General features: G+C 43.2%; 4 protein-coding genes across 4 annotated transcripts in view; all 4 read left to right on the top strand.

Moving 5' to 3' along the window:
- Positions 1 to 1,517, top strand: part of LOC124662788 (laccase-8-like) — a 2,436-nt gene extending 919 nt beyond the window's left edge. Inside the window, exons 4-6 of the mRNA XM_047200582.1 lie at positions 171 to 293; positions 379 to 1,296; positions 1,387 to 1,517. Of these exons, the coding sequence (XP_047056538.1) occupies positions 171 to 293; positions 379 to 1,296; positions 1,387 to 1,517 (1,172 nt within the window). The remainder of the gene's footprint in view (positions 1 to 170; positions 294 to 378; positions 1,297 to 1,386) is intronic.
- A 37,625-nt stretch (positions 1,518 to 39,142) lies between these two features.
- Positions 39,143 to 41,691, top strand: LOC124666608 (laccase-8-like). Its single transcript, XM_047203948.1, has 6 exons — positions 39,143 to 39,235; positions 39,326 to 39,477; positions 39,548 to 39,795; positions 40,210 to 40,332; positions 40,416 to 41,333; positions 41,418 to 41,691. The coding sequence occupies exons 1-6, from the start codon at positions 39,143 to 39,145 to the stop codon at positions 41,546 to 41,548; spliced, it is 1,665 nt and encodes a 554-aa protein (XP_047059904.1). The 3' UTR covers positions 41,549 to 41,691.
- A 3,326-nt stretch (positions 41,692 to 45,017) lies between these two features.
- LOC124666609 (heme-binding-like protein At3g10130, chloroplastic) lies at positions 45,018 to 45,990 on the top strand. The gene has a single exon (XM_047203949.1). It carries the CDS (start codon positions 45,107 to 45,109, stop codon positions 45,806 to 45,808), a length of 702 nt encoding a protein of 233 aa, XP_047059905.1. The 5' UTR covers positions 45,018 to 45,106; the 3' UTR covers positions 45,809 to 45,990.
- Positions 45,991 to 54,296: 8,306 nt separating this feature from the next.
- Positions 54,297 to 55,136, top strand: LOC124667507. Its single transcript, XM_047204773.1, has one exon. The coding sequence runs from the start codon at positions 54,332 to 54,334 to the stop codon at positions 55,019 to 55,021; it is 690 nt and encodes a 229-aa protein (XP_047060729.1). The 5' UTR covers positions 54,297 to 54,331; the 3' UTR covers positions 55,022 to 55,136.
- Positions 55,137 to 72,089: the final 16,953 nt, after the last annotated feature.

Here is a 72,089-nt window from a genome sequence, read left to right as displayed (position 1 = left end):
CTCAATAAAACGTTGTATGCGTCGGTCGATGCAGTGATCGGAAAATGCCCCCCTTTCAGAAAAAAAAAACTACAAATAGAAACTTCTGTTTAAGTGCAAGCACATTGTTCCTACTCCAGTGTATTTATTTGCCAATTACCATGAAATGTTTGTATACAATTCTTTCATAGGCGAATGGTGGAACAAAAATGTGAACGATGTTGAGATCGATGCGCACTTGACCGGCCTAGGACCGGCTATTTCGGACGCGCTCACCATCAACGGCAAGCCAGGGGACCAGACTCCCTGCAAAGGTAGAACTCCACGGACCTAGCTTAAAATTTATAATTGAAATTGAACACAGCTCAATCCTAACTGCCTGAAACCGGGATATATTAGGTGCCGGTGTCTACGAAATGGAGGTGGCGTCCAACAAGACATACCTCCTCCGGATCATCAACGCCGCTGTCAATGTTGAGCTCTTCTTCAAGTTGGCTGGCCACAACTTCACCGTGGTCGCCGTCGATGCAAGCTACACCGACCCATACGCCACCGATATCATCGTGATCTCGCCAGGGCAAACGGTGGATGCCCTCATGACCACGTCGGCGCCGCCAGGACTGTACTACATGGTGGCCAAAGTGTTTGACAGCAAGACCGTCTCGATACCCTTCAACACCGGCACCGCCACGGGCATCATCAGGTACACCAAGGCACTGAACAACACCGTTGCCTCCATGCCAGCCATGCCGGCCCACAATGACATCGTCACCGCCGGTACCTTCTACTGGTCTCTCACCGGCCTTGCCCGGCCGGGCGACCAGGCCGTGCCAACAACGGTGAACCATAGCCTGGTGGTGGAGTTCGGGTTGGACCAGGAGCCGTGCGCGCCGGACCAGACGAAATGCCAGAATTTCGCGCTCGTGGCATCCATGAACGGGTACTCGTTCCAGTTCTCCAAGAACGTGTCTCTCCTTGAGGCGCTATACGACGGTCTTCCAGCCGTTTACTCCGAGGACTTCCCGATGTCTCCACCGGCGGTGCCAGTGACCAGGAAGGCGACGTCCGTGATGAAGGTAATGTACAACGAAGTGGTGGAGGTAGTGTTGCAGAGCAGGGCGTACAGAAACAACCTTGGTACAGAGAGCCACCCGATCCACCTGCACGGGTTCAATTTCTTCGTGCTGGCGCAGGGGCTCGGGAGGTTCGACCCAAGAGAAAGGGGTGCGTTCAACCTCGTGAACCCACAGGTGCGCAACACGGTCGCCGTGTCCGGCGGCGGGTGGGCCGTGATACGGTTCACGGCGAACAATCCAGGTGAGGGTGCCAAACTGATTGATTATTCCTTGGAATTGGCGCGAGACTTCGGTTAGTGAAGGAACATATTGTGATAAATGTTTTGTGCAGGTATGTGGTTCATGCACTGTCACTTGGATGCTCACCTGCCGTTGGGGCTGGGGATGGTATTTGAGGTGCTCAACGGTCCAGCCCCCAATCTGCTTCCTCCGCCTCCTCTTGGTTACCCGAAATGCTACTGATCGAGCGCAACTCTACCCTATACCCCCATTTGTCTGGCTAGTTGTGTGAGCGTGTCTGATTTGATACATTTGTTGAAAAGCTTCTTAACGATATTAAAAAAATCTCTTTGACATTTTTTGAAATCTTAGAGCATCTCCAACAGACATGACATGCAATCGCGCCGCGCGCTAAAATTAGTTTATAGCGCTAGATTTCATGTTTTAGTGCGCGGAGGACTAAATAGGTTTACCAGGCGCTCCAGAAATAGCGTGCGCAAAACATGTCTTTTCCAGGCGCTGTAAAATATAGTGCGCTGGAGCATCCACAAACAGAAATCAACAAAAAATATTGCACTAGGAAGATCAAACACAACCAAATAAATGAAACATAAATAGTTTTGATATTATTACAACACAATCAAATGATTTATTGTCAATGGAACAAATTGCGGATCAATAAAATAAAACAACTACAAATAAGATAAAATTAGTGTTGCCGATTCCATGTCCACCATGTAGATGAAGATGAGCATCCTCGTTCCGAATAGCTTTGTAGGAGGCAATAAACTTGGCCACTCTCTCTTCTCTCCTACCCACTCGAACTGAGCAGCCCATCAACTTATAGTGCAAGTAGTAATTGTCTTGACCACGCTTATCCTCGATGATCATGTTATGCATGATTACACATGCATTCATGATATACCGAAGGATGTCTTGATCCCAAAATCTAGCCGCTCCTCTCACAATAGAAAATTGGACTTACAAAATCTCAAATACTCTCTCAACATCTTTCCTTGCCGCCGCTTATGCATTATTATGAAATTGAACTTGTTTCTTACCAGATGGTTTGTGAACTGGCTTCGCAAATATTTGCCACTTTGAATAGATATCGTCGGCTAGGAAGTACCCATAGTCGTATGTGCTCCCATTGGCTTCAAAGTGAATCGGTGGATTTTCACCCAATGCAATACTTTTCATGAAGGGTGACCATTGGATAACGTTGTGTAGTTCAACGTACCAGGCCATCCAAAAAAACCAGGCCCAATCCAAATTTCAAGTCAGCTACAACTTCAAGGATTATAGTGAAATCCTTTTTTGTGGCCTTTAAACTGTCCATGTCATGTGGTTGGAAAATTCTTCCAACTCTAGTGCATGCAATTAATGAAACCAAACATACCTGAAAATGCACAATTCTTGTTGAACTCAAGAAGCCTTGCCGTATCTTCTTCAGTGGGCGCTCTCAAATAAACCTCGCCGAACACCTTCACAATTCCAACGACAAAGCGCTTCATACACTTCATAGCTTGGCTCTCACCCATCATCAAATGGTCATCAACTAGATCAGCTAGTGTCCCGTATGCCAACATACGCAAAGCAGAGGTGACTTTTTGCTCCGTACTATACCCAAGTTGTACGGCGGCAATCCTCCGTTACTGAAAGAACTTGTCGTACTTCTTGAGCTCCTCTGCGATTCGCTTGAACAAGTTGATGCTCATCCAAAAACGATGATGAAAATAGCTTTCTAAAAATGTGGTATCCTTCGCAAAATAGTTGCGCATCAACTTCTTGTGTCCTTTGATCCTCTCCCGCAACAAATTTTGTCAACCAAGAACAAAACCACCATGCTTCAGCCTCTTGTTTGCGAGCATAGCCCATAGAATTTCCATGTCTTCTCCTTCTTCTTCTCCTTCTCCTTCTCCTTCTTGATTTTCGCATTCCTCATCGGATGAATCATATAAAGAACTCATCTATGCGGGAAGTGCACCAACATTCAATAAACGAACTAAAAAATCTAATCCAAGACGGACAAGTCGCACCGCATACCTCCGAGCACCTTGCGGGCACTCCGGGTGCGGGGAAGTGCACGTGGCGATTTGGTGTCACCTGATAGGAGATTCGGCCGCCTGGATGCGCGGTGGCTGCAGGGGGAGTGGTGTGTCGTCGATTTTTCATATCGGAGTCGGCTAGTAGGCGCGAGGAAGTCGCCGGAGGAGAAGGGGATGGAGGATTGAGTAGTGGCAGAGTTGGCTTTCGTGCGCTCTCCTTTTCTTTTACCGCGCGCAGTCCCACGTGCACCAAATACCCAACATGATGGGCCGCAAATTGCGCGCAATGGAATTTTTTTACCGGCGCGCTCTATTTTCGCGGTCCATTTGAGCACTATTTTCCGACGCCCGACGCGGGCGCACCAAATTGGCGGTTTTACCCTGTGGACGCAATTTAGGGCGTCTATACTGGTTATCATCCGTGCTATTCAACTTTTACAAAGAAGGCTTTTTAGGGTGCAATTTACTAGTCCTAAACGGTAACACTATATGATCATCTCAACCCTCCATTAGGTAGGCATTGTATGAAATTCACACACACACACACACACACACACACACACACACACATATATATATATATATAGGACATAATCATGCTACACCCGGGTGTAGTTACTCCCACGTGTGTTTCACACAATCTAGGTAGTATCTATCATACCGAAGAGTATATACATGTAGTATGAAGTATATATAAGAATATTTTGGTAGTATATATACTACTTGTAGGTAGTATGTACACTTTTTTACGTACACTATTTCTTTACGTATAAATATGCATGTATTTTATATATATAGTGCAAACTATGGGTGTATTTAAATTTTTTTTACCAAAGTTGGCATGGAGTATCTTAGATATAGTGTACGAACATACTCAAACCAATAAAGTATGTTATATACTTCCGTATGGTAGTATATGAGACGTGGGTGTAGTTACACCCAGGGGTAGGAAGTATTTATCCTATATATATATATATATATATATATATAGGGTCGCACTATTCTGAAACCGGTGCTCAAAATAATATTTTGAGCACCATCTCACCTATATAGGCGCGGACCGAGTGTGATCGGATAAAAACCAACCCCCACCAACCTGACCTGCTCACGCACTAACCCCCACCTAGGCACCCACCACGCACGAGCTCCCGTGCTCCCCGCCTCCGGCCACCCCCACCGCCAGCCTAGATGGCCGCTGCGCCCCCGCCTAGAGGTCTCGCGCGCCGCCGCCAAGATGCCACCGCGCCGCCGCATCAAATCCCCCCCGCCGCCGCCTCTAGTACTAGCGCGCCTCCTCATGAAGGGCCCCCGCGCCGCCGCCTGAAGGGTCCCCTTGCCGCCGCCTGGAGATGGTCGCGTGCTGTCGCCTGGTGGTCCACGTGTCATCACCAGGAGATCCGAAAACCGCGCTCGAGGCCGTTCTTCCCCGCGGCCAGTGTGGGGTTTTCTTCCCCGTGGGCTGCGGTATCCCATCATCCCTGCGGCGGCGGGCCTCTGCTTCGCTCCCTAGCCGGCGTGCACCATCAGGCAGTGCCGCTGTCAGCGCGAGCCCCCACTCCACCGATCGATTTCTCCTGCTACCCCTATTCCGGACCTCCGCATTGACTCGCTCGATCTCCGGCGTTGGGCCCGGCCGCCGTTTTTCCTGGGATTCGGTAGCCACCCTTACACCCACCTCTTCCGCCACAACTCTGGACAGAGCTTCTGATGGCATTTGCCACGGCCAACGATGGCCGACACCATGCCCAGGCACTACAGTTTCTTTTTTAGATGGGCGGAAGTATAATTCTTTTTTGTTGATAGAAGTACAAAATCGATCCTAGGGCAGTTAACCACACACTTTATTTCCTGCTTTTTCCATTTGGGGGTGATACATTGTATTTTGCTAACAGTATGGTGGAAGTAAAATTGCTTGGCAATGGACATCCATGGAGGCAACCATGTTTGTTCATTTGTGGTTCGTATGTTCAATTTTTTGTCAAAACTGAAAGCATCCAAAAAAAAAGAAAGTATAAATGTCTCCATCGTTGGTAGAACGGCTGCATCCTTCATGTGGTACATGTAACTTTCGAGAACCAATTGTAATTAAATTCATTTTTGGGAAGTACATATTCTGCAACCAGCTTTCCCTACCTGCGACCGCACCCATGCTTCCATGACCTCCGGCCGTCATCGTAGGCCGAATAGAAATCCCGCGAACGACTCGGGCCTCGCGTCCCCGCCCCAACCTCCCGATTGTGCCTAGGATCTCCGCCGTCCCGGGAATACCTCTCGTTGGCCGCCTTCGCGATGCTACATCGACGACCTCCGCATCGCCTTGGTACACGGTTCCACTGGTGGGATTCCATGACTCCAGGTCTCGTGGCGGGTGTGCCTTAGGTGTTTTTTCGCGGGCGGCACATGTGGGACCATTGGACACCGCTGCCACTTACAACCTGAACTACACCCGCTTAATAAAACAAGGACAAAAAACCAACTAAAAACCAAAAGTAGAAAATAAAATAATCTCGTTGTTCGTGGGGAAGTTTAAATACTTGAAGTTGAGAAGTACAACCATTCGAAACTAGCAGTAAACCCACATAATATAAGAAGTACAAGAAAAAATGCCTAATAACCAAATGTAGAAAAAAAAATCCCGTCATTCGCGGGAAGTTCAAATACTTGATACTGAAAAGTACAACCATTCGACACGAGCAGTACACCCACTTAATATAAAAAGTACAACAAAATAACAAAATCCTTGAAGCTGAGAAGTAAAACTATTCGACACGAGCAGTACATCCACTTAATATAAGAAGTACAAGAAAAACGACTAAAAACAAATAAAGAAAAATAAAATAATACCGTCATTCGTGGAGAAATTAGAATGCTTGGCGATGAGAAGTACAACCATTTGACACGAGCAGTACATCCACTTATTATAGGAACTAAAAGAAAACTGAAAAATCCAAATATAGAAAAAAGAAAATAATCCCGTCATTCGCAAGGAAGTAAAAATATTGACGATGAGAACTAAAATCGTTTGACACGGTAAGTACAACCACTTAGTATACGAAGTACAAGAAGACCGATGATGGCGTGTAACTCACACGTTCGTTGGGAACCCCAAGAGGAAGGTATGATGCGCACAGCAGCAAGTTTTCCCTCAGAAAGAAACCAAGGTTTATCGAACCAGGAGGAGCCAAGAAGCACGTTGAAGGTTGATGGCGGCGGGATGTAGTGCGGCGCAACACCAGGGATTCCGGCGCCAACGTGGAACCTGCACAACACAACCAAAGTACTTTGCCCCAACGAAACAGTGAGGTTGTCAATCTCACCGGCTTGTCTGTAACAAAGGATTAACCGTATTGTGTGGAAGATGATTGTTTGCGGAAAACAGTTGAACAAGTATTGCGAGTAGATTGTATTTCAAGAAAGAGAATTGGACCAGGGTCCACAGCTCACTAGAGGTGTCTCTCCCATAAGACAAACAAGCATGTTGGGTGAACAAATTACAGTTGGGCAATTGACAAATAAAGAGGGCATGACCATGCACATACATATCATGATGAGTATAGTGAGATTTAATTGGGCATTACGACAAAGTACATAGACCGCCATCCAACTGCATCTATGCCTAAAAAGTCCACCTTCAGGTTATCATCCGAACCCCCTCCAGTATTAAGTTGCAAAGCAACAGACAATTGCATTAAGTATGGTGTGTAATGTAATCAACAACTACATCCTTAGACATAGCATCAATGTTTTATCCCTAGTGGCAACAGTGACACAGACAACCTTAGAACTTTCTGTCACTCGTCCTGGTGTCAATGCAGGCATGAACCCACTATCGAGCATAAGTACTCCCTCTTGGAGTTACAAGCATCTACTTGGCCGGAGCATCTACTAGTAACGGAAAGCATGCAAGATCATAAACAACACATAGATATAACTTTGATAATCAACATAACAAGTATTCTCTATTCATCGGATCCCAACAAACGCAACATATAGAATTACAGATAGATGATCTTGATCATGTTAGGCAGCTCACAAGATCCGGCAATGATAGCACAATGGGGAGAAGACAACCATCTAGCTACTGCTATGGACCCATAGTCCAGGGGTAGACTACTCACACATCACACCGGAGGCGACCATGGCGGCGTAGAGTCCTCCGGAAGATGATTCCCCTCTCCGGCAGGGTGCCGGAGGCGATCTCCTGGATCCCCCGAGATGGGATCGGCGTTGGCGGCGTCTCTGGAAGGTTTTCCGTATCGTGGCTCTCGGTACTGGGGGTTTCGTCACGGAGGCTATAAGTAGGCGGAAGGGCAAGTCAAGAGGCGGCACAGGGGCCCCAGATGACAGGGCCGCGCGGCCCAACCCTAGGCCGCGCCGCCCTGTAGTCCGGGCGCCTCGTGGCCCCACTTCGTTTCGTCTTCGGACTTCTGGAAGCTTCGTGGAAAAATAGGCCCCTGGGCGTTGATTTCGTCCAATTCCGAGAATATTTCCTTACTAGGATTTCTGAAACCAAAAACAGCAGAAAACAGCAACTAGCACTTCGGCATCTTGTTAATAGGTTAGTTCCAGAAAATGCACGAATATGACATAAAGTGTGCATAAAACATGTAGATAACATCAATAATGTGGCATGGAACATAAGAAATTATCGATACGTCGGAGACGTATCAGCATCCCCAAGCTTAGTTACTGCTCGTCCCGAGCGAGTAAAACGATAACACGGATAATTTCCGGAGTGACATGCCATCATAATCTTGATCATACTATTTGTAAAGCATATGTAGTGAATGCAGCGATCAAAACAATGTATATGACATGAGTAAACAAGTGAATCATAAAGCAAAGACTTTTCATGAATAGCACTTCAAGACAAGCATCAATTAAGTCTTGCATAAGAGTTAACTCATAAAGCAATAATTCAAAGTAAAAGCATTGAAGCAACACAAAAGAAGATTAAGTTTCAGCGGTTGCTTTCAACTTGTAACATATATATCTCATGGATATTGTCGACATAGAGTAATATAATAAGTGCAATAAGCAAGTATGTAGGAATCAATGCATAGTTCACACAAGTGTTTGCTTCTTGAGGTGGAGAGAAATAGGTGAACTGACTCAACATTGAAAGTAAAAGAATGGTCCTCCATAGAGGAAAAGCATCGATTGCTATATTTGTGCTAGAGCTTTGATTTTGAAAACATGAAACAATTTTGTCAACGGTAGTAATAAAGCATATGCATCATGTAAATTATATCTTATAAGTTGCAAGCCTCATGCATAGTGTACTAATAGTGCCCGCACCTTGTCCTAATTAGCTTGGACTACCGGATCATCACAATGCACTCGTTTTAACCAAGTGTCACAAAGGGGTACCTCTATGCCGCCTCGTACAAAGGTCTAAGGAGAAAGCTCGCATTGGATTTCTCGCTATTGATTATTCTTCAACTTAGACATCCATACCGGGACAACATAGACAACAGATAATGGACTCCTCTTTTATGCATAAGCATGTAACAACAATTAATAATTTTCTCATTTGAGATTGAGGATATATGTCCAAAACTAAAACTTCCACCATGGATCATGGCTTTAGTTAGCGGCCCAATGTTCTTCTCTAACAATATGCATGCTTAACCATAGGGTGGTAGATCTCTCTTACTTCGTACAAGACGGACATGCATAGCAACTCACATGAAATTCAACAATGAATAGTTGATGGCGTCCCCAAGTGAACATGGTTATCGCACAACAAGCAACTTAATAAGAGATAAAGTGCATAATTACATATTCAATACCACAATAGTTTTTAAGCTATTTGTCCCATGAGCTATATATTGCAAAGGTGAATGATGGAATTTTAAAGGTAGCACTCAAGCAATTTACTTTGGAATGGCGGAAAATACCATGTAGTAGGTAGGTATGGTGGACACAAATGGCATAGTGGTTGGCTCAAGTATTTTGGATGCATGAGAAGTATTCCCTCTCGATACAAGGTTTAGGCTAGCAAGGCTTATTTGAAACAAACACAAGGATGAACCGGTGCAGCAAAACTCACATAAAAGACATATTGAAAACATTATAAGACTCTACACCATCTTCCTTGTTGTTCAAACTCAATACTAGAAATTATCTAGACCTTAGAGAAACCAAATATGCAAACCAAATTTTAGCATGCTCTATGTATTTCTTCATTAATGGGTGCAAAGCATATGATGCAAGAGCTTAATCATGAGCACAACAATTGCCAAGTATCACATTACCCAAGACATTTATAGCAATTACTACATGTATCATTTTCCAATTCCAACCATATAACAATTTAACAAAGGAGAAACTTCGCCATGAATACTATGAGAAGAAACCAAGGACATACTTGTCCATATGCTGCAGCGGAGCGTGTCTCTCTCCCATAAAGTGAATTCTAGGATCCATTTTATTCAAACAAAACAAAAACAAAAACAAACCGACGCTCCAAGCAAAGCACATAAGATGTGATGGAATAAAAATATAGTTTCAGGGGAGGAACCTGATAATGTTGTCGATGAAGAAGGGGATGCCTTGGGCATCCCCAAGCTTAGACGCTTGAGTCTTCTTGATATATGCAGGGGTGAACCACCGGGGCATCCCCAAGCTTAGAGCTTTCACTCTCCTTGATCATGTTGCATCATACTCCTCTCTTGATCCTTGAAAACTTTCTCCACACCAAACTCGAAACAACTCATTAGAGGGTTAGTGCACAATATAAATTGACATATTCAGAGGTGACACAATCATTCTTAACACTTCTGGACATTGCATAATGCTACTGGACATTAGTGGATCAAAGAAATTCATCCAACATAGCAAAAGAGGCAATGCGAAATAAAAGGCAGAATCTGTCAAAACAGAACAGTTCGTATTGACGAATTTTAAAATGGCACTAGACTTGCTCAAATGAAAATGCTCAAATTGAATGAAAGTTGCGTACATATCTGAGGATCATGCACGTAAATTGGCTTAATTTTCTGAGTTACCTACAGGGAGGTAGACCCAGATTCGTGACAGCAAAGAAATCTGGAACTGCGCAGTAATCCAATTCTAGTACTTACTTTTCTATCAACGGCTTAACTTGGCACAACAAAACACAAAACTAAGATAAGAAGAGGTTGCTACAGTAGTAAACAACTTCCAAGACACAAAATAAAAAACAAAGTACTGTAGGTAAAAACATGGGTTGTCTCCCATAAGCGCTTTTCTTAACGCCTTTCAGCCTAGGCGCGAAAGTGTGCATCAAGTATTATCGAGAGATGGTGTGTCAACCTTACCTTGGGCTTTACCCTTACCTTTCTTATTGTTTTTCTTTCCCTTGGGTTTAGGAAATATATGATTTCCCCCCGGTATAGAGGTGAATTTCAGAGTGCCTTCTCCAACATCAATGATCTGCTCCCAATAGTTTCAGCAGGGATCTTCCGAGTGTGAGTTTTCCTGTTTCAATAACAAGATAATCAATGGATATTATCCTTCCAAGAATGGTTGTATGCACACCTGCGGCTATTCCTTTAGGAATTATAGTAGAGTTATCAATGAGAGTTATTTCTTCTCCTCCTTCATCAACTCCCCAAAGTTTCAAAGATTTATAAATACTTTCGAGCATAAGGCAAAATTCATACATAATATCACGAAGAGGCATGGAGAGTTCGATCACCGATAACAATTTTAACAGCAGGATCCCACAATGAGAGTTTAGAGTTCACTAAAACTTGTTCAAGACGATTACGAACGTGGCAATAATTATCATTCAAGCGAGATGTACTTATCTCGAGACTATTTAATCTACTATATATGCTAGTAAGGGCTGAATCAAAGTTATTAGCTGAATTATGTGATGCAACCAACTTCTTTATGGCATTAAAAGCTTGATCCCCATTGCAATGAAGGAAATCTCCTCCCACTAAAGTATCCAAAGCATATCTATAGCGAACCATAAGACCAAAATAAAAATTACTAAGGAGCAAACTTAGAGTCATTTGAGGTTCAGCTTTACGATAAGAAGTAAAAATTCTAGACCAAGCATCCTTAAAACTCTCCTCATCCCCTTGTTTAAAAGTGAAGACTAATTCTTCGAGCGAAGAAGTAACAGGTTCGGAGCTAGACATAGTAATGAAGTAACTAATTTTTTTGTGTTTTTGATATAGAGTGCAAGACAATAAATAAAGCAAACTAGATAAAGTAAATGCAAGTAAACTAAATTTTTTTGTGTTTTTGATATAGCAAACAAGATAGCAAGTAAAGTAAAACTAGCAACTAATTTTTTTGTATTTTGATTTAGTGCAGCAAACAAAGTAGTAAATAAAACTAAGCAAGACAAAAACAAAGTAAAGAGATTGAGAAGTGGAGACTCCCTTGCAGCGTGTCTTGATCTCCCCGACAACGGCGCCGGAAAATATGCTTGATGGCGTGTAACTCACACGTTCGTTGGGAACCCCAAGAGGAAGGTATGATGCGCACAGCAAGAAGTTTTCCCTCGAAAGAAACCAAGGTTTATCGAACCAGGAGGAGCCAAGAAGCACGTTGAAGGTTGATGGCGGCGGGATGTAGTGCGGCGCAACACCGGGATTCCGGCGCCAACGTGGAACCTGCACAACACAACCAAAGTACTTTGCCCCAACGAAACAGTGAGGTTGTCAATCTCACCGGCTTGCTGTAACAAAGGATTAACCGTATTGTGTGGAAGATGATTGTTTGCAGAAAACAGGAGAACAAGTATTGCAGTAGATTGTATTTCAGTAAAGAGAATTGGACCGGGGTCCACAGTTCACTAGAGGTGTCTCTCCCATAAGACAAACAAAGCATGTTGGGTGAACAAATTACAGATTGGGCAATTGACAAATAAAGAGGGCATGACCATGCACATACATATCATGATGAGTATAGTGAGATTTAATTGGGCATTACGACAAAGTACATAGACCGCCATCCAACCGCATCTATGCCTAAAAAGTCCACCTTCGGGTTATCATCCGAACCCCTCCAGTATTAAGTTGCAAAGCAACGAGACAATTGCATTAAGTATGGTGCGTAATGTAATCAACAACTACATCCTTAGACATAGCATCAATGTTTTATCCCTAGTGGCAACAGCACAACACAACCTTAGAACTTTCTGTCACTCGTCCCGGTGTCAATGCGAGGCATGAACCCACTATCGAGCATAAGTACTCCCTCTTGGAGTTACAAGCATCTACTTGGCCAGAGCATCTACTAGTAACGGAAAGCATGCAAGATCATAAACAACACATAGATATAACTTTGATAATCAACATAACAAGTATTCTCTATTCATCGGATCCCAACAAACGCAACATATAGAATTACGGATAGATGATCTTGATCATGTTAGGCAGCTCACAAGATCCGACAATGATAGCACAATGGGGAGAAGACAACCATCTAGCTACTGCTATGGACCTATAGTCCAGGGGTAGACTACTCACACATCACACCGGAGGCGACCATGGCGGCGTAGAGTCCTCCGGGAGATGATTCCCCTCTCCGGCAGGTGCCGGAGGCGATCTCCTGGATCCCCCGAGATGGGATCGGCGTTGGCGGCGTCTCCGGAAGGTTTTCCGTATCGTGGCTCTCGGTACCGGGGGTTTCGTCACGCGAGGCTATAAGTAGGCGGAAGGTCAAGTCAAGAGGCGGCACGGGGCCCTGGATGACAGGCCGCGCGGCCCAACCCTAGGCCGCGCCGCCTCGTAGTCCGGCGCCTCGTGGCCCCACTTCGTTTCGTCTTCGGACTTCCGGAAGCTTCGTGGAAAAATAGGCCCCCGGGCGTTGATTTCGTCCAATTCCGAGAATATTTCCTTACTAGGATTTCGAAACCAAAAACAACAGTAAAATAGCAACCGGCACTTCGGCATCTTGTTAATAGGTTAGTTCCAGAAAATGCACGAATATGACATAAAGTGTGCATAAAACATGTAGATAACATCAATAATGTAGCATGGAACATAAGAAATTATCGATACGTCGGAGACGTATCAACCGACAAAATCCAAATGTTAAAAAAACAAAATAATCACTTCATCCACGAGAAAGTTCAAATACTTGATGCTTAGAAGTACAACCATTCGACACGAGCAGTACAAGAACTTATTATAAGAAGTCCAAGAAAACCGAGAAAATCAAAATGTAGAAAAAAATATAAAAGAATCGTGTCACCAATGAGGAAGTTAAAATACTTGACGATGAGAAGTACAACCATTTGACACGAGCAGTACACCCAATTAATATAGGAAGTACGAGAAGATTGACAAAATCCAAATGTAGAAAAAACTAAATAATCCCGTCATCTGCGAGGAAGTACGCGCAGTGATTCCGAGAAGTGCAGGCGGAGACAACATGAAGTACAAGCAGTAATTACATGAATTAAAATTGTTCAAAGAAAATACCCTCACATAAGTTCACATAGAAAAAAGCAATAATAATCCCATCACACGTAAAGAAGTTCATATACTTGAGAATGAGAAGTACAACCATTCGACACGAGCAATACACCCACTTAATATAGGAACTACAAGAAACCCGACAAAGTCCAAATGTAGGAAAAAACAAAATAATCTCGTCATCTGCAAAGAAGTACGAGCAGTGCTTCCGAGAAGTACAGACGAAGACAACAGGAAGTACAAGCGGTAATTATATCATGAAAATACCCCCACATAAGTACACATAGCAACATTGTGAAGTTCAAATATTAGGATCCAGGAAGTACAGAATCTCTTAAATAGAATATAGGGACAATCTAACATTATCATTTTGAAGCACACATGCTAGTTTTTATAAAACACACTAGTATCAAAACATTTCCAGGAAGTACAACCATGAAGGCTAGGAAGTACAAGGACATGTCGCGGGAAGTCCAGATGTGCGTGGTTGTGCTGAGCATTTTGTGTGGTCATGGACCTCAAATGGACATCGTATGAGAAACTTGTAGTCATTTTACTGAACACTTTCGTGAAACAACGTCGAGAAGTACAACCGCATTTCCCTAAAAGTGCAAGTTTGTGTCGAGGGAAGTTCAATGCTCTGTTTTTACGGGGCGGAAATCTATTGTTCAAATCTCATCGATTTGATCACCAACCACTTAAATCATTATCACCAAAAGCTTTATATGGTAGAGTATATGTCTAATTTCATTACCTACAACATATTACAACAAATAAATGGAACTAATCTATCAAATTCAAATCGTTATCCCACAAAATATACCGAAAATATGATTTCAAAACTTCTAAAATTACTTTCAAATCGTTCGGAGTTGGCAAAAATGGTAGATACGAAAAAGATGCACCATTTTGAGACCTTTCCAACCGTATATCATTTGCATTGTTTAAATATATCGCATGGAATCGCATGGAAAATCATTCGGTGCCCGTCACATAAAAAAAGCGGACAGTAATTCGAGTTATTCTATTAAACTGTAAGGAATTAGAGAAAACAACTGGAATGAGAAAGTTGCGCCTAGTCCATAGATTTCCAACGCCATATCATTTGCATCATTCCGATATACGGTTGAAACAAAGCATTCAAATTACTGTCCGCCCGTTTTTAAGTACGTCCAAATTTCGGTATTTTCAAAATGATTCAAAAACTGTGAGGATTTTGAAAAAACACAAAACATGAAAAAGTTGCGCAATTTCATTATATTTCCAACGGTATATCATTTGCACAGTTTCGATAATCGATTCAAAAACCGAACTGAAAGTTCGTTTTCTGGCCATATAGAAGCGTTTTCGTATTTTCAAAATTAAATTTAAACCGTGTGAACTCTCTGAAAAGTGTGAACATGAAAAAGTTGCGGTTTTTCATTATCTATCCAACGGTATATCATTTGCATAGTTCCGACAAATGGTTGGGAAACACGAAGTAGAATCAGTAGCTTTGAAGAAAATGGGAAGTTCAGGTATGTTTGACAGAAAGTTAAACCACGTTCTCCGGGAAGTTCAACCTTGTGTCCAGGGAAGTTCAAGTCGGTGCTCAGAATATTATTCTGCAACCGGTTGCAGAATAGTGCTGGTATATATATATATATATATTTATTAAGAGTGATTTTTACCTGTAGTTATGCATTTGTGACACTAAGTATCCCATTGAGTAAAATATCCTCTATATTATGAATTCTAGAATATTTGGACCCTCGTTTTGTGGTGCATATCCATTGGGCAAGGTACGAGGGGATGACCGGCACTAAAAAGTATCGGTCGAGGACAAGAAATGGAACAATTGGATAAAAAAATATAGACATAACCGTCGATGACGTCCTCTGATCTTTACCCATTTTGCACCGCCACATCGATGAAGCACGCCGGTTCTATCTATCGAAAACAAACAAAACGCTAAACTCAGCTAAGAACAAGCAAAACGCAAAACGCAAAATAGCATAAATATGCTAAAAAGTCAGGAAAAACCAAAAATATACCGTCGGCGCACCAGAACCTATAATGTCGGCGCACGAGTGTGCTTCACTGGTTCCACACCTTATCACCGACGCACATTCATGACACGCCGGTGGTATGGCCTTATCTCCGGTACACAAGCCTGGTGCGCAGCCGCGCCGGTGGTAACTAGGCTACCGTTGGCGCATCGGGCTGTTGCACCGATACTAAGGCAATACCAACAGCATGTTCCCACCGGCATGCACTAGTGCGTAGGGGATGAGGGAATATGGTGCGCCGGTGGCAGGGTATTTCCTAGTAGAGTCGTGTAATATATTGGATAGGCAATGTAACCATGGTTAGGAATGAAACCATATGGTGGAGGTTCACTGTACTAACAGCCCAATTAGGATTCAGTAACAAACGTAGTCAATCATTCTAACACCATATAGACATCGCAGACCATACGCTACTAGAAAAAGTCCTATAGCCGCACAGTTACCGTCGGCGCTCTAAATTGGACATGCAGCGGTGCTAAATACCGCCGGTGCTAAATACCGCCGGCGCACCTATTTTTAGGGTCGCTGGTGATAGTAGACTACCGCCAGCGCACATGTTTTTAGGGTCGCCGGTGATAGCCGACTACTGCCGGCGCACGTCCGAGCTGTCGCACCGGGGATAAGGGTGAACCAAGACCAGGCCAGGGGAAAATTAGAGCCGCACTTACCGCCGGCGCACCAACGTGTTGGTGCGCCGGGGTAAGTGCGGCTCTAATTTTCCCTCCACATCCCCTAGATCGTTTTTTTAGTTTTCATAAAAATAATAGAAATGATAGAAGTTTCAAAAAATAAAATCCTTCGAGATACCCATGAATTATGTCACCTAGTTTTAGTAAAATTTTAAAATCATGAATTTCGATATATTATGAAAAATGGCGTCATGTTTCGGTAAAACGAGAATTCTGGTTCCATACGACCTCCGATGAAAAACTATTTTTATATCAAAATGTATCAACGCCCTGAAATTTCCTATCTGATTTCAACTACCTACCGTCCTTTAGACAATTTTTGAATTCGTCAAATTCAAAATAGAAACAGAAGTTTTTTCAGCTTTAAGATTTTGATAAAAAAAATTAAAATTTACCCCCGGCGCACCACCATATTAGGTGCGTCGGCTGTAACCTAGGCTATATATGCAAAACCGCCCATCTCCCTCTTCTCCTTCCTCACTTATCCCCTTCTCCTCTTCCCCTCCTCCTCCACTTCTCCTTCCTTCTCATTTTCTCCTCACCGACGGCCTCCTCCTACTGCTGCATGGACAACCTTATACTCCTCCTCCGGTGACTTCCTCCTCCTCCACACCTCTGGCCTCCTCCTCCTCCACCTCCACTTCCGGTCTCCTCCTCCTCCTCCACCTCTAGCAGTAAATGCGTTGTGAGCTTAAATCTTTATTTCATTCATATGTTGCCTTTGTGGTGATTTTTTTTTTTCAAAATGATGCATAGTAGAACTGTTCGATGGCAAATTGAACAGTTTGGTGATGTACATCCAGGGTAAGCTTCAATCCTTGAACTTGTTAGTGGTGGAATGTATTGCACATAACCAAGCTAATGTGGGTTCCTTGTACCACCTTTTTTTCACTCACTATCCATTGGACCATAGATGGAATGTAAGTGCAAGGTAGCTATCATAATTACCATGCACGTCTCCAGGTCAAACTTCTATTTCTTATGGATATTGGTAAGTTTGGTCCTAGTAATGTGATGCATTCTAGGTCATACACAACCAGCCACTTGTCAAGATCTATCACTTGCGTTCCATTTTTCTGTGATGCACTGATTGTTAAGGAAATCGACAATGGAGCGTAGGAAACCATTTGGCTGTTGCCTTAGTGCTCATTAATTAGTGCTAGTTGAGAAAGTTAAAGTAGTCACATAATCTGTTTGGTAGACATAATTTTTGTGTTGAATAAACATGACCCTAAGTTATTTTTCCACTATGGTTGATGTTGCAGACCCCTTTGCTGTCCGTTGTTGAATGATCCAAGTATCAGGAGAATCTTTTATCGGTAAACTTTACCACTTTTGCAAATACGATTGTACATTCCTTCTAAATCAGTTTGTTTATTTTCATTTTATTTGTTAAACCAGTATCAGACCTGAGCCTACTACCACCTTTTCCATCAATAATTTTCTAAGTTCTATATGGATTTTTGTAGTGCTGAACTACATCTTATTATGCTAATGCAGTACTGGTGCTTAACCTACTCACAAATTTTGCACACTGCATGGAAGATGGAAATAGGTTTGAAAGCTACAATCTTATAGGGAACATCTATACTTATTTTCGTACAAAACCTGCACCTAGTTGCAGTTTGTGTACATGAGCATCCAGGATGAAGAAACCCGAACAAAACCTGCACCCAGCAAAGTGTTGTAGGTTATTAGAGCTAGTTATTTTGACATTTAGTTGTATTTTTGTAGTTGGATTCCTGATGTGTACTGTGCATGACGTGACGTGATGTACCTTATTTGGCTGTTACATATGAAATATAATTTATTGGCACTGTTTGAATTGTTTTTGCTATTGAAAAAATAGAGAACTAAAGTGGGATCTAAACATAAAATCTCCCATCTGAAGTGGGACCTACTATATAACTGAAAAGAACTAAAAAAGCAACCTGACAAGTAGGACCTAATTTGATGATCTGACAGGTGGATTAGATCAATAATGGACCTAAAAAGGGTAAGGCCCAAGCGGGAAATGGATCGTAAAAGAAAGGAAAGAAGGCTAGAGTTGTTGGGTTTGGCCCGTGTAGATGCTAGAACTGGGCTGGGCTTATTCAATCACGACCATTTTGTTTGGTCATTGATTTGCCACGTAGGATTTCCACGTCGGATCTGACGTGGACTGGTCATAGAGCCCATGACAAAAAATTGGTCATATAATCTACGACCATCTGTATTGGTCATAGCCCTCTATGATCATTTAAAAGAAAAGGTCGTTGTGAGCCGTCAGTGATGCTCAACTGGGACCAACACTTTTTTGGTCACAACGTGGTCATAAATAACACATAATGATCTTCCAGTGACTAATATTGAGGGTCGCAAGTTACCATATTTCTTGTAGTGCCTCCGGCCTTCTCCTCCTCCTACTAAACCGGCACGACAACGACAACAAGGCGGCCCACAACCATGGTTTTCAAGGACGGACCCGAGCTAGAAGAACCTGAGCTAGATCTAGATCGGCCTTTATTGAATTTTGAAATAACAACTGCGGGCGCACCAGGCCTGGTGCTTCGGGGATAACTCGTGTTACCGCCGGTGCACCAGCTGGTGCACCGGTGGTAAGCCATTACCACCGGCCTAATCCCACCGGTAGGCTCTGGTGCGCTAGCAGTAGCCTTTTTTGGTGTGACGGCAATAAAGCTTTCCCTAGAAGTGATAGTCTCAGAGTGGCACAGGTAAGTCAGCTGGATCTTCTTCCATTCGCATTCCTCAGACATTTGGTTTGGCTGCATTCTATTAGGGATTCAACAGGGTGCGATACCGCAACGCCCCCTTCGATGTCGTGGAGTGACAACCATGGTATCATAGAAGGAAGGGTAATTGAGCGTAGGTTTAGTAACCGAAAATTGGTACATTGGATGGAATCCTGGGTCGGAAGGGCATTGATTGGGTAGTCTTTATGTCACGCCCTGAAACCGGGACTAGTCGTGACAATGCCACATATTGATAACCTTGCGATTATAAATATGTAAGGCTCAAAAGATAACATATTTATAAAGCTAGAACAACACTTTATTCATTATCTTTTCTATTACACAAATCATGATACAATATTTATTTTCCCTTCCCGTACACTAAGCCTACGCTTTGCCATAATCTGTCAAACATGCTAACTTCTGCTAAAGAGAAGAAGATGGCAAGGGTGAGTATAAAAACATACTCAGCAGGTAGTACAACAAGTAAAACAAGAGACGATCAACGAATTAGCAAAAATCAAAGGAGATCAATAGATTAATAAATGGAACCGTATTCACAAAAATGAATATAGTAGCAAAGGAAATGAATTTAGCGGAAATGAACACAGCAGGAATGATTGGCATCACACATGACAGCAAGCTTCCCAACCTGGAAGTCACATGGGTGAATATCCACACGTTTACACTCTGCGGAGGGGTACTCCGACATCGACAGTCTTGACTAGCTCCACCGACGCTAGCCAAGCAGTGCTCTTTTACCCGCTAAGACCCGGACAATCTGACCTACTGATGTCGGTAGCTCCTACGGATCCATCACCAACACGTTTCCGAACAGGGGTTGTTCCCAGCGAACACATACATTCCCATACCTGAACTGTGATCGGTACAATACGATTTGCCGTCGTGATACCAATACCGAAAGATCAACATATTTGAAGGGTAAATGATACAATCACTATCATGAGGTTAAAATAATACCCTCAAGGCTCCACATAAGCTCCCACGGATTGATTATGTGATTCGAACAAGATGAGAAGACAACATGTCTCTCTCCAATGGCACGATGATCAAACATAACCAAGAATCATGGTGCAACAATATTCAATCAAGAATTCAACGATAACAATATGGTAATAAGGAGTCAACTAATTCACAAAGGAGATACAAGTTAATTGGAAGTAGAGAGTTAGCAGCAACTACTTGCATGCTTAAGCTGATCAAAGGAGAGTAAATGGTTGCAAGATAGGGATCAAGAGAAGATCTACTTGCCTCAGTAGAGAAATACTATGAACCATGACAACACCATCCATGTCGATCAAACACGCCTATGCATATGCTCTATGTATTGATGCTGTTGTAACATCCCGTCCACCCCGGCCGGGCATTTTACTCCTGGCAGCTTTATAGAACCTTTAAACTAGCCCCACAGATCAATACATGTTTTTTCTACGCACTTTGTCCTCACTCGTGCACACTTGTGAAGGACTTTCCGATCGGTCACCTATCCTCAAATTGCTCTAGGCTAAGCACGCTTAACCTCGAAGTTCTTTGGAGATAAGTTTCCGAAAAAAAGTTACAACTTGTTATATGAGTATTCTATCAATCATATTAAACCCAGGATGTCACATGTGTATATTTTTAACTCATCTCCACTACCTATCTAAGACCCACTCTCTCTCATGTTCTCGCTGGCTTCTCTCCCGCACGTTGCTGCTGCCAACAAAGGTCTAACACCAAACCACGTTTGCATTTTTTGGCCAAATAGCTCACGGTATTGGAACTTCTAGTCACTACAACAGGTACCCAGACTGCCGGCACCTAAAAGTGCCGCTAATTCTATCAAAAGTGCCGGCAATAGCTTTTGGAGGCAAAAAAAGGTGTTGTATTTGATCCAGTTGAGGTAGGTCTTTGCCGGCACTTTTCAGAAAATGCCATTAGTTGTCTTTTTAGGCACTTACAAAAATGCCACTAGTTACTATTTTCGGCATTTGTTGAAGATGCCGAGAAATTTTTTTGCGGCACTTTTAAAAGATGTCGTTGAATCTTTTTACTAGCACATTTGAAAATACCATCGAATCTTTTTACCGGCACTTTTCAAGATGCCTTCGAATATATTTGCCGGCACTTTTGAAGATGCCTCTGAATATTTTTGCCGACACTTTTGAAATATGCCTTCTATTACATTTGGAGGCTGTTTTCAATAATGATGTTAATTATGTTTGTAGGCACTATTGAGGACTGCCAATAATTATTTGAAGGCATTTTTTGAAACTGCCAAATTCAAAACAAGACAATAATCATAGTACCTTCATATTGCTTGGCATTTTGATTCAACACAGCGACATGATCATGCATTAAAATTACAACCAGGCATCTAAATTACATGATGCGACCAATATTTGCAAGCAACATTGTGTCAACATGGTCTGAAACCAACATTTGCAAGCAACATGGTGTCAACATGGTCTAGAACGAACATTTCCATGTAGCATCTAAATTACAGAATCTAATTACAGGATCTTTAACCCCGTGCATGGAGTCCAAGCATCTAACTTGACCTGAACTGTACTGCTCCGAAAAAAGACAATGATCCTCACCAAAAAGATAATGCTCCTCACAAAGAAGATGCAGGTATACTTCCAGTCCCAGCACTTCTAGTAGTTTATCCTGACAAAAAACAGAATAAAGCTTCCAATAATGCAAGTATGCATACACCAATTATGGACACAGAGGCAAACAATATTCAGAGATTTGTTGCTCTACATGAACAAAGCAGAACCAATAAATGCCACCAGAAAAGATTAAATAGATATGTTGTTATTTAATTTTGGTTACAAGATAATATATATTTAAGATTAAGCAGGCTTAACATCCATTCACCTCAACTGTAAATAAAGCATAACATATCCTTCATGGATAGGTGTTATAATACTACTAACATCTTTGGAATAAGAAATAATTGTTTCAGTGTGGTATCACACACAATCTCAACTTAAAACCATTGACTGGAACCTAATATTTGAAACATAAAATTTGCTTCATTTGTTTATGGGCCACAGCTTAGGGAAAAAACATTACAGAGTTTGCAAGTTGTGACAAAAAAAAGACGTGAACACTAACCATATTTTAGAAGCAGGGTGTTTTTAAAGCCATATACCTCCTTCGAATCTCCACAAATCTCTATCACTGCTCTCCTATGTCCCTCTGCACCGTACGCGATACGCAAAACATAAAGCACTGAGGTAATAAAAGTACACAAGTACCCTTTGTACACAAGATATATGACTGCCATATAATTCAAGATGCGATATTCGAATTCAAGTGAACAACCTATACACAAATTGCTCTAGCCTATTTGAAAAAGAAACCGAGAATAAGGCTGTTGGCAAATGCCTCAGCTCTTTCTTTGTCTATTGTCTTCCTAGCTAGCTCTCAGGTTGTTTGTTGACTGTATATCATGCTGCTCCTGACTATATGAATTCAAGTGAATATCCTTATATTGGCACATGCACATACGGCAGGTGCATATGTCAACTGCAAATTAATGAACTTGGAACTGTCTATGATGCACTTTTACTGATCAAAAGCTGAAGGGCCCCTTGGGCACTAAAAAATGCAGGGATGAGAGGTCTCACCGTGGGCGGCATCGGAGGGCAGACAACTTGGTAGTCCAGTAGAGAATTGAATCTGGATAGACATAGATAAATAGCAATGGTAAATATATTATAAGGGCCTAGGTGCAGGAAGAACACTATCATCTCCAATATTATTCCATGCATCTCTTTTTGTCTCTCCTCTTCGTTTCCCAATATTGTAAATGAAGGCATACTATAATAAATAACCTATGAGAGGATTTTGAAATGTGAAGGCATTGACCTAATTATCTTACATTGACCTAAATATCTCATGTGCTCGAGATATTTTGAACAGAAACCTGCAAATCGAGAACACAGATTAATCTCAGTGGCACCTTGTAATTTTTTGCTTCTCAGTATTTCACATCAAACATATGTATAATGGGTAGAGCTCATCAAGCATCAAATAGATGTATAATGGGTACAGACCATACCGCAAGATATTAGAACGCTGCATCCAGTAAACCTGAACCAGCAGTAGAGCTTGCATCCAATGTTCCAGACCTTCTTTAGACCCTAATGTGCATGACACCACAAAGTGCTTTACAAGTTCCTAATGAAATGAGACTTAATCAAAGTTATACAAATTAACTTTATACTCACATGTCTAATTTAAATTTAGATTAAAGCACCACATAAGTGCAAATCCTTTATGGCCGTTTGGTTATCGCACTGAAATGAAAATGCAATGGCTCAATAACCTACTCGTTGCTCTGGGCAATTATCCAGTGGCATTGACATGACTGTCAATATAAAAGAGGCCAAAGTAAAACTTGAACACAGACCAAGGTTAGAGAGAAACTCATACATAGCTAAAATTCAAGATAGTGAACGAACCATTTTTCAGCCCCTTAAGCATCAAGTACAATAAAAAACCATGGGAAATTGCTTAGCTACTAAAGAGGCATAGTGACCACATGCACAGTAATTAACCAAAACATATGGGTGCTAAAAACCTAAGTATCTCAAACATTCAAATACTGAAATAACCACCTAGAACTACAAAAGGAATTGGTTGCCTATCCTCAGCTGAGATGAGTGAATTCACAAATGTCATTCTAAGCTGATCATCAATCGTTAAACTGCTCTTCCTTCAAGCTGATGATGAAGGCCCTTAGTGAACGAACCATTTAAGCAAAAGTCCAGTTGTCCCATCATAGGAACAATATATGCATAACTGAGCCACGATTATAGCATTCTACCAAGTACTCGTAAACGTGACACCAAGGATAACTATAGCAATCAACCCTAACACGAAATGTTAAAATCTTATGGATGTCATTAACCTGCAAGCTACCGAAAATAAATCAAACATCACAACCTGACAAGAAGACGGACAGTGAAAGTGATCACATGATCACTAACTAATGGTTTTATCAGCAACAAATAACTACTAAGAAATGCAAATTCAAATCATATTTAGGATCACTGATTTTGAATGGTTTTATCAATTCCAAAGAAACACTTTTATGCATCAAGGAAAAACATTGGTAAAATAAAAGGTACTAATTGATTATGAAAGCTACCAAAGGTTCACTTTCAGACATGAAAGGTTACAACATTCAGTAATGATACAAGTGCCACTGCCAAATTAATTTTAAATTTTAAACATAATGATCAAACATATAAATTTGTTAACAGAGAAGAAAGTACAAAAAAAATAAAATAAAAGGTAACGAATTTAGTTTGACCATGTCGTGCAGTAGTATATAGCTCAAGGTAATTATGAAAAATCATTTTAATATAGCAAGGTTCTTATGCTTAGTGGTTATACCTTTTTACAATATATGATCCTTTTTTTTTCTCAGAGCGAATAGGAAACGAATTTTCACTTTGCTTCTGATGCGTAATCTATGAAAGAAAATAAGCAAACACTTACCTCATGCTGCAAGCCTGCAACTTCATGTGTTCTTTTTAGTTCCTACTAAATACAACTGGATTAGAATCTGATAAAACTTCTGGCTCAAATTGTCTATGTACAATAGTGCCAGTGATACAATGAGCAACTACAAAGCTTATCTAAAGGAAACCAACAACACGTGATGATCCTGAATAAGCTTCATAAGATTACTTCACACTGAAGACCACTATTAAAATCATCTGGATACAGAAACAAGTTCCCGTCTATTTAGACAAGGCACGTGATACCCATAAAAACAAGTCTAAGAAAACCATGAGAACTACATACTTCAAAACCCATGATCTCTACATTATGAACTGCAGCTTGTATACCTTTCTTACCTGTTGAAATCCTCTCTACATTATGAAGTGCACATGTTAGAACAGGTTATCAAAATACACCAGGTCAAGTTCTTAAATTCGTATCATAAATTGCTTAAGTTATTCCACGAACCCTAATTGGAAAGCTAGACCATCTCAATTACTTGTTCCATTTAGTAGTGCTAGCATCGGACAGAAAAAATAGACCTAACACTTCTCATGTCCTGCAGTTTGGTTCCAAGCACCATACACGTTTGATAGCTTACTAATTACAGAATTAAAACTGGAGCATGTGGACTAACTTAACGAAACTTTAGATCGCAACTAAGTTAACCAAGCTACCAAATAACAACGAGCCGCACGAAATAGAAGAGGATACCAGGACTAACCAAACTAATCGGAAACACCATGATCTACAGCAGCAGCAATCCGGCCTAGCAGCGGCAAAGTCATGTGAGGACCTTGAGGACAGGGATTGAAGATGTGGTCGATGCGGGGAACGTGGAGGTGGTCGTAGGGGTCGGGCTGGAGCAGCCATGGTACTGGAGGTTGGAGCGGGGTCGTAGACAACGTGAGGAGCCGTAGTTGTTGGAGGGAAGCAGCCGGAGGCGCGAGGACGCGGCCACGCCGGCGAAGACGAGCCGCACGGCTAGGGTTTGCCGTGGCGGCGCGGCGGCGATAAATTGAGGGAGAAGACCCAGGCGGAGCTGGGCCGGCGATCCGCAGCGGAGGAGGTAGCCGGCGATGGTCGGAGCCGTGGGTGGCGGCGGCATCGCAAGGGCGTGAGAGGGGACTCGAGCGAGGTCACCTGCGTGCGGGTGAGATGAGAGAGAAGGAATGGGAGATGGGGTCGGGCTGAGGACTACACAGGCATAATCTAATATTCAGAGGGCTTCTGTGCAAACGCTCATCAAAAAATATTGCCGGCACTTTTTGCTAATCAGCCGCTAATTAGCGCTACGTTAGCGGCAATTTTCCAGCGCTGCCGTTAATTACCGAAACATTTGCGGCACCAATATAGAACTGCCGCTAAATCAAACATTAGAGGCAGAATTGCAAAGTGCCGGGCACCAAAGTGCCGGCAATCCTAACACGTGAGGTAGTGAGTACTAGTTTTAATCATCGTCATGCGTGCATGGCTCTATGCACGTACAAAGTGGCTTCATGGTGTAATAGAATTACTAGTGACTGCCATGCGTGCACAAACATGTCAAGTATATTGCCACTTAGATACTTCATTTTTTAAAACAGATTAGCATCTAATTTATTTACTACAAAAATAGCAAAATATGAACAATTAGAAGCTGAAAATTTATCTTAGTCAAATTAGTTAATAACCTGAAATTTCGGGTTATCGCCCTTTAGATCGGGTCTTAGACCTAGGACGTCTAAACGAGGTTAGCAACCCGGATGTGCAACATGGCTAAAGACGTTAGTGGAAAAAGTAGCGCACCTCTCGAATGTGTACAGAACGTCCCTATTTTTTGGCAGACGGACATTTTTTTTATAAAGAAAATATATTAATATCAAAAGATACCAATTACACCGAGCCTCTACAACAACGCCCCACCCTAGTGGCAAAATGGATGCACACAATAAAAAAATTAAAAAAAACTAAGAAATAAAAGTCCCGCTATAGCTTTCCAAACCTAGCAACAGCAATACAACCACCACCGGTGACAACACCTGAAATACAGACTCTTCAAAAGCGGTGCATCCAAGAAGGAAACAGTGCACGAGCGCCGTCGTCGACCGACCAAAGGTCTTAGGTTTTCACCCTGAAGATAGCCCCCACTCTCAAAACAATGCCTCCAACAAGGTCATTGCCAGGCACAACCAGTTAAGGTCGGACCTTGAGTTTTCACCCTGAAAGGTAAGACTCCGAACTTCACATGTGCTGCCGCCCCCACTTCCATACCACTGATGCGAAGTCTAGAACACCAAGCAAGCCCCTCAAAAGTGCAAAGAATTGAACCTCCATTAGCTAATCCTCCAATCCGGCCTTCATGATATTCTCTTCTTCTGACTTCACCATGGATCTGCTGTCACTTGGTGTCAACACAGAAAAGAGCTTCGCGCCGCTCCCTCCAGAACCAAACGGTCGGAATAAAAGCATGGGTGCGCACGACCGAATACCATCGATCCAGCAAACTCCAGGCAATAGAATCACTGTTACATTCGCCAGCGGCGCCTTCCGGAACTGAACACTCCAGCCAGATCGTGCAGGGTAAGCCTCCGACAAGTCTTCATATTTTCCCAAGAGAGACCCTAGGACCGCCGCCTTTATTCAGATCTGCCCCCACGCCGCCGACCATCCCAGGCTGGCCAAGGTCGCCGCCGGAGCCACCAAGTGCAACGCGTAGTCCGAAGACACCGCTCACACTGGCCCCCACGCCGACCGACAACCGCGGCTGCCGCATCCACGCAGCACGCCGGAGCCGAAGCTCCACGCGCCGCCAACGTGCCCCGAAGTCGCGACCCGCACAGGCCCGCATAGGCCCAGATCGGGCCCTGCTGCCATGGGTGGCTACAACCACCGGGAACACGACGGCGCTACAGCTGTGTCCACTGATACGTCTCCGACGTATCGATAATTTCTTATGTTCCATGCCACATTATTGATGTTATCTACATGTTTTATGCACACTTTATGTCATATTCGTGCATTTTCTGGAACTAACCTATTAACAAGATGCCGAAGTGCCAGTTGCTGTTTTCTGCTGTTTTTGGTTTCAGAAATCCTAGTAAGGAAATATTCTCGGAATTGGACGAAATCAACGCCCAGGGGCCTATTTTTCCACGAAGCTTCCAGAAGACCGAAGACGAAATGAAGTGGGGCCACGAGGCGCCCGGACTACAGGGCGGCGCGGCCTAGGGTTGGGTCGCGCGGCCCTGTCATCTGGGGCCCTTGTGCCCCCTCTTGACTTGCCCTTCCGCCTACTTAAAGCCTCCGTGACGAAACCCCCAGTACCGAGAGCCACGATACGGAAAACCTTCCAGAGACGCCGCCAACGCCGATCCCATCTCGGGGGATCCAGGAGATCGCCTCCGGCACCCTGCCGGAGAGGGGAATCATCTCCCGGAGGACTCTACGCCGCCATGGTCGCCTCCGGTGTGATGTGTGAGTAGTCTACCCCTGGACTATGGGTCCATAGCAGTAGCTAGATGGTTGTCTTCTCCCCATTGTGCTATCATTGTCGGATCTTGTGAGCTGCCTAACATGATCAAGATCATCTATCTCGTAATTCTATATGTTGCGTTTGTTGGGATCCGATGAATAGAGAATACTTGTTATGTTGATTATCAAAGTTATATCTACGTGTTGTTTATGATCTTGCATGCTTTCCGTTACTAGTAGATGCTCTGGCCAAGTAGATGCTTGTAACTCCAAGAGGGAGTACTTATGCTCGATAGTGGGTTCATGCTTGCATTGACACCTGGGACAAGTGATGGAAAGTTCTAAGATTGTGTTGTGCTCGTTGCCACTAGGGATAAAACATTGATGCTATGTCTAAGGATGTAGTTGTTGATTACATTACGCACCATACTTAATGCAATTGTCTCGTTGCTTTGCAACTTAATACCGGAGGGGGTTCGGATGATAACCTCGAAGGTGGACTTTTTAGGCATAGATGCAGTTGGATGGCGGTCTATGTACTTTGTCGTAATGCCCAATTAAATCTCACTATACTCATCATGATATGTATGTGCATGGTCATGCCCTCTTTATTTGTCAATTGCCCAACTGTAATTTGTTCACCCAACATGCTGTTTGTCTTATGGGAGAGACACCTCTAGTGAACTATGGACCCCGGTCCAATTCTCTTTACTGAAATACAATCTACTGCCAATACTTGTTCTACTCGTTTTCTCGCAAACAATCATCTTCCACACAATACGGTTAATCCTTTGTTACAGCAAGCCGGTGAGATTGACAACCTCACTGTTTCGTTGGGGCAAAGTACTTTGGTTGTGTTGTGCAGGTTCCACGTTGGCGCCGGAATCCCTGGTGTTGCGCCGCACTACATCCCGCCGCCATCAACCTTCAACGTGCTTCTTGGCTCCTCCTGGTTCGATAAACCTTGGTTTTTCTTTCTGAGGGAAAACTTGCTGCTGTGCGCATCATACCTTCCTCTTGGGGTTCCCAACGAACGTGTGAGTTACACGCCATCAAGCATATTTTCTGGCGCCGTTGCCGGGGAGATCAAGACACGCCGCAAGGGGAGTCTCCACTTCTCAATCTCTTTACTTTGTTTTTGTCTTGCTTAGTTTTATTTACTATTTTGTTTGCTGCACTAAATCAAAATACAAAAAAATTAGTTGCTAGTTTTACTTTACTTGCTATCTTGTTTGCTATATCAAAAACACAAAAAAAAATTAGTTACTTGCATTTACTTTATCTAGTTTGCTTTATTGTCTTGCACTCTATATTAAAAATACAAAAAAATTAGTTACTTTTGTTACCATGTCTAGCTCTGAACCTGTTACTTCTTCGCCTGAAGAATTAGTCTTCACTTTTAAACAAGGGGATGAGGAGAGTTTTAAGGATGCTTGGTCTAGAATTTTTACTTTTTATCGTAAAACTGAACCTCAAATGACTCTAAGTTTGCTCCTTAGTAATTTTTATTTTGGTCTTATGGTTCGTTATAGATATGCTTTGGATACTTTAGTGGGAGGAGATTTCCTTCATTGCAATGGGGATCAAGCTTTTAATGCCATAAAGAAGTTGGTTGCATCACATGATTCAGCTAATAACTTTGATTCAGCCCTCACTAGCATATATAGTAGATTAAACAATCTCGAGATAAGTACATCTCGCTTGGATGATAACTATTGCCACGTTCGTAATCGTCTTGAACAAGTTTTAGTGAATTCTAAACTCTCATTGTGGGATCCTGCTGTTAAAATTGTTATCGGTGATCGAACTCTCCATGCCTACTCGTGATATTATGTATGAATTTTGCCTTATGCCTGAAAGTATTTATAAATCTTTGAAACTTTGGGGAGTTGATGAAGGAGGAGAAGAAATAACTCTCATTGATAACTCTACTATAATTCCTAAAGGAATAGCCGCAGGTGTGCATACAACCATTCTTGGAAGGACAATATCCATTGATTATCTTGTTATTGAAACAGGAAAACTCACACTCGGAAGATCCCTGCTGAAACTATTGGGAGCAGTCATTGATGTTGGAGAAGGCACTCTGAAATTCACCTCTATACCGGGGGGAAATCATATATTTCCTAAACCCAAGGGAAAGAAAAACAATAAGAAAGGTAAGGGTAAAGCCCAAGGTAAGGTTGACACACCATCTCTCGATAATACTTGATACACACTTTCTGCGCCTAGCTGAAAGGCGTTAAAGAAAAGCGCTTATGGGAGACAACCCATGTTTTTACCTACAGTACTTTGTTTTTATTTTGAGTCTTGGAAGTTGTTTACTACTGTAGCAACCTCTCCTTATCTTAGTTTTGTGTTTTGTTGTGCCAAGTTAAGCCGTTGATAGAAAAGTAAGTACTAGATTTGGATTACTGCGCAGTTCCAGATTTCTTTGCTGTCACGAATCTGGGTCCACCTCCCTGTAGGTAGCTCAGAAAATTAAGCCAATTTACGTGCATGATCCTCAGATATGTACGCAACTTTCATTCAATTTGAGCACTTTCATTTGAGCAAGTCTGGTGCCATTTTAAAATTCGTCAATACGAACTGTTCTGTTTTGACAGATTCTGCCTTTTATTTCGCATTGCCTCTTTTGCTATGTTGGATGAATTTCTTTGATCCACTAATGTCCAGTAGCATTATGCAATGTCCAGAAGTGTTAAGAATGATTGTGTCACCTCTGAATATATTAATTTTTATTGTGCACTAACCCTCTAATGAGTTGTTTCGAGTTTGGTGTGGAGGAAGTTTTCAAGGATCAAGAGAGGAGTATGATGCAACATGATCAAGGAGAGTGAAAGCTCTAAGCTTGGGGATGCCCCGGTGGTTCACCCCTGCATATATTAAGAAGACTCAAGCGTCTAAGCTTGGGGATGCCCAAGGCATCCCCTTCTTCATCGACAACATTATCAGGTTCCTCCCCTGAAACTATATTTTTATTCCATCACATCTTATGTGCTTTTTCTTGGAGCGTCGGTTTGTTTTTGTTTTGTTTTGTTTTGTTTGAATAAAATGGATCCTAGCATTCACTTTATGGGAGAGAGACACGCTCCGCTGTAGCATATGGACAAGTATGTCCTTGGTTTCTACTCATAGTATTCATGGCGAAGTTTCTCCTTCGTTAAATTATTATATGGTTGGAATTGGAAAATGATACATGTAGTAATTGCTATAAATGTCTTGGGTAATGTGATACTTGGCAATTGTTGTGCTCATGATTAAGCTCTTGCATCATATGCTTTGCACCCATTAATGAAGAAATACATAGAGCATGCTAAAATTTGGTTTGCATATTTGGTTTCTCTAAGGTCTAGATAATTTCTAGTATTTAGTTTGAACAACAAGGAAGACGGTGTAGAGTCTTATAATGTTTTCAATATGTCTTTTATGTGAGTTTTGCTGCACCGGTTCATCCTTGTGTTTGTTTCAAATAAGCCTTGCTAGCCTAAACCTTGTATCGAGAGGGAATACTTCTCATGCATCCAAAATACTTGAGCCAACCATTATGCCATTTGTGTCCACCATACCTACCTACTACATGGTATTTTCCGCCATTCCAAAGTAAATTGCTTGAGTGCTACCTTTAAAATTCCATCATTCACCTTTGCAATATATAGCTCATGGGACAAATAGCTTAAAAACTATTGTGGTATTGAATATGTAATTATGCACTTTATCTCTTATTAAGTTGCTTGTTGTGCGATAACCATGTTTACTGGGGACGCCATCAACTATTCATTGTTGAATTTCATGTGAGTTGCTATGCATGTCCGTCTTGTCTGAAGTAAGAGAGATCTACCACCTTATGGTTAAGCATGCATATGTTAGAGAAGAACATTGGGCCGCTAACTAAAGCCATGATCCATGGTGGAAGTTTCAGTTTTGGACATATATCCTCAATCTCAAATGAGAAAATTATTAATTGTTGTTACATGCTTATGCATAAAAGAGGAGTCCATTATCTGTTGTCTATGTTGTCCCGGTATGGATGTCTAAGTTGAAGAATAATCAATAGCGAGAAATCCAATGCGAGCTTTCTCCTTAGACCTTTGTACAGGCGGCATAGAGGTACCCCTTTGTGACACTTGGTTAAAACAGTGCATTGTGATGATCCGGTAGTCCAAGCTAATTAGGACAAGGTGCGGGCACTATTAGTACACTATGCATGAGGCTTGCAACTTATAAGATATAATTTACATGATGCATATGCTTTATTACTACCGTTGACAAAATTGTTTCATGTTTTCAAAATCAAAGCTCTAGCACAAATATAGCAATCGATGCTTTTCCTCTATGGAGGACCATTCTTTTACTTTCAATGTTGAGTCGGTTCACCTATTTCTCTCCATCTCAAGAAGCAAACACTTGTGTGAACTATGCATTGATTCCTACATACTTGCTTATTGCACTTATTATATTACTCTATGTTGACAATATCCATGAGATATACATGTTACAAGTTGAAAGCAACCGCTGAAACTTAATCTTCTTTTGTGTTGCTTCAATGCCTTTACTTTGAATTATTGCTTTATGAGTTAACTCTTATGCAAGACTTAATTAATGCTTGTCTTGAAGTGCTATTCATGAAAAGTCTTTGCTTTATGATTCACTTGTTTACTCATGTCATACACATTGTTTTGATCGCTGCATTCACTACATATGCTTTACAAATAGTATGATCAAGATTATGATGGCATGTCACTTCGGAAATTATCTGTGTTATCGTTTTACCTGCTCGGGACGAGCAGAACTAAGCTTGGGGATGCTGATACGTCTCCGACGTATCGATAATTTCTTATGTTTCATGCCACATTATTGATGTTATCTACATGTTTTATGCACACTTTATGTCATATTCGTGCATTTTCTGGAACTAACCTATTAACAAGATGCCGAAGTGCCAGTTGTTGTTTTCTGCTGTTTTTGGTTTCAGAAATCCTAGTAAGGAAATATTCTCGGAATTGGACGAAATCAACGCCCAGGGGCCTATTTTTCCACGAAGCTTCCAGAAGACCGAAGACGAAACGAAGTGGGGCCACGAGGCGCCCGGACTACAGGGCGGCGCGGCCTAGGGTTGGGCCGCGCGGCCCTGTCATCTGGGGCCCCTGTGCCCCCTCTTGACTTGCCCTTCCGCCTACTTAAAGCCTCCGTGACGAAACCCCCAGTACCGAGAGCCACGATACGGAAAACCTTCCAGAGACGCCGCCAACGCCGATCCCATCTCGGGGATCCAGAGATCGCCTCCCGCACCCTGCCGGAGAGGGGAATCATCTCCCGGAGGACTCTACGCTGCCATGGTCGCCTCCGGTGTGATGTGTGAGTAGTCTACCCCCGGACTATGGGTCCATAGCAGTAGCTAGATGGTTGTCTTCTCCCCATTGTGCTATCATTGTCGGATCTTGTGAGCTGCCTAACATGATCAAGATCATCTATCTGTAATTCTATATGTTGTGTTTGTTGGGATCCGATGAATAGAGAATACTTGTTATGTTGATTATCAAAGTTATATCTACGTGTTGTTTATGATCTTGCATGCTTTCCGTTACTAGTAGATGCTCTGGCCAAGTAGATGCTTGTAACTCCAAGAGGGAGTACTTATGCTCGATAGTGGGTTCATGCCCGCATTGACACCTGGGACAGAGTGACGTAAAGTTCTAAGGTTGTGTTGTGCTGTTGCCACTAGGGATAAAACATTGATGCTATGTCTAAAGATGTAGTTGTTGATTACATTACGCACCATACTTAATGCAATTGTCTGTTGCTTTGCAACTTAATACCGGAGGGGTTCGGATGATAACTCGAAGGTGGACTTTTTAGGCATAGATGCAGTTGGATGGCGGTCTATGTACTTTGTCGTAATGCCCAATTAAATTTCACTAGACTCATCATGATATGTATGTGCATGGTCATGCCCTCTTTATTTGTCAATTGCCCAACTGTAATTTGTTCACCCAACATGCTGTTTGTCTTATGGGAGAGACACCTCTAGTGAACTGTGGACCCCGGTCCAATTCTCTTTACTCGAAATACAATCTACCGCAATACTTGTTATACTCGTTTTCTCGCAAACAATCATCTTCCATACAATACGGTTAATCCTTTGTTACAGCAAGCCGGTGAGATTGACAACCTCGGTGTTTCGTTGGGGCAAAGTACTTTGGTTGTGTTGTGCAGGTTCCACGTTGGCGCCGGAATCCCCGGTGTTGCGCCGCACTACATCCCGCCGCCATCAACCTTCAACGTGCTTCTTGGCTCCTCCTGGTTCGATAAACCTTGGTTTCTTTCTGAGGGAAAACATGCTGCTGTGCGCATCATACCTTCCTCTTGGGATTCCCAACGAACGTGTGAGTTACACGCCATCATCCACCTGCCGTCCGCCCGCACCAGCAAACTCCGTGGCGCCATTGGAAACCGCCGCTGCCGCCTAGGCCGCTGTCCCGCACGACCGCCGCCAGGCCGATGGCACAGGAGAAGCCCCGCCCCCATCGTCGGCGGCGCGAGCTTTGCTCGACCACGTCCTGCGACGGAGGCAGAGGGGAGAGAGAGGGCGGGGCCAACCCCTGCGGTGGCTAGGGTTGCGCCCCCGGTGCCGCCCGAGTGGAGGCGACACGGGAGGAGGAGTTACGGGACGATGTTACTAAAAGCTGACGGATATAGTTTTCATAAATATAATATTTACCTTTTCTAGAAACCTGTTTTCGAGAACCTGCATATGCCTAGGGTCCCCTGATCTACGGGTGTAGATAGTGCATCAAACACCTTCATAAGTGAGCTTGAGTACACTTGTACTCAATCTACATTTTTACCCCATTCTAGATCGATGCTAGCTGAAACATGACATCTGACTGGACCCAATAGGACGACGAGAGGAACCAGTGCACAGAGCGGACGTCCGACAACCGGAGTACAGTAGTAGCCAACTAAGTTTAGATATAACGAAAAAACTGAGATAAATATATGAGGGGGCACTTCCCAAAAACCTAGAACTTATTCATTGCAGCCTTACTGTAGCATCAAGCATAAGCCAGTAGAACTCAACATATATAGGTCCCATCATGGAGTAGTCGACGAATTGCTTCTTCTGGATCCTGGCTTGAAAAGGAACTTACCTGCCAAGTTCACTCTGACATGGAGGTTCTAGAGATCTCTTGTAGAGGATCTTTTGTGATGAGGTAATATGGTTGGACACCTTTAGATCCAAGATGTTTTTGTTGTCACTCTGTTGGGTGTAGTGTCCATGGAACCGTTTCCTGTGAGTGTTATACCAATAACTTGTATACTACAACATGCAGCAGTGTGCGCAGTTACTATAGTTGGTTCCTATTTTACCTAATTAATTAACTTGTGAATGAGACTTTAGGTTGTCAAATATTGTGACCCCGCTTCGAGTATCCAAATGCTTGACATGACTTTGTTTTTCTGCAGGGATCCCATGCCTCCTATCCTCGCCGAGCTTCCCTGCCCCCACCATGTCTCTCTTCATCGTGTGTGGTGGCCAGAAGGCCCACTTTACTGGAGGTACCTTTGCTCATTATTAACTTCGCTTGCAAATTTAGGGACTGAAACAGGATCACATTTGCACCGTTTCTCAATTTTCCAAGAGTTTGAATGTGAATCATTAAGCTTGGTGATTCAACATGCATTTCTATGCAGTATGATATTATCTAAACGATTGTTCTTTGATTTACCACATTATTGGTGCGAATAATCCTGATAACTTATCATCTAATTTGCAGTGGACAATATATTGGTGGCTAGCTTTTTCTACAGCGCATTTTAACCCTGGTACTTCTGTGAGTTGCGTCACTTTGGCAAGGACAGATGGATCGTTCCACTTGGGCAAAGATGTCACAATGTATCTGTGTAAAGATATAGATCTTTGGTACGAACTGCGCATTTTTCAGTATTTTGTATTTGTATGTATTTTGATATGCCACATTGTAAGGCCTACATTGGATTGTTCAGTTGAAAATTCATGTATTTTCCGCTTTCAACTACCATGCTCAAGCCTTAGGCTGGTGCCAACGCGGGCTGGAGCGGAGGCGGTACCGCCCGCGACGGGGCGAGAGGCAGGCGAGAGGCGGGCGAGACGGCAGCGCGGGGCGGTGGAACCACCGCCCGGCTGCCGCCCGCGCTGGGGGCGAGAGGGGGGCGAGAGGGGGGCGAGAGGGAGGCGAGAGCGTTGGCAGGACGGGGCGAGAGCGCGGGCGAGAGGGCGTGGCGCGATCTGATTCGTCCACGTGAAAAGGAAATGCTGATGTCGAGGAGAGAGAAAAGTTGATGTGGAGGAGAGAGAAGTGAGAGCTGGCACTATAGCCCGTGCACTGGCACCGTGGGGTGAGAGTGGGGTGAGAGTGAGGGTAAAAGTTGACGTGGCGAGGCTATAGGCAGTTAGGCTGGTGCCAACGCAGGCGTGAGTGAGGGCGGTAGCGGCGGCGTCGGGGCGAGAGAGAGGCGGGAGTGGGGCGAGAGGCCAGCGGCAGGCGCCCGGCGGTAGCGCCCGCTCCCGCCCGGCTAACGTCTGCGTTGGGGGCGAGAGGGAGGCGAGAGAGGGGCGGTAGCGAGGCGGCAGCGTTGGCGGGGCGGGGCGAGAGAGGGGCGGGCGAGAGGGCGGGCGAGAGCGGGCGATAGGCGGGCGAGTGGCGGGCGAGAGGCGGGCGAGAGGCGGGCGGTAGTGTGTAACGGCTAGCTGACGTGGCGCGATCTGATTCGTCCACGTCAGCTAGCCGTTGGGTTTCAAAAAATCCGGAAAAAATGCCAAAACCCCCTATAAATACCCCCCATATGGTTTCACTCATTCCACACCTCACTTCATCAGCTCCACTCTCCATTTCCACTCCTCTCAACACCATGTCTTCGTCTAGCAGCAGTTCGAGCGACGGAATGGAGGGTGATATGATCGAGCAGTTCCAGGAGGAGTATGAGGAGGAGATGCTCAACGAGGAGTATGGAGCGTCTGTTAGCGAAAGCCGAGGAGCGTGGCTTTCCGGGCATGTTAGGGAGCATCAATTGCATGCACCACTGCCCAGTGGCTCATGCTGGTCAATTCACAAGGGGAGACATCAAACACCCTACCATAATCTTAGAAGCCGTTGCGTCGTATGATCGTTGGATCTGGCATGCCTTTTTTGGAGTGGCCGGGTCCAACAACGACATCAATGTACTCAACCAGTCGCCGTTGTTCACTGATGTTCAGGGGAGAAGCACCCGTAGTGAACTTCACGGTGAATGGACACGAGTACCACTATGGTTACTACCTTGCCGACGACATCTACCCCTCCTGGCCGGTGTTCATGAAAGGTGTTACTCTTCCACAAAGTGAAAAGCATCGAGTGTTCACTGCTGCTCAATCAGCGCATCGCAAAGATGTCGAGTGTGCCTTTGGAGTGTTGAAGGCTAGGTTCAACATTCTAGCAGTTCCGGGACGCTCCTACTCGAGGCGTACTCTTGGATTGATCATGCGTGCATGTGTCATTCTGCACAGCATGATCATCGACGATGAGCGTGGTACAAATTTGGACAACATCTATGAGACAGTTGCTTCAAATGTCGGTCCTGCAATACACCACCATGCACCACCAAGCCTAGCAGCCAGGATTCAGATGGACACCGAAATGAGGGAGTCACCGATGTATACACAGCTCCAGCATGATTTGATTGAGCATGTGTGGGCTAATTCCTAGATTATGTAATGTTTTCAAATTTTTATGTAATCTTTTCAAAATTTTATGTAATTTTTTTATGATGTAATCGGTAACAATTTTAGTTCAATAAAATAATTTCCTTGCATTATTTATATTGTTGTAATCTGAAAAAGAAATGCTGATGTCGAGGAGAGAGAAAAGCTGACGTGGAGGAAAGAGAAGTAAAGCTGGCACTATAGCCTGTGCATTGGCACCGTGGGGTGAGAGTGGGGTGAGAGTGGGGTGAGAGTGAGGGAAAAAGCTGACGTGGCAGGCTAGAGTGAAGTGGTGCATTGGCACCAGCCTTATGGGCGTATCCATGTGAGACTGCAGCCAAAGGTGACTAGTTCTTTGGCTGCTATGGGTCAAATGAAGATGACGCAATCAATTGAAACTTTGAGGACTTCGACTATGACTCTAACTGATTGTCCTTTGTGTTTGTTGTTTCATCTCAGGCTATATGTGTAATATATAAATATTGTGAAAACGACTAGGACCCTTTATATGAGTATTTCAAAATAGCATTTTATCCATTATTTGTATAAATGCTAACATAGCGTTTTTCTCAGCTTATTATCAAGTGTATTACAAAAAGACCATCAGTGCGGAATATCGGGGCCGTGGTCAAGGCGCGCATCAAAATCTAGTAATCATCATAACTCATAGCCTAGCTAAATTGAATAGGCTGTTTCTGGTAGCGCACAATCTAGTGTTAGCACGGACGCGTGCCGAACTGTACACTGATCTCCTTGCAAAATGCAAGAAGATTGATACACTTGTACGTTTAATATTTAAAGCAAACCATAGGAACTTCCTGAAGGAACATAAACACGAAAAGATGATGATGATGATTTGCTTCAACAAAATGATCATGATCAAGTAAAATACCGGTCCAATGCATACGGTTGGTGGCGGGCACTTTTGAGTGAGCATTTGAAATCGCCTGGAACAATGGCAGACTTTACCTGGAACAATCGGGGACTTCACGAAGATCCTAAAAAAAAGGTCAAGCTGTGCATGCGACATGGTACCAACTCAGGGTTATTATATGTATGTCGCGCGCCGTCGCAGTCTGTTTACATCGTTAGCGAAAGCTCTCACGCTATTGGATCATTACTACTAGAGTAGCAAGTAGTAGCACGTGTGGGTATGTGTATATATATGGCACATCCAAACCAGGAGCTTATCACTAGCTTGTTTATTCGATCTGCCGATCGAGGAATTGGGAGATGGAGCCGGCGGCAGCCATGATCGTGTTGGCTCTCTGCGCGGCCGTGGCGATGGCCGGGGCGCGCGCGGCGGTCGTGGAGCACACCTTCAATGTAAACTTCTGGTACCCAATATATAGCTGCTTGATATATAGTGTGGCATAACAGTTGCAGCTGGATGGTGTTTCATATTGATTATTTCAGGTGGGCGCCACGAACATGTCTCAGCTTTGCACGGAGAGTGTGATATACACGGCCAACAAGCAGTTGCCCGGACCGACCATAGAGGCCAACGAAGGCGATACAGTGGTCGTCCACGTTGTGAACGAATCTCCGTACTCGTTATCAGTGCACTGGCAAGTTTCGAAGCTTCATCCTCCTGCTTGCAAATTAGCTCGCGTCTAATTATTCTTTCGTTAATTGCAGGCACGGCATATTTCAGTTGCTGAATGGCTGGGCCGACGGGGCGTACCTGATAACGGATTGCTCCATACAACCTTCTGGCAACTTCACGTACCAGTTTAACATCACGGGCCAGGAGGGCACCCTGTGGTGGCACGCCCATTCCTCGCTCCTGCGAGCCACCATCTATGGCGCCCTCATCATAAAGCCCAGAAATGGCACCGCTGGCTACCCTTTCACAGCGCCCTATGGAGAAATCCCAATAGTACTTGGTATGATGCACCCTAACGTGACAAACATGTATATAGATATTTTTTCAAAAAAGAGAGTAAGACTACGACCACTGCATCAATTGATGTAGACATGCTATTTTGTTAAAGAGTCAGTATTCAGAAGAATATAACATCTCAAGAATCACATAAGATTGAAATATTTATTAACCAATGAAAATAGAAGTAGCATATAGCAACTATGCATGCCATAGTCTGCTAATATGATGTCAACCAGCCTGGCTAAAAATACTTTCAACTGCCGTCATAAGCTCCCACTTATAAGGTTGAAGGAGAAAAAACGACAATTGTATCCAATGAGTGGCCACGTAGCAACCTGCAAACTACTGAAATAACTGGCTTTGTTAAAAAAAAATTGTTCCTGCAATTACCATGAACCGTACAATTCTTTGACAGGTGAGTGGTGGAACAAAAATGTGAACGATGTGGAGATTGACGGGCACTTGACCGGCCTAGGACCGGCTATTTCGGACGCGCTCACCATCAACGGCATGCCAGGGGACCACACTTCCTGCGAAGGTACAGTGTCGCGGATCTAGCTTACAATTTACAAATGAAATTGAACATAACTCAAATCTGTTGAAACGGCGATCATATACTAGGTGCCAGTGTCTATGAAGTAGAGGTAGCATCCAACAAGACCTACCTCCTCCGCATCGTCAATGCTGCTCTCAATGTTGAGCTCTTCTTCAAGGTGGCCCGCCACAACTTCACTGTGGTGGCCGTCGATGCGAGCTACACCGACCCCTACACCACTGACGTCATCGCCATCGCACCGGGGCAGACGGTGGACGCTCTCATGACCACCTTGGCGCCTCCGAGACGGTACTACATGGCGGTCACCGTGTTCGACAGCAATACCGCCTCGATCCCCTTCAACAACGGCACCGCCACCGGCATTATCAAGTACGAAGGAGCACCGAACGAAACCATTGCCTCCATGCCATCCATGCCAGCCCACAATGACGTGGTTACCGCCAACAACTTCTATTGGTCTCTCACTGGCTTGGCTCGGTCGGACGACCCAGCCGTGCCAACAACTGTGAACCATAGCATGGTTGTCGAGTTCGGGTTGGACCAGGAGCCATGCGCACCGGACCAGACGAAATGCAAGGGGTACGCGCTCGTGGCATTCATGAATGGGTACTCATTCCAGCTCCCGAAGAAGGTGTCTCTCCTCAATGCACTCTTCGATGATCTAACGGACGTGTACTCAGAGGACTTCCCGATGTCCCCGCCGTCGGTGCCGACAATCAGGAAGGCAACGTCCGTAAAGAAGGTGATGTACAACGACGTGGTGGAGGTGGTGCTGCAGAGCAAGAAATACAAAAGCAAAGTTGGCACGGAGAACCACCCGATACACCTCCACGGGTACAACTTCTTCGTGTTGGCCCAGGGGCTCGGGCTCTATGACCCGACGGAGAGGAGCACGTTCAACCTCGTGAACCCGCAGGTGCGCAACACGGTCGCCGTGCCGGGAGGCGGATGGTCCGTGATACGGTTCACGGCAAATAATCCAGGTGAGCGATCCATCCATTATTTCATGAAATTGATGCAAAGCTTTGGTTAGTAATTGAACCTATTGCGATGATTGTTTTGTGCAGGTATGTGGTTCATGCACTGTCACTTGGACGCTCACGTGCCCTTGGGGCTGGGGATGGTATTTGAGGTACTTGACGGCCCGGCCCCCAATATACTTCCTCCGCCTCCCGATGGCTACCCGAAATGCTACTGAGCGCAACCCTATTGTATACTCCTAGTTGTACGGTTATTTGTCTATCTAGTTGTGCGAGGGTGTCTGATTTGATACATTTGTTGAAAGCTTTGTACATTCCTCAAAGCTTTCAATCGATTCTGAATAAATCCCCTCTTACTGGATAAATCTCGTGTTTAACCTCGACATTGACAATATGGATAAAATCAATGCTATGCTTAACATGATCATGATCAACAATCTCAAGCTCACCGAAGCCCATCTTATTGGGTTTCTTGTTTAGAGACACAGAAAAATGCCGCTAACTCAAGGAAAAGTATCGGCAATGCTATTTGGAGGAGGAAAAATGCTACATTTAGTGGTTTCGACGAATATCAATGTCATCACTTTTTCAAAACTGCCTCAAAATATACATGTTTAGGCACTTCAAAAACTGCCTCTACTTTCTTTTAGCGACACTTCTCTAAAAAATGTTTTCTATTTTAGTCTGAGGCACTTTTCAGGTCCGCCTCTAGTTTCATTTTGGGGCACTTCTTCTAAAAAGCCTTTGATTACAATTTTAGGCAGATTTGAATAGTACCTACATATACTCACAATAGCATTATAAAAAGTTCTTGCAAAAAATAGAGGCACTTTTTTAGTTTTTTGTTTAGAGGCAGTCTTCAATATGTAAGACTTCAGTAAATAATGCCGGCAACAAAATTTCCATACTCGGTTAAAAAAGCCTGGAATACTACAACATACAAACACTTACACTAGTACTTCATATATCTTAAAATTACAATGAATTCCACAATTAATTACAATGACAGGAATAGTGGTACATTCTCTAATAACATACTTCCTTAGGCCAAAATACCTATCACCACTTCTGTAGTATGTTCACTTTGCAGAAAATCAGCCAGAATCGATGGTACTCATATAACTACTAAAGTACCGAAAGCATAATCAGCAACATATAGAGGAAGGAAGCACTACACCAACCAGAATGTGCTAGCTGTTGTTGATTTCGATCCCAAGTTCACTCATGTTGGGAAATAACAACCCATGATGCAAACATTCTTAATGACAGTATGTCCAAACCAAGTGGTGTACAACTCCCTGATGGTAAGTTCTACCTAGGAGATGCAGATTATGCTTGTTATCTAGGTATCCTACCACCCTTCAGGAAAACAGGGTATCATCTGAATGAGTTCTCTCCAAGGAAGATACCACAAAATGCAGATGAGTTTGTCAATCTTAGATGAGTTTGTCAATCTTAGACACTCTAGCCTCAAGGTCACCATCAAGAGGGCTTTTGCTGCATTGAAAAATAGAATCAAAATCCTTGACTACAAGCCACTCCACACCTTCCCCACTCAAGTAAAGATTGTTCTTCCATGTTGCATCCTTCACAACTAGATCATGGGGTGGGCGTTGATGACCATGTACCAGATGATCTTGATGTTACTCCTGATGATGTTGAGAGGGTGGTCATGGTGTCGAACATGATGACACCCAAGCTTGGAAGAACAAGAGGAATGAGCGGGATGAGGCAATGTGGGTGGCAGAAATGAAGTTTGTGGCAAGGGGGAATAGTCCACCTTCTCCAACGTCGTCATCATCATCATCATCATCATCATCATCATCATCATCATCATCATCATCATCAAGGGAGAGTAGTCCACCTCTGGACTACGGGTTTGTGGCAATAGCTTGTTCCATTTCTCTCATGTTCTTCGTAGTTCTTAGTGCCATATGAGCTGCCTCACATGATTATGACCATATTTGTAATACCTATGTGGTGAATCCTTATTCTATGATATTATGCTATGAGATCTGATCGTATTATGTGTAAGATGTATTGATAGATGCATATTATGTACCATGTTTTTAAGTATTTATTCTGATCCAGCATCTATGCAAGAGCGTGTGTGGGGTGATATATGTAATAGACAGAGTAGCATGGTTTTCATGATTGAATAGTGACAACAAATTCATGCTCTATTATGGCTTTGCCTTTTTCTTTTGCTACCTCACTAGGGATAAAGGGAATGCATGAGCTATATTCATCACGTGACATAAGTGATGATCTTGCTTGATCAAGTTAGCATGTTTGATATTCAAACATCATGACAAAGTACTTATGGATGTACTCTGTTAATTCTTAATACATGATTGCATGGAGTTTTTCCTTTCTTGTGAAGTATGAGAGAGATGTGTTGCATCATCTCTATATGTTAGGACGTGATGCCCATATAAATGTGTATCTTACTCATATTATTGTTTTGCATCCTCATATCTCATTAATGAATTTACTATTTGTCCACTACAACTTAAAAGAGAGAATAGTCAAGTGAACCCATGAACCCTGGTCCACTTTTTATTATAAGAAACATTTTTATGTTGCTTTTATCTTGTTTTCTATTTGCTGAATGCACTATTTTAATCTGAAAATAAAAAATATTTACTTTTCTTATTTGCATCCAAAACACCAAAAATAATCAACCCCTTTACAGTTTTTACTTAGTTACTATATTTTATCTAGTTTTACTTGTGTTTTATTTACTTATGCGAAACCTTGTGCTTGACAACCACACGGTGGAGTTGGGACACAAGACTTTTATTTTACTTGCAGGATTGCTAGAAAAAGAGAGAAGAGAATACTATTTTCTTAGTTCAGAGTTCGATTTAAACCCTCGAGTCACCTTTGTGGGGAAAATACTCGGTTGATACAACACTCTGCACTTAGAGTCCCGATGTATCAAGATTCTTTTTGGCGTTGTTGTTAACCGTCATCAGACGGTCGCGTGTGTGAGTGAGGGAGTCAAGTATGGAGACAGAGCTTGCATGACCGACAACTGGAAGTGGAGAGAGGGACAAGAAAACGCGACGTCTCCCACGCTTCTCGACGGGAGCAACCGTTGCACGCTCGCGTGCAAAATTGGGCGATAACTGGATAGACCTGCTGGAAACTACCGATTTGGACGTTCCTCTCCGGTCTGTCCCACGGGTGCTTTGAGAATCGGTTAGCCACAACGGCAATCAAACAGACCATTTTTTGATGGCCCGATACGAGCCAAAGGGTTTGTAGACTACAAAACGCGTCCTTAGTGTCTTATAAAGTTTGTATATTCTCGGGTGTGCCGACTTCTTTAATTTCAGCATCTAGAGGCTCGTGAAAAAAGAAAATCTAGACCTGCACACTGTTTTGCTCGATTTTCTCAGAAATGGAACATGGCTCGTATGTACATCGCGTGCAAGTCAAAGACTCAACAAAGCCTGCGAGTTGAGGAACTTTTCCTCCAAGCCAAAAACGGAAGGAGGAACGAAGAAGGAAGGGCCGGAGGAGACGAAAATTCCTCAAAGAAAATTGTGCCAACAACGAAACACATCCGTGGAGCAACTCGCGCCGCAGCTCAGCCTCCAACCTCGTCCACTCGTCGGACTCTATCACCGCTTCTTAAACCCAGAGACGCCAAGGCAAATCAACACCCACCGAAAGAATCCACCAGCCGCTCGATCAACAGCTTTTCTTTGTTGACCTCTTGCTCCAAGTAAGCCAAGCTAGCTCGCCGGCAGGCGTGCTCGAAGTCCGACATGGGTTTGGCGATGGCCAAGCTGATGCTTGGGAAGATCATCGTGGAGACGCCGAAGCACGAGGTGCTCCGCACCGGCGCCGGCTACGAGATCCGCAAGTACCCTCCGTGCGTCCTCGCCGAGGTGACCTACGACCCCAAGGACATGAAAGGCGACCGCGACGGCGGGTTCCAGCTTCTTGCCAAGTACATCGGCGTCTTCGGCAAGCCGCAGAACACCAAGCCAGAGAAGATCGCCAGCGGTGGCGAGCCCGAGGAGATCGCCATGACGGCGCCGGTCATCACCTCCTCCGGCGGCGCCAGGCCCGAGGCAATTGCCATGACGGTGCCGGTCATCACCTCCTCCGAGCCCGAGCCTGTGGCGATGACGGCGCCGGTGCTCACGGCAGAGGGCCGTGAGGAGCAGGCGGGGAAGGTGACGATGCAGTTCCTGCTGCCGTCCAAGTACGGCAAGGCGGAGGAGGCGCCGCGGCCCACGGACGAGCGGGTGGTGCTGCGGGAGCTGGGGGAGAGGAAGTACGGCGTGGTCAGGTTCGGCGGGCTGACGGGGGACAAGGTGGTGGCAGAGAAGGTGGAGGGGCTCAAGGCCGCGCTGGAGAAGGACGGGCACACAATCACCGGCCCCTTCGTGCTCTCCCGCTACAACCCGCCATGGACGCTGCCGCCACTGCGCACCAACGAGGTCATGATCCCCGTCGAGTGACCAGCCGTCGAAGTTGCGCAGTTCGGTGACCCGGACCCCGGATATTATTTCATTAGCATGTACTGTACTCATGGTAGTGTTTCCGTTCAAGTTTTTCTCTAGTGATCTTGTGTGATAGGCACGTGATCGGTTGGAGCGATAAATAAATGAATGATCTACTGAATGGTGATAGCTTTAGTTGATACGCATTGATATTCACATGTCCTGGACGAAGTAACGAAGATTTATACGTATCGCTGCAAATCGCAAACGCCTTCAGAGCTCAGACACCACACTTCACTAGTTCAATCAATCGGGATCAGCAACTCTCAAACTTAATGGAAGATTGGCCTAGCAGAGTTTCTGCAGCCTCGCGCGATGATAAACGAGAATAAACACAGTACTCTGCTACGCTCAGTAGAGTACTCTGTTTTTTTCTTCCAAGGAAGAGTATCACATACGAGATCATGATACAACACGGCTATATCGGGGGAGTATATCGATTGAAGAAGGTAAACCAAACACGAGATAGCAGAGGCCATTCCATGCTAACAAAACAATAATTATCATCAATCTAATTCAGCTAAATCAAACCTCGAAGTCCTCCTCTCTAGGTCTAGCTCCATCTTTCCAATCTCAACATTCGCCCCTAATGTGTCACCCCGGAGGTGGCTGAGGTGTTACTCATCGTTGCCCATCTCATCAAACTGAACCGATGTCCGAGTGGCAAAAGGTATCCTTGTTACAGCAGTTGAATTATTTGGCACAACTAGGTCAAAGTAAAACGGCATGTGCAAGTCACTTGTCCAACCGCCTAATCTCAATGAACCATTTGGCACAACTAGATCTAAGCAAAGCGACATGTGCAAGTCACTAGTCCAACCTTCTGATCTCATTGTGAAATATATGTTTCAGATGCCTCCCACTCTCACGGTTCCTCGTCTAGATTGGTCATATGGAATCTATTCCAAACCTAAATTGATGCATACATCTCTTTTCGTCTCTCTATCTCCCTCTAAGCATGCCTCAGTCTTCCACAAATCTTATTATTGTTTTTTCTATTGCTAAGACATGGCCTAGTTGTAATGTTAAAAGGGAGGAGAAAATAACATGATGCATGTGTTGAGACTGTGGGTATTTATATGATACAATGTATGGTCTAAGAAAATCACGGAGCATGTTTACTACTACAACAACAATATGGAGGTGCTTGAAAGCTTGAAGGCATAAGATATATATATTGAAATGAACATGTACATTGTTGTTAGAATAGTGAAAGGTGTTGGGGTATAGTGACAGATATAAGAGGGACTTGGATTTGAAAGAAAGTTGGAAGATTTTACTCTTAAGTAGAACGTACAAGATATGCTCTCTCTCTCTCTCTCTCTCTCTCTCTCTCTCTCTTGAATCTAGCCTAATTTATAGATTTCTCTTTGTTACAAAAAATGATTTTGTTGTACCTCTATAAAGGAGGAGAAACTAGGTGTTAAGACTTTATAATATGTTGCTCTTTGATGAGAGAACATGAAAGAGGTTGGAGCGGCAAAAATAAGAAGACGAATGTTTAAGGCTTGAACCCATCTTCGTTAGATAAGATATTGACTTGTTTGCTTGGCGTCATCCAGAAGATGGTGAATAGGCATTTTGAAATAACTACAGATTTGGCTTAAATAAAACAGAGTTACACTAACATTTATTTTTCAAATAATCTAGTCTCAGCTAAGTACACCAACAAATTAACTAATATAAACAAGATGAGGGTACAAGATATCGCATAAGTGATAAATAACATACATAAAACTTCAAGCTCGAAGGCTATCACAAAAAAAAACTTGGGTGAGATAACTGAGGAACATAGAGGCGAAGTTGTATCCCGATGTTGACTCCCATGAAAGGAAGATGTGTCGTCGTTGGAGAGGTACGGTTATGTACCACGAAGGACCCTCAAACGCTACGAAATCTCACCTTCTTCTCGAAGACGCCTTCATGAAGTTATGCATCCTTCTTATGGTTAGCCTTTTCTTCACCCTACAATACTAGGGAATCTCCACAACCTCTTCATAAATCCCATGAAGGGTAAAGCCCTGGCCTATTCATAGTCTGCCCCAAAGAGGTCACCACGGCACCAACCACGAAGCCATCTCGGGAGGTCACCCTCCAAGAGTAGCAAGCTCTCGGGCTCTCACTCGATTAAATCAAACTGAAGATCTCAAACCTATGCAATGAATTCAAAGAAAGGCCACCAATGATGCTCAAATAATTCACTCTCAAGTCCAATCAAAGCAACAAATGCTAGGGAGTAATTGTCTATGAAAAATAATGGAGGAGGCCAACTAATGAATCTAAGATCTAGACCCCAAAGCATCCCCTCACATAGAAGGGAAATAAATTGGTGAAAACATAGATCTAGATCTTCTTACTCTTTTCTTCAGAAAGGATGCAAAAATCATAGAATGGATTGGGAGACGAAGCAAGCTTTCAAAGATTAAATTGAAGGAGATAAAACTTGCACAAGAACCCTCAAAACTCATTGGGAAAAAGGAGTATATAAAGCTCCAAAGAAAACTGTCAACTGGGATCCAACTGAGTGCTACCGGTCGGCTTGCTAGCCGGGAGATGCTAGAGAGCGAAGTCCACAAGCCTAACTAGAGCCAGTCAGCTGGACTGGAGCCGATATGAAGCCGGGAAGTCGGCTAGCTGGCTTCTAGCAAGGCTGCACCCAAAGGCACTAGACTTGAGCCGGCTGAGCAATAGATGCATCCAAAGAGAAAAAGCATGAACCGCAAATACCAAAAATGTGATAACTTGAGCATAGGAATTATGATTTTGAGAACGGGGTATTTTTGAAAATCCCGATAATTAGCAAGAGAGGGTATGGCCCAAAATATAAAATTTTGAACTCTCTTTAAGTGGCAAACCAGCAAAACCTACAAAACCAAAGGCGATAGGCCATGTGTACAAAAAAGATGAACTATGACTTGTTGGAAAGACTAAAACAAGTTGAAGAACCTCACAGACAGAAACACCAAGAGAACAAAAAGATATGGAGATATAAACTATGTAAAGGACTCTCTGACGATGTGACAAAGACACTCAACCAAAATCCACTCTTGATAGTAAGACTATTGATTTGATGAAGATTTTTGCATCCTTCATACTTGGATGCTTCACTTGATCATTGTTTGTTGGTGAAGACTCACAATTCTTCTCCCACATAAACCACTACGGATGAAGCCCGGTGATCAGGGGGGTACGTGAGCACCCCCTGACTACTCGACACGTGTCTAACGCCGTTAGCCAGAGACCCAGAACACGTTTCCCTTATCTGGTGACCATTAGCCGCTCCACCAACCCCTCACCCCATTTCCTCCACCAACCCCTCGTCAGGAACGCGGCCTCGTCAGCTGCCCGCTCCAACCTGGCCTCCTCTGCTGCCGCTGGACCACGCCGGAGCGGCACAAATCGGGGCGGAGCGCGCCGCCGTGCTCCCCTCTCCAGACCACCACAGAGACAGCCGCCAGCCACGCTCCAGGACGGGAGGCCGGTCGCCGGCGCCGCGTACGCGTCGGGATCCATCCAGAGATTGGGTCGTTGGTGGCTGGAGCGGGTCCGTCCTATGTGAGCGCTCGAGCTCGACTGCTTTGACCATGAGCCGACCAGCATAGCGCCCCCCGCGGGCTCGATTTTAGCTCGCACTTGTCCATCGTGGCCACGCACAACGCCGATTCGATTGACCCGGACTGCTGCCGATCCTGATTTGGAGAACACATATGGCGCGCGGCGCGGCCAGCAATTCAGTTGAAGGTAGCTGTCGCGGTTGGTCGAGGCTGCTCGAGCTGGGATGGAGAGGGCCAAGGAACGAGGGGACGGTCGAGGCTGCTCGAGGTAGCGCAGGGTCGGGGCCGGTCGAGCTTGCTCGATGAGGCACATGGTCGGGGCTCGCGCGCGCGTGCGGCAGGGGCCGCAATGTGCACGGGAGTGGCCGGCCAGATTGGATGCGGTAATTGTGTGATTGATGCGGGCTTCCATTCGTGAAATGCAAATGAATACTCCCTCCGATCCGAAAAAAGAGTCGGGCAATTAGCACAGTTGCGTTTTACATTTACACCCTTCAAAGATCGTGAAACTTGCCCATCAGTTTGACTGGATCTTGCCAATTCCACCACAGCCATGCGCGGAGCATCCTTCCACGCACCGGCGCCGCGCTCCTCCGCCTCCAACTCGCATCCCCCTCCGTCGCCGTCGCCTTGCTAAGAAGATCCGCGCGCACGCTCTCCAAGCGGCTGGTCCTCTTCCACCTCGGCCTCCATTAGCATCGGCGCTGCCGCGCTCCGCTGCTCCGTCGCCAAGCAGGTCCTCTTCCACCTCGGCCTCCATTCGCGCCGGCGGTGCCGCGCTCCGCTGCTCCGTCGCCGTCCTCCCGCCTTTCTCCCCGGCCCGGATTCTTTAGAGTTGGCCGGACTGGTAGATCGAGCCACGCACGGTGGAGCTTCTCTGCTTTGCGGGTGGGGAAAAATCGCAGACGGAATCGACTGCGGGCGTGCGGTTGCTGGTTTGGTAGGACACGGAGTGCGGGGCGTGGAAAAGGCAAATGCAAGGTTGTTTTCGTAAAATCACCCGCCGGACACTTTTTCCGGATCGGAGGGAGTAGATAAGATTTTTTAGAGCGATTGCTACCTAGGGCCACCGCGTTGATGGTTGCCTCACCCGCGACGGAGAACGGGCAGGAGCATGTGCTAATGCGAGTTGCACGATGAGCTCCACCGCGGGCGTCTGCGCTGCGGGCTCGCCGGCCGCTCCTTCGTCGCCATGGCTCGCCGGCCGCTCCGTCACCGCCATGGCTCGCCGGCCGCTGGCTCCCCATCGCGGTTGTGGAGGACGTCAATCCCAACACTCGGGAGGTGCGGGGCGGCGGCGGTCGCGTCCCTCGCCGCGTTGGGCGCGTCCACGATGGAGAGAGGAGGCAGCGGCAGTCCGGGTCAACGGGAGCTCGTGGGGCATCTCGCGGCCAGGATACGTCCAGCTCGAGCGTTTCAGTGGGATGGCAACGCCGTTAGTTCAGAAAGTGGGATGGCAGAATCTCAAAGGCAATCCAACGGTATCTAGGGGGTGCTCACGTACCCCCCTGATCACCAAATCCACTCTCTAAACCACTACGTGACATGTTGACTAAAGCACATATTCACATTCCCATTATCATCATATGTATGGTATAAGCTTCAAGCATGATCTTCTCAAGATGATCATGTTGAACTTCCACTTATCAACCTTTATAGCCATCAACACTTCATGACATCCTATTATGGTCTGGTTAGAAACTTCCTTTAATTTGATGCATGCCCATGAAACTTACCTAACCCACATACAAAAAACAAAGCATGTAGATCAAGTGTTTGCTCACAAAGCACAATTGATAAATGCTTACCATATAAGGAGATCACTTAATCCCACATGGTACATTATTTATGTTTCATGAGTTAAACTGGAATTCAACCTTTGCTCTTCATATTGGTCAACCTTGTATGTTTTATTCACCATACATCTACTCTTCTTGATGCCAATACTCAATGTATATCTCACCTTTCATGGCTACATGTGGAAGGTTCCTTCCTATAAAACACAATGAAAATATTAGTTCATATAAATTTTCATTAATTGCAAAAAATACACAATTAGAGGCAATATGCACTTTCACTAACGATACGGAATGATCGAAGAGGGGGACACAAACATGGATATCCTGCTCGATCCCTACGGCGCAAAATGAGGATGACACCGTGTGGGCCACCTACGATGCAAACCCTTGCTAGGATTTGCATTTTGTATAATTATTTAATGATCTTATGTCATTTTTTTCGTCCGCATATGTATATTATTTATAATGCAATATTATGAGAAAAATGCGCCCAACTGTTGGGTGCACGGGTCCATTTGTGTCCTCCCGAGATCTAAACGGATAAACTCAGACACTTTTTGTTTTTTTTCTTCTAATTTTAGGTTATACGATTGGAGTAGCTAGGTACAAAAATATACTACTTTACTAATATATGGCTCATTTCTCACTCTTACAATGTGCCTAGAAGCACGTGCTAGAGCTCACTCTTAGAGCATGTCTAACAGGCCCCGTATTTTTTCGCCCCTTAAAACGCGAGTAGAGGGCCCTGTATTCACTTTTCGCCGGCCGAAAACTCGGACGAGCTAGCAGACCCCGTATCCCACCCCGTAAAACAGAATATATTCTGTTTTACGGGGTGGGATACGGGGTCTGCTAGCTCGTCCGAGTTTTCAACCCCTCAAAACAGGGTTTTTTGACAAATTGCATATTAGAACCAACACACCATTCACATAAATTGCCCCATCACGGATCCTTTCCGCTGATCCAGCAGCTTCATGCGGTCCTCCGTTTGCTTCAAGCCGAACAGGAGCAGCATCATCTCCGTCTCATCGTCGTTGAGCAGCTCGTCGATATCCGAACCGTCGGAATCCGACGACGACCAATCGGTGGACGTCGCGTCCAAATCCGCCATGTGCACATCCTCCGAAGCCATCTACCACGGTGTACCATACATCAGCCCCAAATCCGACCAATTTACCGGCGGCAACGAAGAAGAACGCGGCGGAATACTCACCGGCGGAGAAGACCACGGCGGGAGGGCGGGCGGCGCGCGCGGAGGGACGCGGAACTTCGGCGGGGGTGCGGCGGAGGTGCGACGGGCGTCGAAGAACCTCGACGAGGCTGGGCGGACGGCGGAGGGGCACGGATCTGACGGATTGCGGCGGCGGCGCGCGGGTGGTGGCGGCGGCGCGCGGGGGAAAACGGGTGGGGGGAACTGAAATGTCCGCGCGCGCTTTCGGAATTGGGATACTGGCTTCGCCCACTATCCGCGCTCCCACCCCGCACAAGTAGGGGGCGAGGACCCGCCCCGTACTCGAAAACAGCAAAAAACGATTCGGGGGCCATTTTTACGGGGCGTGCTAGACGGCCGGGTAGAGCCCAAACCCTCAAACCGGCGGTTATTATACGGGTTTGCCCCTTTTACGGGGTCTGTTAGACCTGCTCTTACATGAGAACCCATTTACCTTCTCCCGCATCCAACTAAGCACAAACATAGTAGTTAAATCCTTACAGTTTGGTGACTAGGTCTTTTTATACTTGCTCTAATAGTCCACATTAGTAAGGTTATCAATATCGAGATAGTAGACAATTTTTTTTTGTAGTATTGTATCGTAGTATCACGATACTATAAGATTTTTTTTTAGAAAAATAGATGTATCAATAATATATATGAAATAAATTTATATTTAATAATAAATTTGAATTTTGGGTATATTCCATGTCTTTCATAGAATCTTGTCATGTAAATGATGTATATAAATAATATAAATATGGGTTAATTCATCCAACGCGTAATACAAGCATAAATAACTAAGACCACGCAAAACAAAATACCAGGTATGCTTGACAATTGGTACAACTTCTATTCTTTAGCTTGCCACACCGTTGGGTTTATATTCTTTTAGCATATATTTTTTTGGGATCGCACAGTATCGCTTTTATACTAGGATATTAAAAATATCACGATACATATCAGGATACGAGTAAGACATTATCACGATATGTATCGATCTGCTACCGTAGTATCGTAAAACCGTACTGTGAACCATGCACATTAGCCATTGGCGTGAAGACTTTACTGTAGAACTGATACGACTAGTTTTGAAGGGCTTCTGTGTTGTCTGCTGGCTCTAGCACACTGCCATATGATGTAACTAATCTTATAGTCAATACGTATATTAGAGAGATACAAAAAACTACTACTTTAGTAGTGATATATGGCCTATCATTCACTCTCACAAAATGTCTCGCGGCATGTTATAGAGTTAGCTCTTTTATGAGAGCCCATTTAGTTTTTCTCCACTTCTTTTTCCTCCAACCTAGCTAAAATATATAACAGTTGATCTCTTAGAGTCACCGTTTTTCGATAAAGGGAATATATTAATATCAGAAGATACCAATTACACTCAGCCTCTGCAACAACGCAATACCCTAATGGCAGTACGGATGCACACAGCGAAAAAAGGAAAAAAGAAAACTAAGAAATAAAAGTCCCGTCAATATTCTAGGCCTAGCAACAGCAATACATTCACCACCAAGACAACACCTGAAATACAGACTCTCCAAAAGCGACGCCTCCAATAAGGAAACAGTGCACCAGCACTGTCGTCGCTCGATCAAAGATCTTAAGTTTTCACCTAAGTAGGTTTTATTGTACATACTGTTATGAGCTGTATACACTAATTGTTGGGAAACGGAGGAGTAGCTGAACGGAAGGAGGAAGGAAGGAAACGCCGGAGGGGAGGAAAATTCCTCGAAAGAATGTCCCAAAAACGAAGCGCGTGCGTGGAGCAACATGTGGCGCAGCTCACGCTTCCACCTCGTCCACTCGTCAGAATCTCTCGCGGCTTCTTAAACCCAGAGTCACCAAGCCAAACCAACACTCCAACAACGAGTCCATCACCAGCTGATCAAAGGCTCTGCTTACCATGGGTTTGACGATAGGCAAGATCATCTTCGGGAAGATCACGGTGGACACGCCCAAGCACGAGGTGCTCCACACCGGCAACGGCTACGAGATCCGCAAGTACCCGCCGTGCGTCAGTGCCGAGGTGACATACCTCTCCAAGGATATGAAACGCGGTCGCGACGGCGGGCTCGAGATTCTTGCAGACTACATCGGCGCCTTCGGCAAGCCGCACTACACCAAGCCCAAGAAGATCGCCATGGCAGTACCCGTGATAACCTCGTCCAACGGCGGCAATGCAGAAGCGACCGCCATGAAAGCACCGGTAATCACCTCCTCCAGCGGCGGCGAGGCAGAGGCAATCTCCATGACAGCGCCGGTGATCACGGGCGAGGGGCGGGATAGACATTCTGGGAAGGTAACGATGCAGGTCCTGCTGCCGTCCAATTACACCAAGGTGGAGGAGACGCCGCGGCCGACGGACGAGCGGGTGGTGCTGCGGGAGGTGGGGGAGCGGAAGTACGGGGTGGTCAAGTTCGCAGGGCTCACTGGGGAGAAGGTGGTGGCGGAGAGGGCAGCGAGGCTAAAGGCCGCGCTGGAGAAGGACGGGCATGTCGTCACGGGACCCTACTTGTTCTCCCGGTATAACCCGCCAAGGACGCCAACGCTCCCGCCGCTCCGCACCAACGAGGTCATGTTCCCCGTCGAGTGATCATCGGGCTGGCCGGGCCACCTTATGTTGTAGTTTAGCGTTTAACCTTCAAACAAAATTGTACAGTAGGAGTAGTTCAGTAACTCGAGGAGTGACCAGTGTGTTCTTCCGTTAGCAAGTAATAGTTTAAGCTGTTTAAACTGGTCTTGCAATAGCCATGTGTAATCATCTTCTGCTTGGTCCGTACAATTAATGATGGAACGATTTACCTACTGGTTGTTGATAAATTCAGTTGATACACGTTGATTCTTGATACTGAGGGCATCTCCAGCGGCGCGACGTAAACGGATCCTGAGCGATCATTTGCATCCACCGGACCGAAAAATGCGTTTGGTGCCACCTCTAGCGGGGTGACGCAAAGTGATCGGACCGTCCGCGGTGATGCAAACCTGTCTCAAATGTGCGCTTCGGATGCGTCTCTGCGGATGCTGCACGGACGCGCAAAGTGTCCGCTCGCGTCTGGCGGACGTTTCGTCGGGCCTGCCTGGAAGCGATCCTGCGTCGATGCGTCTTCTCAAGCGCGCGCGCCGACTGGCGCCGCTGCGTCGCTTCGGCAGTCTGCACTACGTTAATGGCGATGCCTCGGCTGCCGAGCGGTCGCCGTCTACCTCCGCCAACAACGTTAATGGCGACGCCACGCGTCCTGCGACCATCGCCTGCCTCCGGCCTATATAAAGAGGGCGCGTTCTTCTTCCTCATCCACTCCTCCAAACAAACCCTAGCCGCCACAAGCTCCACCGTAGCGCCGCCTAGCTCTTCTTACGACGCAGCCAGGCCCGCGAGGAAGTCCATGGCGGGTCCTGGTGGCCGGCGAGGCGGTCGAGGCCGCGGCCCTGGGTGCCCCCGGGGCCGGGGCAGGGGCCGCCGTGGTGGAGTGATACGTCCCAAACGTATCTATAATTTCTTATGTTCCATGCTACTTTTATGATGATACTCACATGTTTTATACACATTATATGTCATTATTATGCATTTTCCGGCACTAACCTATTGACGAGATGCTGAAGAGCCAGCTTCGTTGTTTTCTGCTGTTTTTGGTTTCGAAATCCTAGTAAGGAAATATTCTCGAAATTGGACGAAATCAACGCCCGGGGGCCTATTTTTACACGAAGCTTCCGGAAGACCGAAGGAGTCACGAAGTGGGGCCACGGGGCGCCGCCACACTAGGGCGGCGCGGCCTAGAGGGGGCCCGCGCGGCCCTAGCGTGCGGGGCCCCCGTGACGCCCCTTGACCTGCCCTTCCGCCTACTTAAAGCCTTCGTCGCGAAACCCCTAGTACCGAGAGCCACGATAGGGAAAACCTTCCAGAGACGCCGCCGCTGCCAATCCCATCTCGGGGGATTCAGGAGATCGCCTCCGGCACCCTGCCGGAGAGGGGAATCATCTCCCGGAGGTCTCTTCATCGCCATGATCGCCTCCGAATCGATGTGTGAGTAGTTCACCCCTGGACTATGGGTCCATAGCAGTAGCTACATGGTTGTCTTCTCCTCATTGTGCTATCATGTTAGATCTTGTGAGCTGCCTATCATGATCAAGATCATCTATTTGTAATCCTACATGTTGTGTTTGTTGGGATCCGATGAATATTGAATACTATATCAAGTTGATTATCAATCTATCATATATGTTATTTATGTTCTTGCATGCTCTCCGTTGCTAGTAGAGGCTCTAGCCAAGTTGATACCTGTGACTCCAAGAGGGAGTATTTATGCTCGATAGTGGGTTCATGCCTCCATTAAATCAGGGACAGTGACAGAAAGTTCTAAGGTTGTGGATGTGTTGTTGCCACTAGGGATAAAACATCGATGCTTTGTCTAAGGATATTTGTGTTGATTACATTACGCACCATACTTAATGCAATTGTCTGTTGTTTGCAACTTAATACTGGAGGGGTTCGGATGATAACCTCGAAGGTGGACTTTTTAGGCATAGATGCATGCTTGGATAGCGGTCTATGTACTTTGTCATAATGCCCTGATTAAATCTCATAGTACTCATCATGATATATGTATGTGCATTGTTATGCCTTCTTTATTTGTCAATTGCCCAACCGTAATTTGTTCACCCAACATCCGTTTATCTTATGGGAGAGACACCACTAGTGAACTGTGGACCCCGGTCCTATTCTTTACATCTGAAATACAATCTATCGCAATTGTTCTTTACTGTTCTTCGCAAACACCCATCATCATCCACACTATACATCTAATCCTTTGTTTACAGCAAGCCGGTGAGATTGACAACCTCACTGTTACGTTGGGGCAAAGTACTTTAATTGTGTTGTGTAGGTTCCACGTTGGTGCCGGAATCCCTGGTGTTGCGCCGCACTACACTCCGCCACCATCAACCTTCAACGTGCTTCTTGGCTCCTACTGGTTCGATAAACCTTGGTTTCTTTCTGAGGGAAAACTTGCTACTGTACGCATCACACCTTCCTCTTGGGGTTCCCAACGGACGTGTCGATCGCACGCATCAAGCTCTTTTTGTGGCGCCGTTGCCGGGGAGATCAAGACACGCTGCAAGGGGAGTCTCCCACATCCAATCTCTTTACTTTGTTTTTGTCTTGCTTTACTTTACTGTATTTACTGCTTTGTTTGCTCCTATATCAAAAATACAAAAAAATTAGTTGCTAGTTTTACTTTATTTACTGTCTTGTTCTCTATATTAAAAACATAAAAAAAATAGTTACTTGCATTTACTTTATTTACCTTTTGTTTATTTCATCATGTTTCCTCCTAAGTTCACTCTGAAAGACATACCGGCAGGACGAGGGTCTATAATTGGAAGAGATAATATAGAAGATTTTTTCACCCATGTTAGTACAGCTGAAGATTTTGAAGATAGACACTTGGTAGAACTTGCTCCTACTTATGAAATTGCTGTCGCTTCTTTAGTACACATGTTGGAAACTAAATTTGTTAATCTCAATCCTATAATTCAACACATGTTTCTTACACTCTGTGATATGGAGGAAGGAGAAAATAAAGATTTTTATCTTAGAAACCCTTCTTAAAGAATTTGGTGGTGTAGCAAGAGAGGTTACAAAGGTCTTTATTAAATACAAGATGCTTGGCTCTTATACCAACTTTGCTAGTACCCTTGAAAAAATGGAAAAAGATTGAATAAAGTACACTAATAATGTTAATGATGGTGGGGAGATTAAGACATCAATACCTTGCAAGCTCCTAGGAATGCATGAAGCTCGAGAAAATAACTATGGTTGGCTTGTTCCTGAAAATTTGTTTGATGAGGATAGTAAGCCTAAGAATAATGAAAAAGGAGCCTCTGAAACTTACATAGATAAGATAAAATTCATAGTTGAGAAAACTCCAAACCCCTCTGTTGATGCTTCATCTCTTGACAATACTTGATTTACACTTTCTGCGCCTAGCTGAAAGGCGTTAAAGAAAAGCGATTATGGGAGACAACCCATTATTTTACTTCTGCACTTTTATTTTATATTTGAGTCTTGGAAGTTGTTATTACTGTAGCAACCTCTCCTTATCTTTATTTTATTGCATTGTTGTGCTAAGTAAAGTCTTTGATAGTAAAGTCAATACTAGATTTGGATTACTGCGCAGGAACAGATTTCTTTCTATCACGAATTTGAGCAGTAGTCCCTGTACAAAATTTATAAAAATCTGCCAATTTACGTGCGTGATACTCAGATATGTACGCAACTTTCATTCAATTTGGGCATTTTCATCTGAGCAAGTCTGGTGCCTCTTAAAAATTCGTCTTTACGGAGTGTTCTATTTTGATAGATTCTGCCTTTTATTTCGCATTTCCTGTTTTGCTATGTTTGATGGATTTCTTTGTTCCATTAACTTTCAGTAGCTTTGTGCAATGTCCAGAAGTGTTAAGAATGATTATGTCACCTCTGAATATATGAATTATGCACTGACCCTCTAATGAGTTTGTTTTGAGTTTGGTGTGGAGGAAGTTTTCAAGGGTCAAGAGAGGAGGATGATACAATATGATCAAGAAGAGTGAAAAGTCTAAACTTGGGGATGCTGTAATATCCCAGGTATTGGGGTTACAAAAATAGAGGAAACAGATGTGTGCATTGCATTCATGCATAGAAAATCTGGGGAATTTTCGCGCTTTAAAGTAAAACAGTCACATGAATCGAAGTTTCACTTGACCTTGGTGGAATTGAAGTAGCTCATCAAGTCAAGCGCTATAAACCTCAATGTGACTTTGTGAAAATCTTGTTTTGGGTAGAGATGATTTGATCTAAGGGGTTAGATCAAATGGAACTAATAATCAACACAACAACACTTTACTCAATGATCAAATGCTTGACCTTATAAAAGATTATAGTATGGTAATCATTGTCTTAGCATTGGAACATCAATTCAATTGCAAATCAAGTAACAATAAAATGGAGAAACCATTATTGACTTATCCCTTTCATGTCCTAAACTAATCCTTGATCTTACCATGAACCTCATGGTATCCATTTCACTTCATTCATGGAAATAAGACAAGGAGGTAAACTCTATAAATATATATCCTTCTCTATTCCATATTATTATACATCAAACCTAGAGAGGTGAGAGTTTTATATTATTTATTAGAGAAGCAATAACAAACCTGGAGCTAAACCTTGGATATACATCCAAGTATTCAAATCATCATCTTTAAGAGGAACCCTAGAGTATTATTCAAAACATTCCTTAGAGAGAGACAACATTTATGTGAAACATAGATAATGGTGATCATATCAATTTCTATGGAGCCTAAATTTAGGTTAGTATTAAAGTCCTTTCCCAAATAAGAGAGAGACCACTCATACCAATCTTAGTTTTACCTATTTAAGACTAACCCAATTAAGCTAGACAAATGGACCCTTAGCCTAGATACCTAAGGAGATATTAGGAGTACACCATAAACCCTAGAATAACTGTTCCTAAATAAGAGAGCTCAACCTATGGTATTATACTCAAGATAATTGAGACAACCATAACCATGCTCATTCAAGAAACTATAAAAGAAAGTATATATTTAATTGATCAAGACAACACTTGATCTTGAGAGTGGGAAACCTATTAAATGAGAGATATCTTAGGAGCCAAACTTTGATCATTATAAATTGAGTAATGATCATAAACCCTAAGAACTTGAGGTAAGGATATTAAGAACAAGTGGATCATGCCTAATCCATGATCATGCTCTTGAGGTATGTGAGGATAAGTAAATCCTAATAGGATAAGAAGGTATCATTCACAACATGAAATTATTGGGAGGTAACTAGTAAGAAACCCTAGGCTGATATCCCAACTTTAACTTGTGATTCAATTACTAATCATAAGTAGAATCCTACCACATCTATATTTCATAAATTAAAGAACCTAAGCAAATCTTAGAGTAAAACTCCATACTTGATATGGTGAGAAACCATCCATTCATATGACCAAAGTTAACTATAAAAAAAAACTACAACCTCTTTAATTACTTTCTTAATAGATTAAGGATATAAAAGAAGTTAATAGAAATAAGATAGAACCAATTCTCAAATCCTTAGTAATTGAAGGAGCACATGAACTATTAAGCAGGTAACCATTTTATCATGTATAAAGGAGAGTAAACCCTAACAAATGCAATATGATGTCATCCCAATTCTACACCCTAGAATTAAATCTCAACCCTAGTTTGAGTATCACCTGGGTTATCACAAATAAAATTTAAACCACCATTAAGATTCAACCCATGTGTCATTAGGTAAATAGCATATGAACCCTAGAATTGCACATCAAATAAATCTTATGCTTCAATGCTTGAACATAAGAAAAACCTTGTGCTACAATATATGGTTAAGACCATATGTGAAGTGATCAACTATTTATCTTGGTAACTAAGATTAACCATGATGGAAACAATACTTACTCATATACTCTCAAAGATAATTATGGTATTAACCCTAAGAAAGGGGTTATAATGGAAACTATAAACCCCTAATAAATTGGTACTCACATAAAATCATGTGTAAGTGACCAACTCCTCAAATAGAAACCAAGCCCATAGAACAATCTCTGAAATACTTTGAGATGAAAGCATCAACCATAATCATCCAAAATAAAATTAATACACAAGAAAAAGGAAATTAAAATAGTGCATAAAATCATGCTTAATCAAAATTTACAATAAAGCTCACTTATGTTAAATGGTTATTCCAGAATAACTCAGAAATACAATGGCCCTTTATCTAGTCATAAAATGTTCAAAGTATAAATTACCTGCAGTGGTATAAAATAATTTGAATTGGATTTAAAACAGAATACAAAATAGAAAAGGAAAACAGGAAATAAAAAATAGAAAGGAAAAGAGAAAAGGAATTACCTGGACATACCTGGCCGTGTAGCCCACCAGCAGCCCATGGTGCAGCCCAGCCGCAACCCAGCAACACATCCCAGTAAGCAGCCTGGCCCAGCTCAAAACACAACCCAACACCAGCCCGTACCCCTTCGCGGTGGATAAAGACGAGGTGGGAGGTCGTCGTCTTCGTCTTCTCCTCTGGGCGCACAGGAGCTCGCCACCGAGCCTACGTCGCCACGTCCCGAGTCCCCGCCGCCGATATGGACCGCCAGCGCACGGCGGAGCAGATATAAAACGCCCAGACGCCCTCCATTTTTCCTCTCTCTGCTCCATTCTTCCCCAACGATGAAACCCTAGCTCGCCGGCTTTCGTTCACCGTCGGCGATTAAGGCATCCCTGAGCCTCGCCGAGGATACTCCCAGCACCACCATCCTCTCCTCGTTCTTCTCGTCGAAGCGTGCAAGATGGGGAGCCCCTGGACTGGCGAATTTGGCCAATTTCTCCGACCACTGCCGCCAGGTTCACGGATGATTTCGTCGCCGTCCGAGCTCCATTCGCTTCGCCGTCAAGCTCGTCGTGCACCTGGTGAGCCCCTCTACCGACTAGCACTCCGTAGCTACGCCGCGCCGTTCACTCGTGCCCGCCGCCGCAGAGCCACGCCGACGGCCATGCTCCGGTGGTCATTAGCGGGCGGCGCTGGTACCATAATGTTCACCGAAGCGTGCTGGTTCGAACTAGTCTATACCCACGTCCGCGGGAACCCTCCGCCGTCGACGCCGTCCTCTACTGCCTCGCCGGAGAGGAGCTCAGAGCCACGTTTTAATTTTGACTTGGTCAGCCCACGTGGCATCCAACGTGGCTATGGTCCCACTAGTCAGTCACCAGGGTTAGCTCTGTACCGGGTAGCTTTAGTGTTTTCTGTTTCGTTTAAAAACCAGAAAAATGTTGAAACTTTATAAAATCATAGAAAATTCGTTATAACTCAGAAAAATATAAATAAGATATCAATATTCTTATAAAGATAAGCTCTAACCAATAAAAATATAAAATGGAATTTTTATTTTTAATAATAATTCAATTATTTAATAATTGTTAATTAAGCCTTTTATTTTAATTCTTAATACAATTAAAATTCAGAAAATTAGGAAAAAATTTCAAATTAAATAAAAACCAGTAAGAAAATAAAGAAAACATTAAAACTAATTTTCTTTATTTGTTAATTTGTTAAATCCTTAATAAAGGGATTTAAACCCTAATTAATCATTACCCTAATTAGTAAATTATTTAAAAATAATAAAAAGCCAAATTGAGTATTATTTTATTCATAAGTCATTAATAACTTCAACTTTATTAATGAAGTTACTAACTTATGAACTAAATAGTAATATTGCAACCATAGTTCCATATGGTAGAAAACTAGGAGCTCATCATTTCATGTGTAATCCTAAACCCTAGGTTTATTTAGAAACCTAGCTTTATTATTACATGAGAACCTTAATTTACCTCCAACCTAAACCCTAGGTTGGAACTTATGATCATAATACTACTTTGTATCCAGGGATACATAGTAGCAACTAAATACTTGCCTTGCCACATAAAATGTAGAAGACCTAACACTAATATATGGGTATCCCATGTGTTCATCAGACCTAAATAATCAAGTAGGGTTAACCAAGTGAAAACCCTAGATCCTATTACCAAAGCCATCATCATTATTTACTCCTATTTAGCATCACATCATTGTGATGAACTCCATTAGCAACCATGCTAATATTGACATCACATCCCATATCCACTAAACCCTACTAATGTTAGATAATTATCAAACATCCTATTTAGGAACCAACCAATCCTTACTTAGGGAATTAAATAAGCAAACCCTAGACAACCTCAACCCTAATTGCAATACTTCTTATTACCTAAGAAGTATGTTCTTCAAAAGTTATTCTTTTGAAGAAAATAAAGAATCATCATCAAACCTCGCTTATAAGAACCTATAAACCCTAGCTAGCTATCACCAGCCAGATAAATTAACCTTGATAGCAACCTTGTATGAATAATTGCTTAGGATGCTTAGGCTTAATTCAACCCTACAAGTTCTAGTTATTGATGAATCCAACTATGTTGTGATCCATCTAATATCTACTCCAAAGCCAATCGGAACCATAGTTAACCATAGAACCCACCAACCTAATTATCATACTTGTTCTTTATTAAGAACATGTTCTTCAAAAGTTATTCTTTTAAAGTATATGATAATTAATCATTAACCATGCCATATAGTACTAAAACTCGACCATCGTTCTTTACTTGTTAACATTATGCCAATTGTCATTCTTTGTGTGCTCAATTGATTATTATGCTTTATTAACTACCTGTTTATAATACCAAGTAAATAACACCTGAATAAGAACCTTGTATGTGAATCACTTTAAAAGTGCAACACACCCTAAACCAATCATTACAACTCACTGATCCTAAATCATCGGGGTTAGGTCACGCTTAGAGCGATTGCATCTCATTCTTATGCATTATTGCATCCTTGCCAATCTTTTAAACATCGTCCTTACCGGACGATGATGCTATTTCAGAATTTGAAGTTATTACGCATCGAAGACCTTGTCCGCATAATCTTGCAGCCAAGAAAGGCAAGTTCATCGCTTGCTCATGTCATTTGAGTATTTCTATCAAATTACTTGCAAAGTATTATGGTTATCACTATTGCATAAAAATCAAAACCACTACTTTCATAACTATGAATATGACTATGTGGTGGGCAATGGAACCATGGATTGTGTTGATATGGTGGAGGTTCCATTGCACGGGTTTATATCCATCTAGGATTAAACAACAAATGTCGCCAGTGATTCTTGTGCCGCAATACCCGTGTTAACCATAAGATCCGGAGTGGGACGGAGTAGTCAAAAGTGTTTCCACCTCTCGTTCATCAACGGATGCGCTTTACCGTAGACACTTGTATCTGTCGGGGCAAGCGGTTGGCTGGGGAAGCCTTAAGTCCCCACGGCATAGTCCGTAGACACTTGTCGCTCGAAGTGCAAGCGGTTGGCTGGGAAGCCTTAAGTCCCCAAGGTATTGCGGTCTATGATGGGTTGCGGCTACCGGCGAAGGAGTTTGGTTAACGAGTCCCAAACTGTTGTCGTGGTCGGGGTCCACCCGTGAGTGGGAATAATGGGACCGGCGAGGACCCAGGGTCGGGGTATGCAACAAAGGGTGGGTGTTCGAGGTAGCGGAGGAACATGATTGGCTAGACCTTATACCGGGCCTCACACCAAAGGAAGTGTGGACGAGAACATGACTCGGTTGGCACCAAGGTTAAGATCTCTTATGGGTAAAGCAACACACCTCCGCGAGTGTAATGAACCGTGACCTGTCACTCCCTGTTCCGGGATATGGAGCTGCGAACGCGGCCGGAAAGGAGCTCCATGAAGTTCTAGTAAACCGGTGAAGGCTGACGGACATAGTTCTTCTGAATAAAAGCAACCTTTTGAAGAAATGGTTATGAAAACTTGCATTGGTATTAGACTTTCTGGTCTAATATCGTAGCTAGTGCATTAAACACCTCTTTCCTATAATGAACTTGTTGAGTACGCTCGTACTCATCCCACTCTTAAATCCCCTGCTTAGGTATGGAGGCCTCGAAGGAGGATCTACAGTGCAACTCGAAGACCAAGAAGCCAACAACTACTTCACGAGACAGGGACCACCGTCGGCGGAGTCGAATACGTCATCCAACAAGGAGAAAACCTAGATTAGCAGTAGAAAGGAACTAGCTTCCTCAACCTAGCTCCTACTTAGCTAGAATCTATGCTTAGCCTCTATACCTAGTCAAATACTCTACAAATAGAGTTCGTGATAGGATTAGACTACGAGTCGTTCTTCTGGAGTTTATTTGCAGATTTACCTCATTGTAAAGTAGGAGGCTGTGTTGATCTTATGTAATAGAATCAATGTTGTAATTCTATAGACATGCCTTGGACCCGCATATGTTTCGTTGTACCACTCGAGCGATATAATACTAGTGGAACGGTGTTTCATTGGTGTTATATCGGACTTGCATACTACACCATGCGGTGGTATGCCGGGTCACCACGAGTTGGTATCGAGCAAATGCTTTGACCTTAGGATTAAAACCCTTTAAAGGAGACCTATTGGATTGGTAGTGTCTATAGGAAGTTGTCTTAGCCAAACCAAATAATCTTATGACTTGAGATGGATATTCACTTGAGAATAATCCTGACACACTTAAGTCAACCTTTCTTATCTATATTTCCTAAGTAATGTTAGCTAGCTAATCTCAAGTATGTAGCATACTCTTAAGACCCTAAAATAATTATGAGTAGACCACAGTTGGTATACAATACATGGTAGTCCAAAGAGAGGATACAACCATAAGGAAGTTATGCTATTGGAAGATGTGTACCAACATATGTTATGATTAAGTAAGAATTATCCAGACTGGTAATAGGAGTTATATCAATTAATGAAGATAATTAAGATATCCTAATAGAAGATGTAGACCAAGTTAAGTAATGAGTAAGTAAAACTATCTAGACATATGAAACAATTGATAGTAAGTGATAACTATGAGTCATATGAGGTAGTATAGACCACGATGAGTCAATCATGGGAGATAAGGAAGAGAGATATGAATAAAATATGATTACTTACATGGTAGAGTTGTTAATCATATATGATTCACCTGAGAATCATTATGAGATGGAATAGAACATTATAAGTATTTTGGAGGAGTACAATAAGAAGCCAAGTGCTAAACAATAGTACAAGAATTATGTTCCAAAAACCATGGGAACTGTGTCAAGAACATTAGGTCCATAGCCTTACGATACAATAACTAGGAAGTATAGGAGCTATATTCCAATAGTTATGTGTCTAGAATAGTGATGTTAGAACCAGACATATCATTGAAGTAGTCCTCAACAAAATGGAAGCTAAGTTAGTACTTCCAAAGAAAATTATGTTAACCTCAACCATCCCAAACCACTTTGTTTCAAGTTTATCTCATTTCAAATGTGCAAATAAGGTAAAGGTTGAGACAAACAGTAGAATTCCATATATTCGTGCAAAGTATCACGATATAAACCTATATTATGTGGTGTTCTATACTACACATCAGAGCCTGATGTTTAGAGATGTCTTATTCAACAATCATATTCAGGCTTATGATGGTGTGTATTATAAGCACAAAGCTGAATCTTCTTGGATTTTATTGGATTTTCATTGTTTGACTAGATCCATACATGAAGTTTGACTTTGATATGCAAATGCATGTTGCAATATCAAGTCCTTACTTGATGCTGTAGGTCTAGAGGGTAATGGTAAACGTGTGAGGAAGTGTCGAACTCTGAAGATCTTAAAGACAAGATGAAGGTTCATCAGAAAAAGGAAGTAAAGTTGTGGGAAGTAACCACAATACTCTGAAGGAAGTACAATCAGAAACTCATGCTTACCTCAACTGCGAAGTACTTTAGCACGAAAGAAGCATGAAGGTGAGAAACATAATGATTATGGTGAAGCTGAAGCAGATCCATAGTCAACATAGAAGAGGGAATGCATGGGAAATCACTTAGGATACTATAATCATAGTGTCGGCTAGTGGTTTTCTTGCAAAATAAACCCTCGAATGAAGGAAGGTGATATATGAAATCATAGTAGACATAAGAAGACCATAGTCGATATCAGAAGACCACAATTGGTATAATATCAATACTGCGAGATAAAGTAGAAGATGTCTCGTCCAGTTGATCAGAACCTATAATATAATCCATTTTTAGATATCAAATAGCCACAGTTGGTATAATAACCACAGCTGGTATCAGTTGGTATTACAAATAGTCCACGATTTAATTAGTTGTAACAAAAGTTTGTGAACAAATAAAAATCTTGTCAGCCAAATAGCTAGATCTATAAACATTTAGTCAAAGGATTCACATTGGATGTCCACAATTGAGTGGATACACCACAAAGTTTCTTCGCAAAACCTTAGAGGAATATAAATTATAAACAAGACCTAGACCAATAATCTAATCATAAGTCCAATAGTTGGAAGAAAAGGAGTTGAAGACCATAAGAAAACCCTAAGGGGTAGAGTAAAGATTGAGTTGGATGTACAATAACTCAATACTTTGAGCATAATAGAAGAAGAAGGTCCGAGCGAGAGGAAGTTCGATCTTATTTTCATAAGATTATTGAACACTACTTTCGAAGGATGTCGGACCAGAAGCCGAGGTTCATACCTCGAGGAAGTAAGAAGTGGACTATTACTTGAGAAAGTGAGTAATATTTACTCAGAAGTACGATAGCTCAAGTCAGATAAGCGTAAAGAAGTTGGACGAAGAAAATATCATAGATCAATTACAGCTCAAGAAGGCCAAAGACCCAAGTAGATTGACCATACCAAGACTAAAGTCTATTTGAAAGATTCCTTTCATGGAACCTAAATGACCCAAAATAGTTATAGGTATCAATTATAAACCATGATTGGATGGACTAAATGAGTCTAATTCATTCTTAGAGGAATAAACCATCACGATCAATTCCAAAGTTAGTACCTTATTAAGTACCATTACTGCAATTTTGGTAGTAAGGGTAAAACAAAGACCTATTCTATCAAATAGGAGAATGTTATCGAATTAGTCCTCAATTAAGACTGTCAGGACAAGAAGAAGTCCCAATCATTGAATATTCGATGAGAAAGGAAACAAGCTTAGTTGAAAGAAATTAAATAATTAAAGTTAGAAGCCATGGCTCAGAGATAGGTATCGTAGAACTAGAGTAAGAAACTAATTTTCAAAGACAAGCCATAATGGATTCCAGGAAGAATCTGGACAAGAGATATATTCAATTATATCTAGTGAGATCAATACGGAATTTGAGAAAAGTCGTAGTCTGCACAAGTCAGATCCACACTCCGGAAACGTGAGAGAGATCAAACTTCGAGGACGAAGTTTAGTTTAAGGGGTAGAGACTGTAATATCCCAGGTATTGGGGTTACAAAAATAGAGGAAACAGATGTGTGCATTGCATTCATGCATAGAAAATGCGGGGAATTTTCGCGCTTTAAAGTAAAACGATCACGATGGCTCGAAGTTTCACTTGACCTTGGTGGAATTGAAGTAGCTCATCAAGTCAAGCGCTATAAACCTCAATGTGACTTTGTGAAAATCTTGTTTTGGGTAGAGATGATTTGATCTAAGGGGTTAGATCAAATGGAACTAATAATCAACACAACAACACTTTACTCAATGATCAAATGCTTGACCTTATAAAAGATTATAGTATGGTAATCATTGTCTTAGCATTGGAACATCAATTCAATTGCAAATCAAGTAACAATAAAATGGAGAAACCATTATTGACTTATCCCTTTCATGTCCTAAACTAATCCTTGATCTTACCATGAACCTCATGGTATCCATTTCACTTCATTCATGGAAATAAGACAAGGAGGTAAACTCTATAAATATATATCCTTCTCTATTCCATATTATTATACATCAAACCTAGAGAGGTGAGAGTTTTATATTATTTATTAGAGAAGCAATAACAAACCTGGAGCTAAACCTTGGATATACATCCAAGTATTCAAATCATCATCTTTAAGAGGAACCCTAGAGTATTATTCAAAACATTCCTTAGAGAGAGACAACATTTATGTGAAACATAGATAATGGTGATCATATCAATTTCTATGGAGCCTAAATTTAGGTTAGTATTAAAGTCCTTTCCCAAATAAGAGAGAGACCACTCATACCAATCTTAGTTTTACCTATTTAAGACTAACCCAATTAAGCTAGACAAATGGACCCTTAGCCTAGATACCTACGGAGATATTAGGAGTACACCATAAACCCTAGAATAACTGTTCCTAAATAAGAGAGCTCAACCTATGGTATTATACTCAAGATAATTGAGACAACCATAACCATGCTCATTCAAGAAACTATAAAAGAAAGTATATATTTAATTGATCAAGACAACACTTGATCTTGAGAGTGGGAAACCTATTAAATGAGAGATATCTTAGGAGCCAAACTTTGATCATTATAAATTGAGTAATGATCATAAACCCTAAGAACTTGAGGTAAGGATATTAAGAACAAGTGGATCATGCCTAATCCATGATCATGCTCTTGAGGTATGTGAGGATAAGTAAATCCTAATAGGATAAGAAGGTATCATTCACAACACGAAATTATTGGGAGGTAACTAGTAAGCAACCCTAGGCTGATATCCCAACTTTAACTTGTGATTCAATTAGTAATCATAAGTAGAATCCTACCACATCTATATTTCATAAATTAAAGAACCTAAGCAAATCTTAGATTAAAACTCCATACTTGATATGGTGAGAAACCATCCATTCATATGACCAAAGTTAACTATAAAAAAAACTACAACCTCTTTAATTACTTTCTTAATAGATTAAGGATATAAAAGAAGTTAATAGAAATAAGATAGAACCAATTCTCAAATCCTTAGTAATTGAAGGAGCACATGAACTATTAAGCAGGTAACCATTTTATCATGTATAAAGGAGAGTAAACCCTAACAAATGCAATATGATGTCATCCCAATTCTACACCCTAGAATTAAATCTCAACCCTAGTTTGAGTATCACCTGGGTTATCACAAATAAAATTTAAACCACCATTAAGATTCAACCCATGTGTCATTAGGTAAATAGCATATGAACCCTAGAATTGCACATCAAATAAATCTTATGCTTCAATGCTTGAACATAAGAAAAACCTTGTGCTACAATATATGGTTAAGACCATATGTGAAGTGATCAACTATTTATCTTGGTAACTAAGATTAACCATGATGGAAACAATACTTACTCATATACTCTCAAAGATAATTATGGTATTAACCCTAAGAAAGGGGTTATAATGGAAACTATAAACCCCTAATAAATTGGTACTCACATAAAATCATGTGTAAGTGACCAACTCCTCAAATAGAAACCAAGCCCATAGAACAATCTCTGAAATACATTGAGATGAAAGCATCAACCATAATCATCCAAAATAAAATTAATACACAAGAAAAAGGAAATTAAAATAGTGCATAAAATCATGCTTAATCAAAATTTACAATAAAGCTCACTTATGTTAAATGGTTATTCCAGAATAACTCAGAAATACAATGGCCCTTTATCTAGTCATAAAATGTTCAAAGTATAAATTACCTGCAGGATATAAAATAATTTGAATTGGATTTAAAACAGAATACAAAATAGAAAAGGAAAACAGGAAATAAAAAATAGAAAGGAAAAGAGAAAAGGAATTACCTGGACATACCTGGCCGTGTAGCCCACCAGCAGCCCATGGTGCAGCCCAGCCGCAACCCAGCAACACAGCCCAGTAAGCAGCCTGGCCCAGCTCAAAACACAACCCAACACCAGCCCGTACCCCTTCGCGGTGGATAAAGACGAGGTGGGAGGTCGTCGTCTTCGTCTTCTCCTATGGGCGCACAGGAGATCGCCACCGAGCCGACGTCGCCCCGTCCCGCGTCCCCGCCGCCGATATTGACCGCCAGCGCATGGTGGAGAAGATATAAAATGCCCAGACGCCCTCCATTTTCCCTCTCTCTGCTCCATTCTTCCCCAACGACGAAACCCTAGCTCGCCGGCTTTCGTTCACCGTCGGTGATTAAGGCATCCCTGAGCCTCGCCGAGGATACTCCCAGCACCACCATCCTCTCCTCGTTCTTCTCGTCGAAGCGTGCAAGATGGGGAGCCCCTGGACTGGCGAATTTGGCCAATTTCTCCGACCACTCGCCGCCGGGTTCACGGATGATTTCGTCGCCGTCCGAGCTCCATTCGCTTCGCCGTCAAGCTCGTCGTGCACCTGGTGAGCCCCTCTACCGACTAGCATGCTCGCCTTGCTCGCTAGCACTCCGTAGCTACGCCGCGCCGTTCACCCGTGCCCGCCGCCGCAGAGCCACGCCGACGGCCATGCTCCGGTGGTCATTAGCGGGCGGCGCTGGTACCATAATGTTCACCGAAGCGTGCTGGTTCGAACTAGTCTATACCCACGTCCGCGGGAACCCTCCGCCGTCGACGCCGTCCTCTACTGCCTCGCCGGAGAGGAGCTCAGAGCCACGTTTTAATTTTGACTTGGTCAGCCCACGTGGCATCCAACGTGGCTATGGTCCCACTAGTCAGTCACCAGGGTTAGCTCTGTACCGGGTAGCTTTAGTGTTTTCTGTTTCGTTTAAAAACCAGAAAAATGTTGAAACTTTATAAAATCATAGAAAATTCGTTATAACTCAGAAAAATATAAATAAGATATCAATATTCTTATAAAGATAAGCTCTAACCAATAAAAATATAAAATGGAATTTTTATTTTTAATAATAATTCAATTATTTAATAATTGTTAATTAAGCCTTTTATTTTAATTCTTAATACAATTAAAATTCAGAAAATTAGGAAAAAATTTCAAATTAAATAAAAACCAGTAAGAAAATAAAGAAAACATTAAAACTAATTTTCTTTATTTGCTAATTTGTTAAATCCTTAATAAAGGGATTTAAACCCTAATTAATCATTACCCTAATTAGTAAATTATTTAAAAATAATAAAAAGCCAAATTGAGTATTATTTTATTCAGAAGTCATTAATAACTTAAACTTTATTAATGAAGTTACTAACTTATGAACTAAATAGTAATATTGCAACCATAGTTCCATATGGTAGAAAACTA

The sequence above is a fragment of the Lolium rigidum genome, chromosome 6, assembly GCF_022539505.1.
Source record: "Lolium rigidum isolate FL_2022 chromosome 6, APGP_CSIRO_Lrig_0.1, whole genome shotgun sequence".
Classification (NCBI taxonomy): Eukaryota; Viridiplantae; Streptophyta; class Magnoliopsida; order Poales; family Poaceae; genus Lolium; species Lolium rigidum.
This window is presented reverse-complemented; position numbering and strand designations above follow the sequence as displayed.

What these genes read in the sequence shown, in the direction of transcription:
- LOC124667507 (XM_047204773.1), top strand. Translation starts at nt 54,332, where the DNA reads ATGGGTTTGACGATAGGCAAGATCATCTTCGGGAAGATCACGGTGGAC.
- LOC124666608 (XM_047203948.1), top strand. Translation starts at nt 39,143, where the DNA reads ATGGAGCCGGCGGCAGCCATGATCGTGTTGGCTCTCTGCGCGGCCGTG. An exon ending in TACTCGTTATCAGTGCACTG is followed by an intron (nt 39,478 to 39,547) that starts GCAAGTTTCGAA and finishes CGTTAATTGCAG; the next exon opens with GCACGGCATATTTCAGTTGC. An exon ending in AGAAATCCCAATAGTACTTG is followed by an intron (nt 39,796 to 40,209) that starts GTATGATGCACC and finishes ATTCTTTGACAG; the next exon opens with GTGAGTGGTGGAACAAAAAT.
- LOC124666609 (XM_047203949.1), top strand. Translation starts at nt 45,107, where the DNA reads ATGGGTTTGGCGATGGCCAAGCTGATGCTTGGGAAGATCATCGTGGAG.